Source organism: Eptatretus burgeri, chromosome 1 (genome assembly GCF_056783735.1).
Source record: "Eptatretus burgeri isolate ZD-2024b chromosome 1, Ebu_testis_v1, whole genome shotgun sequence".
Lineage (NCBI taxonomy): Eukaryota > Metazoa > Chordata > Myxini > Myxiniformes > Myxinidae > Eptatretus > Eptatretus burgeri.
In genome coordinates, this window is record NC_140961.1 from 82,903,509 (window position 1) to 82,975,597 (window position 72,089).

Here is a 72,089-nt window from a genome sequence, read left to right on the forward strand (position 1 = left end):
TCAGAAACTACATCCATTATAAACTGACTATACATGTTGAGAAAAATCAAGCGTATTAAAGTTCGAACTCGACAATGTCGTCATCATCCTCATCATTGTCACATGGAGTGTTTGTGCAGCCAGAGCCCCTGCAGTTTCCACAAGCTGGAGTGCACTCAATGTTGTGCTTCTTGCACGTGCATCTCATGGTGCTACATTCAGCCTGGCAGTTGCACCTCATGACACGTAACATCTTTTCAGGAGCTGAAGCTATTGATGTCTGAAGTGGCACAAAACCCGAGTCACACTTCTGCTAACCCCAGTCTGTGGAAGAAGTATGCAAGTCTGACGTCTTAAACGAATCAAAGACCACCTTCAGAAGCATGCCGAGTCTGCAAAGATATCTTCTAGAATTTCAGCACTCTGGGTTCAGTATATGGACATGCTAGACATTCTACGCAAATACATCCAGGCAGAGCACACTGGGAACTGGGCACTACATCTACAGGCCATCCAGGAAATGCTGCCTTACCTGGCAGCCTCGGGCCATAAACTATATGCCAAATCTGCGAGGGTGTATCTGCAGCAGATGTCCAACCTCAAAACTCAACATCCCAATGTCCAACAACGTTTTGATGAGGGGTTCCTTGTGGTTCGACGAAGTGATTGCCTGTGGGCAGGTCTTTCATCTGACCTGATCATTGAACAAGTTCTGATGAGAAGTTTGAAGACCAGCATGGGGGCTCACACGAGGACGAGGAATGACAGAGCAACAACGGCTGGTATGGCAACTATCAATGCCTGCCTGTGCAGAAATGAACCAGGCAATGCAGGAGCTCACAGGTGTTAACTACAACACTGGAGAGCAGAAGAAGGACATGACCTAGGCAAGACAATCTCGTGACTGGAAGGACACATTATCAACTCTTCAGTTCATTATCAACTCCATCATCCGTTCAGTCGTGATCCACATCTGAGGAGCATTGCCAATGGAGTTCATGCACACCCCACCATCAACGTCGATACAGCACATGCTGTAGGAGCCAAAATATTGAAATCTATGGATGGGAAAACACCTGCTGAGTACACATTTAAGAGGAAAGACCAAGTTCTCACCCTCTGCATGAAGTCATCTGTCAAGATTGATGGAGAGCAAGTCCAGGTTGATCCACAACTCCTCTTCCAGAGACTGATCACTGTTGCACAGACAGCAGAAGAACTGGAGTCGGCCTTCAAATATGAACTGTGCAGCTATCCATCAGCCCTCTTTGATTCCTCTCTTCAGCTCCGAGAAGCACACAAGCCAGTCTTTGCTGATGTCATCTGGGATCTTCTTGGATCCGATGTCCCAGCCGATATACCCAATGATGGGCAACAATATGTTTTGGATGGCGAGGCACTTGTTCAACGCATTCCATGGTCTCGTGGATCTACATACAGAGACATATGCCACTAGTACACTGATTACATAACGAAGAAGTACAGAGATGCCATAGTCGTGTTTGATGGTTATGAGAGTACCAACACGAAGGAGATGACACACCAGAGACGGCCTAACGGGAATGCTGGCACTACTGTGACATTTACAGCTGACATGCGTTTCACAATGATGAAGGAACAGTTTCTTGCCAATAGACAGAATAAACAGCGATTCATTTTTATGTTGAGTGAAGAGCTTCAGAAGAAGAACTGTGAGACACACCATGCCTCAGGGGATGCTGATCTCCTGATTGTACTGAAGGCCGTGCAGTCTGCTACTGTCACCAACACTGTGTTTGTTGGTGATGACACAGACCTCCTCGTCCTCCTATGCTACCATGCAAGCTTAGAATCCCATGACCTCTTCTTATGTCCCGAGCCAAAGAAGAATACGAAGAAGCCTCGGTAATCACATTGATTTCATCCTGCCAATTCCCGAATGATTGCAAATATCAGCCAAGCACACGAGTGTGAGTGTGTGTGTGTGTGTGTGTGTGTGTGTGTGTGTGTGTGTGTGTGTGTGTGTGTGTGTGTGTGTGTGTGTGTGTGTGTGTGTGTGTGTGTGTGTGTGTGTGTGTGTGTGTGTGTGTGTTCATAAAGCATAACATATTCTCTCTGCTAACTCCCCAACCCTCACCCCCATTCTCTCTCTTTGTCCCATCCTTCCTCTACCCCCACCCAACACTGCAGCACCATCCTCCTACACCTCTCTCAGGCCTAAGTCACATTTGCTCTATGGCTTGGATACGGCGGCCGTACCCCCCCCCCTGAATTGACAGAAACGTGTGGCGGCCGCATAGTTTCTGAGGTGGCCTCAGGGCTGTATGGCTATCTTTTACAGGCCGTAGGGGTCGTCGTGGAATTATAGTGCAGAGTTATAACTTTTTTCATTTCTACGTTGGCCATAGCAATTCAACAAGCCAAGCTGTGACATAGATGTGCACCACGTCGGCCGTACGTAGGGCGTATGGTGGGCTTCCGTTATTCGTGCGGCTGCCGCAAGCTCATATCAATGAAAAATGAATTTTGCCAACCCCCAAAAAATTTCGGCAGCCGCACTATTTCCACGGTCGCCGTAGGGTAGTCCTAAGGCATCCCTGTGTTCAACGTACGGTGGCCTTGCGGTCTGTGTGACTACCTGCGGGCAATGCAGGGTCGATGCACGGTTCCCCTATGCCCGCCTTGCATCCTACGTATGGCCTCCGTGACAGTCTGCGTCGATCGTGCGTCCACTGTGCGCTACCACTAGAGATCGGAGTATAGGTGTTTGCCTATACTCCGAACTGGTATATTCAGTTATATATATTATAGTTATAGTATATTCAGTTATATATACTGATATATTCTGAACTGTTATATTTTTATTTCAGTAAAAATAGAACTGGTATATATACCCACTCGTTACCGTCCGTCTGGCCACACGTTCGCCTAAGGGCCCCCCTGCAGTCACCTTGCGGGCACCTCGAGGCTACCTTGCGTCTTCCTTGAAAATTCTATGGCCGCCGCAGGGACGCCCTAAGGTCACCATGCGACATCAAATCAAAGACCGTACGGTACCCCCACGTTTTCGGTCTCCATGATTTCTAAATACCCCGTGCGGCTCCCCAAAAAATAAAAACATATGTGACTGCTACGTAGATTTTGTAGACCCTACGGCCGCCGTGCCAAATGTGACTTAGGCCTCACTCTCCGCTCCATTCTCATTCTCTTTCTCTCTCTGGACAGATCCGAACGGTGTTTATGTCCAGACGGGAGTTTGTCTCGGAACTTGTCCGAGCAGTGTTTGTCTCTGGCCTGGTTTGCTCTGGATGCATCTGGGCATCCGGGCCCTGTTTACAGTATGACGCATATAAAATTGATTTCAGACATTGTTTTGTTTCCATCTTCACTGTTATTCAATGCAGAATCATTTTGAAAAAAACATTATGAATCCTAATTAATGCTCCCTCACATGTCTGCCTTCCCTTCCTCTCACCTCACACTGTCTTCCCTTCCCCCACCCCTCCTCGCTCCCCTTCCCTCCTCTCTCCCCTCCCCCCCCTCTCCCCCTCCCTCCCCTCTCCCCCTCCCTCCTCTCTCCCCCTCCCTCCTCTCTCCTTTCCTCTCCACCTCTTCTCTCTCCCTGCTCTCTCTCCCACACCCCTATCTTCCTCTTCCCCTTTCTTTTTCTCCCGCCCCCCCCTTACTATTCCAGTCAGTGAAGTGATGGGTGGTATTTGCTAATCCAAAATATAAAACAACTGACAGACAAAATGCTGGTTGGGAGAATCAACAAAGCACTCAAGGGATTGGTACCAAAATCATCCCCATTAAAGGAACTCAACACCGTGAGCTTTACAATGGCACTGCTCATACAAGAAAAGGAAAAAGAAGACAACAACGCAAGAAGAGCAAACCAGCCCATACAGATAGAGACCAGCCACCACCATGGAAACGGCGGCTCGAGACATAAAAAGAGCAACTGAAAAATAAACAGGACAAATACAGCAATTTATGAGGGCAATTGAAACCCAAGGCAAATGAGGAGAATCCAAAAAATAAAATAAAATAAATAAAAAAATGGAAATAATGACTGAGAAGTAATGGTTTCTGAAAGCAAACTCAAATTAGAAGTGATCACAAGAAATATATATATATATTTTTTAAACTATCCCCTCCCCCTGAAATAATTCTACCACAAACTAGGGAAACAAAAGCAAAACATGTCAAATCCCCCCAAGAAAGATAACTTGAAAATTTCTGGAAAGGAATCTATGAGGATCCAAAATAACATGACAAAGAGGAGGATTGGATCCAAAACATGGAGGAAAAAAATAACATTGAAAGGAAATGCCTCATGATATTTAATGAAGAAGAGGTCAGATCAACTGGGATTAAGAAAGAATCATTATAAATGTCCAAGACCAAGAATACTCCACCAATGGCTTGAAGAAAATGCGGACAAGTTCTACAAGGTAGAAACAGAAAGCACAAGTCACCTCTTATCGGGATGTAGAAAACTCATGTCAGAGCAGTTGTACGAACACCCAAAGGAACAATAAGGTATATAAAGTAATCCATTGGCACATCTGCAAAAGTCTCAATTTCCCAGTTCTAGAAAACTCATGGAAACATGAACGAAACGCAATCACTGAAAGTAAGGAAGTAATGCGCACATACGACCTAATGATCCCATCATATGTGAACATAGAGAAGAAAGCATTGCCACCATATGGTGCTGACGTACAAAAACAGAAAATAAGGCATTGCTAATTGGGGTATCAGTACCCAGCAAATTTGGCCTAAACAATGCAGAAATCAAGAAAATGACCAAATAACAAGGCCTAAAAAATGAAGTGAAAAGAGACTGGAAGCTGAAGAGCACCAAAATTATACCAGTGATCATTGAAGCAATGGGAATGTTAAAAAATAACCTCACAGAGATGTAAAAAAAAACATTCCTGGGAATATTACTACAAACAAACAGCGGTTGGAAGCTATCTGGGGCTCAGTGATAATATTGAAAAGAGCTCTCAGAGCAAAGCTTTGAAAACACGAAAACCACATATTGGTCCATGAATCATGATCCCTGACTGAAACGCAGGTGACTACTTCGAGACTTGGGAGGACTCCATTCCACCTTCTGAAACCCGCATATGAAGATAACAACCAACGACACACAGGCGTGCACATATGCACGGCACACAGGCATGCGCGCACGCACGCACACACACACACACACACACACACTAGGTAATTTTCTTAATCTCTGCATTATTTTGGCCCAAATCGCTAGAAACTGATACCTCAAGTAGGAATGGTGCTTATTAGTTTTTATACCTAAGTACTATGCCAGTTGCAATGCTTTGTTTTCTATGTTTATGCTAGATGGGATCATCAGGTCGTATGTGAGCTTTACTTCCTTATTCTCAATTATCGCTTTTGGTTCTTGTTTCCATTATCACAAAACACACGTACAATGCAATATCTCTTCAAACATTTATTTGGTGTTGACAAGAACAATGTAACATTTTGGTAAAAAGACACAACTAAGAAATCCAAACGCAAGGGCAAGAAGAGCAAATATTTCGGTAGCAATCCTAAACGTTCCGCTGGTGCTGCTGTATGCTGGAACAAAGGCGAAATAGATGAGGATTGTAAAGAGCATATTGAATGTGACAAACTTTGGCTCATTGAAGGCTGACTGAACTTTTTTAGCCTTACATGTGAGGAAAAGGCAAAAGAATGTGAGTAAACACAAGTAGGTTATTGCACATGTTGGCCAAGCAAGTGAATCTCCTGCACAGGTCAGAACAACACTTGGTTTGTCATGAGAGACGGTTCTAATGGGTTGTAGATTTCCTTGAAATACCCACAACAAACAAAATGCAAACTGCGGAGATATGCAAAACCAAACCAGTGCGTCACGTTGCAGTAAGATGAACTTATGAATGATTCCTGTAAAGACAAAGTTTAATTAAACTTGTGCTGTGTCTGCGTCAGAGAGACCCAAACAGTGATGGATATCTCCTGCTATATCGGATTGAGACAAATGAAACATACAGTGCCTTCAGAAAGTATTCACACCCCTTGACTTTTCACATTTTGTTGTGTAACAGCCTGAATTTAAAATGGATTAAATTTAATTTTTTGTCACAGATCGACATAAAATACCCCATAATGACAAAGTGATGAAAATAAGTTTTGAGAATTTTTTACAAATTAATTAAAAATGAAAAGCTGAAATGTCTTGTGTCAATAAGTGTTCAATCCCTTTGCTCTGACGCTCCAAATTGAGCTCAGCTGCATCCAATTTCCTTTGATCATTCTGGAGATGTCTCGACAACTTGATTGGAGTCCACCTGTGGCCAATTCAATTAATTGGACAGGATTTAGAAAGAAACCGACCTTTCTTGATAAGGTTCCACAGTTGACATTGCATGTCAGTGCAGAAACTACACCATTAAGTCCAAGAAGCTTTCCATATAACTCAAGATAGAATTGTGAGGAGTCAAATACCTGGAGAAGGGTATAAAACAATTTCTAGAGTGTTTAAAATTCCCAAGACCACAGTGAGCTCCATAATGAGGAAACAGGAGTATAGGACGACCCAGACTCTTGCTGGAGCTGGCCGTCCGACCTAACTGAGCAACTGGAAAAGAAGGGCCTTGGTCAGGGAGGTGATAAATAACCCAATGACCACTCTTAAAGAACTACAGAGTTCCTTGGCTGAGAAGGGAAAACCCTCTGGATGGACAATGATCTCTGCAGCACTTCACAAATCTAGGCTTTATGGGAGAGTGGTCAGAGAGAAGCCACTCCTGAGAAAAAGGCACATGACAGTGTGTGTGGAGATTGCAAAAAGGCACATGAAAGACTCTGAGAGTGTGAGGCAAAATATTCTGTGGTCTGATAAAGTGAAAATTGAACTCTTTGGCCTGAATGCAAAGTACTACTTTTGGCAGAAACTGAGCACAGCTCATCACCCATCTCACAACATCCCAACTGTGAAGCATAGTGGTGGCAGCATAAAGCTCAGGTCATGCTTTTTAGCGGCAGGGACTGGAAGACTTGCAAGGATAGAGGGAACAATGAATGGAGCCAAATGCAGGCAAATCCTTGAGGAGAACCTGTTTCAGAGTGCAAAAGACCTTATAATGTGGCAAAGATTTACCTTCCAACAGGACAATGACCCCAAGCACACAGCAAAAGCAACATGGAATGGCCTCAGAACAAGAACGTGAAATTCCTTGAGTGGCCCAGCCAAAGCACAGACTTGAATCCCATTGAGTATCTCTGGTTTGGAAGAAAAAGTAATTATATTAATGTACTCAATTATAAATGTTGCTGGTGCTTTATAAATTTTATTTTTATGCTACAAGTCAAATTGGCTGTCAGTTATGTTTCCCTTTACCCAAGAGTCTTTTGACCTAGATATTGATAAAAGGAATGTCTTACTATGAAACAAGATGACCTGGTTGATAACACTGGAACTTTTGCCATGATTATGTCATTCTCTTTCACCCAGTGGTAACGTATTGCAGTTGGAGTTCTTTTGCCTAATGCTTATCAACCCCCTCCACTCCCACAAAAGCGTATCAATGCCAGGAAATGTAATCTTAGCTTAGTGCAAATCATTGTGGATGTTTACCATCTCAGTGTTTTGGACTCCGTGGTACCATGAAATAAATGTTCTCTGATCAAATGTACTTTTCGTTGTGGACAGTGAATTAATTGTTTCTTACAAATTGAGTAACAGGATTTACACCAGGTCAGTTGATAGAACAAATCAAGATATTCCACAACACTGGAAAGACATGAAGATTGCTGTTCACCAAAGCTACCCATCCAATTTGACAGAACTTGAGCAAATATGCAAGGAAAAATGAGAGAAGGGTTCCGGTTTTTGAGCAGCGAGAGGTCTCCTTCAGGGCTCCCTGCTGACGTTCTCAAAGCTAAGTTTCCGGTTGTTATTTGTCCAGTTTTAACTGTTTAATTTTCTCACCTACATGTTACTGTGTGTTGATAGTTCGGTTTTGTTTCAAAAATCGTGCTATTTTGTGAGTATTTTTGTCGATGTTCTTACCTGGTGCTTGAGGCCTACCGGTTCCACTCGGTGTTCGATCGTTTTTTTTTTTTGTTGTTTGTTTGTTTTTTTCTCCCCATTACCTTCAATTTCTATCCTCCCCATTACCTTCAATTTTGATCCTCCCCACTTTCCAAACATCCCCCATTCTCCCAACTAATCTCTTTCTTATCTCAAAAAAAAATAAAAAATAAAAAATAAAAAATAAAAATAAAAATAAAAAAAATACCCTACAACAACAACAACACGCCCACCTTCTCCCGATTCTGCTTCTTCTTCCTCTTAACTTCCTCCTCGTCTTCTTCCTCGATTTTTTTTTTACACTTCCATGACCTAATCTGTTGAACTCTCTCGTACATTAATATTAACAACAACAAATATATATATATACCCAACAACAACAACACGCTCACCTTCTCCCGATTCTGCTTCTTCTTCTTCCTCTTAACTTCCTCCTCGTCTTCTTCCTCGATTTTTTATTTATTAATTAATTAATTAATTAATTAATTAATTAATTAGTTAGTTAACACTTCCATGACCTAATCTGTTGAACTCTCTCATACATTATTTTTAACAACAAAAACGATCTTATAATGCTTCATCTTCCTCTCTCACACATGTGGTACTCTTTACTGTTTCACAATGCACTACTCTTCTGCTATTTTAACAGACTGCTCTCATTTCGACCTCTCCTTCATTCCTTGCCTAAAAAATCCAACTATAACAGCGCTTCTTCTCTCCATGCTCTGAATTCGCCTTCATTGCATCCATCAAGAATTGTGTTAAATCGCATCTCTGACCTAAAACTTTTAAAAACCACAGTTTGCCATGGATGCTCGCTTTCCATCAACCATTCTTTTTTTCCAACTTCAGTGCCAACTCACCCCCTCACCCCTCACTCTCACTCTCAAAGCAACCATCCCACTCTTCTCCCTCCAAGCCTCCCTCTCACCTCTCTCAAAAATTCCCCCCTCACCTTTCTCCCACCTTTCATCCCCCTCACTCTTCCTTCTCAAAGTTGCCCCCCTCTCATCCACCAACCTGCCTCCCTCCACTGCCCTCTCACCTCCTTCTCTTCACTCCACCTCCTCAAATCCTCAACTGCCTTCTTCCTTGTCTCTTGTCCCCCCTCTCCCCCAGCACCACAGAGCCTTTTCTCCTCCTCATTCGGCCCCCTCCCCTCGCTATTCTGCAATACCCCACACTCCTTCAGCAACCCTCCTTACCTGCCCCCCTCGTCCCTTGTCCTACCCTCCCCCTCCCCCTCCACCTCCTGCACCCAAAGCCTACTCCCCTTCCTCTTCATTAAAAGTGTGGACCTCAAATATCCGGGGCCTTCGCTCAAACCTTTCAGATCTTTCCATGCAGGTTGCCACTGACAAACCAGACATTATCTGCCTAACAGAAACTTTCCTCTCCCAAGACGTGTCTGACTCCCAAGTATCTCTCCCTGGTTACTCCCTCTTATGGTATGACAGACCTGAGCCTCTTCCTGGTGGAGGTGTTGCTCTCTTCATCAAAGACTCTATTCCTCACTCTCCATGCACTGCTCTCACTCCCCCACACCCCCAGGAATACCTCTGGCTTCGGCTTCCCCTCCACTCCCACCTCATGTTTATATGTGTACTGTACCGTCCACCGAACAGTGATGACTCCATCTACACCTCACTATCCGAAAACATGGACCATCTTCTATCTTCTTATCCAAACTCTCTCTTCCTCTTATGTGGTGACTTCAATTGTCATCACGCCAGTTGGCGAGGTGTGGGTACCTCTCTCACCTGCCATGGCACCTCAGCAAAAGCTTTCTGCGACTCATTGGGACTGACTCAATCGGTCAACTTCCCGACCCGGATCTCAACCAATGGTACTCCATCTCTTCTGGATCTGATTTTCACAAATTTCCCTAACAATATCTGCTGCTCTTCCTTCGCTCCAATTGGTTCTTCTGACCACGTCCTTGTCAAAGTGGACATCTCTCTGGCTGTTATCAGAAAACCACCTCACCGCCGTCGAGTCTGGCATTTCACTCAAGCCGACTGGCAGGGTCTCCGAGCAGCCATTAAACTTACAGACTGGTCTCCCATCACTACTTTCTCAAACATCAACTCATCCTGGAAATTCTTTCAAAGAAACTTGCTCTCCCTCATGCACAGATTTATCCCCTCTCATGTTCAGTTGTCTTACCCTTCCTCCCGCCCTTGGTTTACTGAAGCATGTGGCGAGGCAGTTGTCCTGAAACAACTTGCCTTTGCCTCATGGAAAGCAAACCCAACTGAGGGCAATCTCAGTTCTTTCCAAAAAGCTCGGAACAAGTGTGTATCTACCCTCAGGAGAGCCAGAAAACAACATCTTTCTCATCTCAAGTCTGAACTCTCAAACCTCTCTCCCTCCTCAAAATCCTGGTGGCGTTTAATCAAATCTGTTTCTGGTGTATGTTCCCCCTCCATCCCCTCCCTTACCTCAAATGGCCGCACTGCTGATTCCACACGTGATAAAGCTGAATGTCTAAACTCGGTGTTTGCAGCTAAATCTTGTGTCCTAAACCCATCACTATCTCTACCCACTTTACCCAGTCGCACCCAACTGTCCCTGGACTCTGTATCCTTTTCTCCTGACAAGGTGGAGAGCTTGCTTTCAAACCTCGAGTCAGATTCTGCAACCGGTCCAGACGGCATCAGCCCACGTGTCCTCAAAGCCTGCTCTTCTGCTCTTGCTCACCCTCTCTCTGTTCTATTCACCCTCTCATTTGCCCAAGGTCATCTGCCATCTGCTTGGAAATCTGCTAACATCACTGCCCTGCATAAAAAGGTGCAAAAACAGATCCCTGTAACTACAGACCAATCAGCCTTCTCCCAATCATCAGCAAGGTGATGGAATCCATCATCGCTTCAGACATGAAATCTTTCATCTTCTCCAATGGCTTGATTTCCAATCATCAATTTGGTTTCAGACCAGGTCACTCTACCTTGGATATGCTGCTTCTGCTCTCCCATCAATGGATGGAGGTCCTCAATGCCAGACAGGAAATCCGAGCCGTATCCCTGGACATATCACGTGCTTTTGACACAGTCTGGCACCCTGCCCTACTCACCAAACTCTCTTCCCATGGTATTCAAGGCCATCTCCACTCATGGCTCGCAGACTTCCTCTCCTGTCGCAGTCAAAGTGTGGCCCTAAATGGAGTTCTTTCATCCCCTCTTCCTGTGCAGGCTGGAGTTCCTCAAGGTAGCGTTCTGGGCCCTGTTCTTTTTCTGGTTTTCATCAATGATCTCTCGGACTCTCTGGAAAATCCTCTATTTCTCTGCCAACGACTCCACCCTCTGCCGTACCATCTGTCATCCCTCAGACTGGCAAGCAGCAGCTTCTTCGCTCACTGCAGATCTGAATAAAATCACAAACTGGTCCAACACGTGGAACATGTCTTTCAATCCAGACAAATCTCACACTCTCACGATGTCTCTTCGAAAGGACCGTTTACAAAACCCCCCCATCCACTTTCTCAACAATCCTCTGGAAGAAGTCTTTTCTTTCAAGCTTCTAGGTCTCACTATCTGCCATGACCTTTCCTGGGAAAGTCACATTTCCAACCTCGCCTCAAAAGCCAGTCGCCGACTGGGAATCCTCCGTCGTGCTAAGTCCTTCCTCGGCCCTCTTGAGCTCCTGACCACTTACAAAGCTTTTGCCCGTAGCCTGATGGAGTACTGCTCTCCACTCTGGGCTGGTGCTCCTGCCTCCCACCTTTCTCGGCTTCACGCTGTCGAAACCAGGGCATTTAAGATCATCGGCATCTCCCGCAATGAAGCTGAGTCTTTGGGCCTCTCACTCAATCACCGCAGGTTGGTTGGTGGTCTTTCTGTCTTCTACCGACTCCTCTCCAGCCTTGCCCCCCCTGCTCTCTCTGCGATTTGTCCCCACCACATTTCCACAGGGCGCTCAAGGTCCGCCAACAACCCCCTTCTGGTAAAACTACCAAAATCACGAATTACTGCTCATCTTCACTCTTTCATTCCTCTTTTTTCCCTCCTTTGGAATAAACTTCCTCACTCTATTCTTTCCCATTCTTCCCTCCAGGCTTTCAAAACAGCTATTCACCACCACCTCTTATCTTCCCCCATCCAAATCCTCGATCTTTTCTACCCCCGATAATCCACCCAAGCCCAGTTCCTTCATTTCTCCTGCTTTCCTTCCTGAAAGTCCCTTAAATGTCCATCTTCTCTTCGCCATGTTTCCCGTCCCATCCCCATCCCTCTCCCTTCCACAGTTCACCTAATGTGTCTGTTCCCCACTGTTTTGTCCCTTCCACTCCCGCCCCTCTTGTCTCATGCCTCCTTGCTGTGAGTTGTGCGTTAGCTCTCATACGAGCCTCGACCAAGGTATACAAAAAAAAAATTAAAAAATCCCCAAATCCAGATGTGCAAAGCTGATACAAACATACCCAAGAAGACTTGAAGCTGTAATCACTGCCAAAGGTGCTTCGTCAAAGTATTGACTCAGGTGATTGAACACTTATGTAAAAGAGATATTTCTGCATTTTATTTTCAGTTAATTTGAAAAAAAATTCCAAAAACATGTATTCACTTTGGCAATATGGGATATTTTATGCAGAACAGTGAAAAAAATCAAATTTAATCCATTTAAAATTCAGGCTGTACCACAACAAAATGTGAAAAAGTCAAGGGGTGCAAATACATATTTATCTCTCTCTCTCTCTCTCTCTCTCTCTCTCTCTCTCTCTCTCTCTCTCTCTCTCTCTCTCTCTCTCTCTCTCTCTCTCTCTCTCTCTCTCTCTCTCTCTCTCTCTCTCTCTCTCTCTCTCTCTCTCTCTCTCTCTCTCTCTCTCTCTCTCTCTCTCTCTCTCTCTCTCTCTCTCTCTCTCTCTCTCTCTCTCTCTCTCTCTCTCTCTCTCTCTCTCTCTCTCTCTCTCTCTCTCTCTCTCTCTCTCTCTCTCTCTCTCTCTCTCTCTCTCTCTCTCTCTGTTCCTCAGAAAAAGGGGGTCAAAATTAATGACAATTTACCAGTTCTGGAGGATTTAATTCAAGTGGCTCGAATAATGATTTCTCGACCTGATAGATATAATGTTGCAGATCCTCAACGTCACCAGTTCAGAAAATTTCTGAGTTACATTCGGAATGAACTTAAAGATCATGGCTGATCTATTCTTTGCCATTGACTCCTTATAGATGAAACTGTCCATTGCTAGCCTAAATATCAATGGTGGTTGCACATCTCTTCGTACAGTGTGAGTTAAACAGCCAGTTGAGTGCAAGAAGGTTGATATCATACTCCTACAAGAAACTCACTCTATTGATGATTATTTAACCGAGTGGGAACTGTTTGTTAAAGGATATTGGTTTTTCAGTAGTCTTTCAAGTCCGATTGCTGGGATAGCCATCTTTTTTCAGCAAACTCTTCCTTTAACTTCAGTTTCTTTTAAAGAAATTGTGAAGGGATATTTAGCTTCCCTGACCTTTTCCATTAGTAAACACCCTTTTACAATAGTCAATGTGTATGCACCAAGTACAAACGCTGAAAGATCTTCCGTCTTTGGCCGTCTTGATTCCTATCTTACTCGTGTTCCTCCTGACCACTTCCTATGTCTTGGAGGAGATTTTAATTGCACACTAAACCCCTCCCTTGATAGAAATGGAGCTGAGCCGCATGTAGCCAACATGAGATCTCTTGTTCACTCCATCTCAAGATTCAAGTTAACTGACATTTGGAGATTGCAACATCTGACACAGCAACAATTTACTTTGTGTCGCTACTCTAATAATTTAGTGTCCCAAGCTCGACTTGATAAATTATGTTTCCAATCACTTCCTTAACCTAGTTCTAAACACTTCTATTCTCCCATCTGGATTTTCTGATCACCATGTAGTTGTAATGTGGTTTCAATTACCATTTATTAAGATGGTGAATCCATGTTAAGGTGGTGAATAAAAACAAGTTCTTTGTTTCTTCCTTTAAGACCTTTTGGGCACATTATATCACAATGGATCAGGACTTGTCTTGTTTATGTCAGTGGTGGGGTCAAATTAGAGTCTTTTGTCAAAATTTCGCACAATACAGTACTCGAGATCGTGACATTGATATAGACCAGGTGAAGACACAAATTATGCAATTGCAAAACAAGATGTCCTCTTCTAATAATAATGAGCAGCGACAAATGTTGTATAAAAAGAAAGACCTTTTGAATGAATTATTGACTGAGCGTGAAAAAGGTAGACTTCTTCGGATGAGAATGGTTCACTTGCAACAACTGAATACTTGCAGGCTCTTCTTTAAGCAAGAAACTGCCTCAAAAAATCATAAACAAATATTGTCCTTGCATTCTGCTGACGGAAGGATTTTGACAGATCCGAGTGACATTAACGTTACAGTTAAAAATTTCTTTTCTCACCTCTACTCCTCGAAGCCCACTTCCCTAGGCCATACACATTCATTTACTGATCTATTGCCTACACTTACTGAAGCCCAGAACTTTACTGTTGAGGGAGAAATAACATCAGATGAACTTGCTAGTGTTGTTAAAAGCTTGCCCACCAATAGAGCACCTGGTATAGATAGGTTGCCATTTGAATTCTTCAGCACCTTCTGGGATCTGCTGGGACCGTGTCTATTAATTGTATTTTAGAAAGTATACAGACTGGTAAACTTCCCTTAAGCTGTAGACGTGCTATCATTTCATGAATTCCGAAAAAAGGAGATCTTCAAGTTGTTGAGAACTGGCACCCGATCTCTCTACTTTGTGTCGACTATAAAATACTCTCCAAGTTACTTGCCAATCGCTTAAAGACGTTAATTGGGAACATTGTATCTTCTGACCAGTCTTCTTGTATTCCCGGTAGATCGATATTTAACAATACTTTTTTCTGTTCGTGATTTAATTTCTAATTGTTATTGTCAGAATGGTAACACTGGCTTGAATTTTCTCGACCACGAAAAGGCTTTTGAGAGTATTGACCATTCCTATTTACTTGAAGTTTTGAAGGGGTTTGGATTTTCTCCTTTCCTTATTTCTTGTATTGAATTACGGTATCACAACAACTTCAGTTTAATAAGCATCAACATTAGTTTTTGTTCACCTTTTCCAGTTCAGCAAGGTATTAGACAAGGTTGTCCTCTCTCTGGGTGCCTGCATTCCCTTGCTATTGAACCATTGCTGATTCATTTACGTAAAAAGCTTTCTGGTTTTTCGGTGGCACCTCTTGCTAATTCTGTCAAGATGCTTGCATACGCTGATGATGTGTGTGTGTGTGTGTGTGTGTGTGTGTGTGTGTGTGTGTGTGTGTGTGTGTGTGTGTGCGTGCGTGCGTGCGTGTGTGTGTGTGTGTGTGTGTGTGTGTGTGTGTGTGTGTGTGTGTGTGTGTGATTGTCAACACTCAGTCTGACATTACTGTCCTAACAAGTGCTTTACATGAATTTAACCTGGCATCTTCTGCGACTGTTAATTGGAGCAAGAGTAAAGCCGTGTGTCTTGGTCCTTCAGGGTTATTTATCCCACCTTCTCTGCCTAAAGACTTGCAGTGGAGGTATGATGGTGTAAAGACTCTTGGAGTGGTCCTTGGGATTGACACTTCTCTTTAAAGAATTGGGATCAACTGGTTGATCAAATATCTCACACCCTTAATCGTTGGAAAAAGTTGTCCAGCCTCCTGTCTTATAGAGGTAGAGTGCTGATAATTAACAACTTGGCCGCTTCCAAACTCTGGCATAGGATGACTGTCTTACACCCCCCCAAATCACTAATCATTAATTTGCAACGAATCCTTGTGGAATTTTTCTGGAATGGCATGCACCGGCTTCGAGCAGATCTTCTGAGTCTCTCGCCAGTCAAAGGCAGTCAAGTGCTTGTGGACATTACCAGCAAAATACTGTCCTTTCGGCTGACTACTTTGCATCATCTTCTGTACAAGGAAGTCCTGTCTTGGCGGCCCCTGGCTTCATGCTTACTGCATCAAGCCGGTAAGCTCAGGGGTGGCCCTGAGCTCTTCCTACTTGACCTGTGGCGAATCAACACCTCACTACTGCCCTCCTTCTACCAAAGTCTCCTGAATGCCAGTCAGTGTGTCATTCCAGTACAAAACAAGTATTCGTATAAATTTTGTAACCTTATGTGTGAACCTGTCTTTTACAATAGCCTGTTCCATCATGACTTCATTGAATCTGGCTTCTTCCTTGTAAGGGACTTCGTTAATCGTATTTATTCTGGATGGCAGACCCCGAACCAGATTTTGGAAGTCTGCCATGTCAAGTCAGCTCGTTTAGCTGGACATTTTCTATATTCAATTGTTATAGTTTTCAATTATTTTAATTTATCGTGGCTTCCATTGCATGGTGCTAAAGATACAAGTACAACACATCCTGACTTCCCTGACTTTTGTTTTTCTAGTGCTCCCTCCACAAAGCCTTCACAAACCTGTACAAAGACTGCTCTGTATGTGCAATGTCTTAATGTTGTTATTTCTGCCAACCCCAATAGCACACTGACCACCCACTGGAAAGAACTTCTGCCTGCAGGGTTCCATCATCTCCTGTCTGGTCCTTCATGTATATGTCACCTGTGTCTAATGCTGATGTTGGATGCCAAAGGCTGGTTCCGCTTTTTCACCTCTTGAATTTTATTTTCCAGAGAGTTGGTTTGTGCTTTTCTTTCGATTATTTTGTGTACTGTATTATATGCCTGTATCTTGCAAAAATGTCGGATCTCAAATTGCAAATTTCCTGCTCGCTGAAGCAAAACTCTCAATATACATTACTCAGAAGAGAATGATTTTGGGTGATAATTTAGAAGAATGCAGTGTCTTGCTAGCCTTTAAAGGCTCTGTATATGCCCGTCTTAAAATGGAATTTCATTTTTACCGAGAGATGTCTCAAGATAATAATTTCATTCAGAAATGGTGCAAAGTTGAAGTTTTGTGCAAGGTGGAGGGAGATGAATTATCTTTGCTACTTTAAGGAGTTATCATGTATTCCTGTTCCTTAATTGTTCATCCACATTGATTGAAATTGTTTACTACTTGTTTCTTTTATACTTTTGTAATAAAAAGATTTCAAAAGTCTGTCTGTCTGTCTGTCTGTCTGTCTGTCTGTCTGTCTGTCTGTCTGTCTGTCTGTCTGTCTGTCTGTCTGTCTCTCTCTCTCTCTCTCTCTCTCTCTCTCTCTCTCTCTCTCTCTCTCTCTCTCTCTCTCTCTCTCTCTCTCTCTCTCTCTCTCTCTCTCTCTCACTCTCAACCCAGCATAATAAAATGTATTGGTAAAAAATGATAATAAGAATGTTTTCCCACGTTTCGATGAAATTCGAATTTTCATGCCAAGATGAATTTGACAAATAACTCCAAAAGTCAAAAAGGCACAAGCAAGTGGTTCTCGAAGTTTGCAAGATATATTGCTTGGTTTTCCAATAAAAAACACACTGCAAATAAAGCAGCAGGAAGTTGCAAAGATAAGTAATCCATTTGCAATTTTATTCATCCCATTAATCAATGGAAGATACTTCAACAAAATGATTGCCACTATGACTGTCAGGACAAATCCTGTGAGGGCAAATGCAATGAAGACCAGTGCCAAGGCGTCATTAAAAGCCAAAAATTCTTCAGGAATTGACACACAGTCGTTACGATTTGGAGAAGACCAATAATCTTCAGCACATTTCTTGCAATCTGGGGAATCTGTGACAGGTCATTCAATTTAAATATAACAGCCATGATGTTGGAAAACTGCATGGCTTCACAACAAAAGACTATATATATATATATATATATATATATATATATATATATATATATATATATATATATATATATATATATATATATATATATATATATATATATATATATATATATATATCTTGTGAATATGTTCAAGTGTTTGTGTATTTGTTTGTGCATTTATACGTTATTCTTTCATGGCCGAATTGTAGCACCTTGAGACCCCAGAATTTGGGTGTAGGGTCTGGTCAAGGTTTTAAGCCAACAACAAGTTGCCCTTGACGTCTGTTTTGAGACCACTAAAGGCCACTATAAAGTGTATAATTGAATGTGAGGTCAGGCAGTGATGTCGTTGGCATGCAGGAAAGGTAACCAATAGCAGTTAAAGGAAGTATGAAGCAGATAATTCAATCAGTATTATTAAAAGTCCAATCTCCTTGTGCATGACAATGCCATCAAACTTCGACTTTTTGCGTGGAAGAAAAGACATCTGACACTTCTGGATTCTGAGTCAATTATTTGGTAAACCACAACGGCAAAAGCTATCAAAACCACTGCCACGAAACCCTGTTAAATCAAAGGACAATTGTAATCAAAAAATTCACATATTACAAAAGCAAAGGCAATATGATACTGCCACACTACTCCCTCTCCTCGTGCATTGAACAAATGGAAGGAACAAACAAAATGCAATATGGTGTCAGAGAAGAGATGCAGACTGTTCATCTTGACTAATAAGTGTGTGTGTGTGTGTGTGTGTGTGTGTGTGTGTGTGTGTGTGTGTGTGTGTGTGTGTGTGTGTGTGTGTGTGTGTGTGTGTGTGTGTGTGCGTGTGTGTGTGTGTGTGTCGGTGTATCTCCCACCAAACTCCAAAACCATGAAACCTAGCAGCATGAAACTTTGCATACATACTACGAAAACTCGAAGGAATTACAAGACTGAAAATTCAGTGTTTAGGTTAACTAAAACACCCCTTTTAAAGATAATTAACGGCCTTATTAAATTATATCCTTTATCCGGCGCATCCTCGGTCACCGCTTTCTATAGCGGTCTTGAGGCGTATCCTAGGTAACCTTGCTGGGGTCTGAAACTGCCATGGTTTTTGGCCTGCTCAACCATGCCTTGATTTGGAAAAGGCCAAAATGATTTCTTAACGATAAAGTTTTTTTTTTTTAAACTTTCTGCCCTCATGTTATCAAATGCGACTGTTCATAAAAGCTATGAATCACTGAATACAACGCTTTTGTTAGTGCTTTAGTTTTCAAATTAGGAGCTTGGATCAATTTCATGCATTAAATGATATGATTTTCCATGATTTACTCTCACAGGCTAATTAAAGTATATCATCAAAATATTATTTCAGTTTTGATGATAGGATATCGTCTGGACTAAATATGTGTCAAATCTGGAGTGAAATCTGATAATTTAAAGAAATAACGCTTCTTACAACTAAGCTGATATACCGATTTACTCTAAGTAAGCAAGGCTGTGATCCTCCTTCTCCATACATACACAAAAAATGTAAAATTTCCAAAGCATTAAACTTCTCTTTGTAGACTGTTTGGAGAATTATATTGAGTGAGTAAAAAATTAGGAGCGTTCCAAAATTAACCAGCTTCATAGAGCTGGATGAGTTAATGTATCACTGCTAGACCTCATGCCATGTCCGCGAGAAGGACTGCCCATCCAAAGCGTCTGCCACATCTTCTTCTTCTGCCTCTTTCGGCTTGCTCACATTAGGGGTTGCCACAGCGGATCAACCGTCTCCAGTAAAAAATAAAAGCGTCTGCCACATATGTGTCTATATTTTCGGAGGTGCTCTACAGGGAATCAAAGCAAATCTGCTGGAAAATGGACGTTTTTAAAAAGACAGCTATACCGTTTGCGTTCACCACGAACAGTGTGCATGAGAGTGTGTGTGTGTGTGTGTGTGTGTGTGTGTGTGTGTGTGTGTGTGTGTGTGTGTGTGTGTGTGTGTGTGTGTGTGTGTGTGTGTGTGTGTGTGTGTGTGTGTGTGTGTGTATCACACGACGCGTGCATTTATCATGTGACGCATGCAAAGAAGAGCAGGCAGCATGGTTGATTTTTTGAAATGTTTATTTCATGGGTTATTGAACTTTGTGATTCTCTGAGGTTGTTCAGCATTTAACAGCAACTATTTTGTGGGAGAAGTCTTTATTTGATCAAGCTGTTTGCCTTCTGAACATGTTTCCTAAATTCCTGAGCCAAATTATTTTGCAACTCATCACACGCAGCTGTTTATGAACATTAATGTTTGTGAACACATCCGTGAAACATCTATATAAATGGCAGATTATATCTCGGTGAAAGCTACTGAAGGTTTTCGGGTTGTATACAGTAAGTTCTGCAGTTGGTAATCGCACTGACTGCAACCTGCCAATTCTTATTTCTTATTTCTTATATCTCTCTCTCCCTCTCTCCCTCTCTCCCTCTCTCCCTCTTCTCTTCTCCTCTCTTCTCTTCTCTTCTTCTCTTCTCCTCTCTTCTTCTCTTCTTCTCTTCTCTTCTCTTCTTCTCTTCTCTTCTTCTCTTCTCTTCTCTTCTTCTCTTCCCTTCTCTTCTTCTCTTCTCTTCTCTTCTTCTCTTCCCTTCTCTTCTCTTCCCTTCTCTTCTCCTCTTCTCTTCTCTTCTCTTCTCTTCTTCTCTTCTCTTCTTCTCTTCTCTCTCTCTTCTCCCTCTCCTCCCTCTCTCTCTTCTCCCTCTCCTCCCTCTCTCTCTTCTCCCTCTCCTCCCTCTCTCTCTTCTCCCTCTCCTCCCTCTCTCTTCTCTCTCTCTCTCTCTCTCTCTCTCTCTCTCTCTCTCTCTCTCTCTCTCTCTCTCTCTCTCTCTCTCTCTCTCTCTCTCTCTCTCTCTCTCTCTCTCTCTCTCTCTCTCTCTCTCTCCCCAAACATGTCTGGGCAGTATTTTTGTCTGGACGAGAGTTTGTATTTGGATGTGTCCAGGTGGAGTTTGTCTCCGGATATGTCCGTGCAATGATTGTCTCTGGATGGGTCCAGGCAATGTTTGTCTCCGGACGCATCCGGGCAGTGGATTTGTCGTTGGACAGCTTGGCTCCGGATGCGTCCGGGTGGTATTTATGTCCAGACATGAGTTGTCAATGGATGGGAGTTTGTCTCTGGACTAGTCTGGACAGGAGTTTGTCTCCGGACGCATCTGGACGGGATTTTGTCTTTGCATATGTGTCCGAGCAGTGTTTGTGTCCAGACGGCTTGGCTCCGGATGTGTCCGACGGGTTTTGTCTCCCGAAGTGTTCAGGTGGTGTCGATAGTTTAATCGGTAGAAAATTGATTTCAGACATTATTTTGTTTCCATCTTCACTGTCATTCCATGCAGAATAATTTTGATGAGACAGTATAAATCGTAATTAACGCTCCACCACACATTTGCCTTCCGTCCCTATCACATTGCACTGTCTTCCCTTCCCCCACCCCTTCTCACACCCCCACTCCACCTCACTCCTCTTCCCTCCTCTCTCTTTTCCCCTCCACCTCTTCACTCTCCAAACTCTCTCTCACCCATCCCTCTCTCCCTCTCCCGCCCCCCTTTTCTCCCTCCTCCCTTTAGTATACCTATCAGTGAAGCAATGGGTAAGCCTGGTGTTGGCTTAATGGTTATGGTTGTGGACTTTGGATCTTTGGATGCTGAGTTTAAATCCCACTTGGCTGTTGAATTAATACCAGGTGGCGTTGACTCTGCCTATCATCCTTCTGAGGTCGGCAAAATGAGTGCCAGCTTGCTGGTATCCTGTGTTGGAGTGGCGACTCATCCAGGATTGTGCCGAATTGACAAGGAGACTACTTAGGCAGCACCACCGCTGTTCACAGAGGATGGTCCCAATGGATGGAAGTGACGGGTGGTATTAGCTAGTGTAAAAATAAAAGACGAAGTGGTGCCCATACACTAGCTCTGCAGTGGAGCATCCAAGGTCATCTTTTAGAGCAGCTTGCATACCAAACAGGACCACAGGCATTATGTCTGTCCAGCACTTGTAGTTGTCATGTGCTTTCAGGAAAGACTTGAGTTGGCGTTGTTTGCTGCTGGATGGTAAGCGGTGCTCGCATACCATCGGTACCTAGGAGTTGAGTCAGCTTGCAAAGTAGATCCGATTCATACTGGCTACCATGATTCATAGTGATGGTTGTGGAACACCAAAACGTGCAATCCAGGTGTGGACAGAGGCTCTGGTGATGGTTGGTCAGCTTATCGTCAGTGTCGCCTCCAGCCAGCGGGAAAAGTGGTCAACCCAAGTCAGTAAATAGCGGTGCTCGTTTGAAGGTGGTCGGGGACTGACAAGATCCACATGGACCCTGTCAAAATGCCTATCTGTCATTTAAAAGCTACCAAGTGGTGCACAACATGATGTTGGATCTTGGAACAGTGACACTGAAGACATGGATTGGCCCAACAGTGCAATTCGGCATTGATATGTAGCCAGACACAGCACGTACTGATGAGTCGCTGGGTTATTCAAATACCCAGGTATGTGAATGAGTGAAAAGTGAAGACTGTGCGATGGAATGCCACAGGAACAAAAGGGCATGACTGTCCCATCGATGTATCACATACGAGTGTAATGTTTATCCCGAGAAGGAGGGTTGGGTAAATATGATTGAAATTTTGTGCATAGCATTTTCTACGGCCGTTTTCCATGCTGAATCCGAATCCGGTCGAATTTTTTTTTTTACCTCCGAGTGGCTGAGAACCTCCTCTGAGTGTCACTATTACCCCCTTCAGAAAGACAGGGTGGTGCTTGAAATTCTTCAAACCACTCTGCACCAAGTCAAGTCCAACATGCAGTCATTCACGAACATCCACCAAATTGTTGAGTCAGACCAACTTCCAAAGGACATCTTCATATTCATACATGCTGACAAAAATCCAGAGCAAGAGCATGTATGACGCTACAGCCTCCTAACCAGTAACGAAGTAATTGTCCTTATGCCAAATGAATGCAACTCAGCACAAAGACACACCATCGTGTGTGTCCTACAAGCCCCTGGAAATGAGAATTGTGGTCTGCAAAGCTTCACAGGTAGCCATCGGAGTTAGGACCCCTTATCATACCCTCTCCTATTTTCCTCCAGTATGGATGGCTTTCATCTTGGCATCCTGCACTAGCATGGACAACAGCATGTCACTGCTATGCAGTTCTATGCATACAGGCTGATGCAAAGAGACCCCACTCACATTATTCTCCACTCAAGCAACAGACTTTTGCAGCAGTGCATAGTGAATATGTGAGCCAAGGTAGAAACTAGCAGGCCGAAATTCTTCAGATATCATCAAAAAGAGCTGCATGCTGATCTCTACAAAGGCCTACAGGATGCTGTTCATGCTGGCGATGCTGACCGTGCCAAGCGCCATGTCATCCTGCCTGCCACCCTCACTGGGGGACCTCGCTTTATGGCCAAGCACTACCAGGATGCCATGGCCATCATCCGCAAGTTTGGCAAACCCACTTTTTTCATCACATTCACCTGCAATGCCAGGTGGAGTGAAATTGTGAGTGCACTACAGCAAAACCAACCTGCACCCACCAGGCTTGACCTCACTGCCCGAGTGTTTAAACAGAAACAACAACAACTGCTTACAGACATCAAGGCTGGTGTCTTGAGTCCACTACTTGCTCATGTCTGCACGATTGAAATTCAAAAGTGATTCCTTCCACACTGCCATTTTCTCTTCATCATGCGAAGTGAGCAGCACACATTGCAAAACGTAGACAACGTCATCTGTGCTGAACTTCCTGACACAAACAACCCCCACACCCAGACACTCCATAAATATGTGATGAAGTTCATGATTCATGGTCCATGTGTCACAGACAATCCCCAAAACCTGTGCATGTCCAAGGGTGAGTGGTCCAAACAGTTTCCTATGACATTCAATGCACAAACACACATTGGAGATGACAGTTATCCTCTCTACTGCAGCCACCCTCAAGAGCAGAATGGTCATACAGGAATAATCACTACATCCAAAAAGAACATCAGAGTCGACAACAGGTGCATTGCCACATACAATGTCTTGCTATTGCTGAGATACAAATCCCACATCAATGTAGAATGTTGTGCAAGCATTAAAACTGTCAAGTATGTCTACAAATATATCTTCAAAGGGTCTTATCAAGCAACAATTAGCTTTCAAGTCCAGTGCAATGTCGTTAAGGTAGCCATAGAGGTTCAGAAGGATGAAATCAAGCAGTATGAATCATGTAGATTTATTGGAGCATCACAGGAAAACTATAGAATTTTTGAATTCACCACCCAAGAGTGTTCATCTGCAGATGAGTCCTTGCCTGTTCACCTACCTGATCAGCAGTATGTCACCTTCAACCCAAAAAACTCACACAGTGCACTCGACTTGGCTTTGGATACCAAGCTCACAGATTACTTTCAGCAAAAATTAAGTGACCCTGAGGCCAAAATGATCACGTACTGTGACTTCCCACGGCACTACACATGGGACACCCACAAAAAACAATGAAAAAAAAGAGCAATTCCACCATGACAAAACCCCCGAAAAATAGGCTGAGTCTTCACAGTTCATCCAAATTGCAGAGAGACATTTTGCCGATGCCTTCTTCTTCACGATAAATCTGAGTCTACCAGCTTTGAGGATTTGCACACAATCCAGGGCACGACCTATCCAACTTTCAAAGAGGCATTTATCAGCTGAACCTTCTCCAAGATGATGAGTGGCATCAATGCCTCATTGAGGCTGCACAAACACAGAAACCAGCAAGCGTGCGAGGAATATTTGTAAGCATTCTTCTTCCACTGAAGCTGTACAAAGACCATGGTTCACACTTAGCTGATGATTTCAAGTGCAGCAGGCATCAGCAACAACTGCCACCAGAGGCAGCAGAAGCAGCAGCACATATTGACCTTTTGTGTGACCTTGATGATAGACTCCAGTCACACAACAAAACATCAACTGACTTTGGCCTTCCTACAGCAAATAACAGCCAGTGCAACCACATTGACATCACTGCTGATGAGCTAGAACTTGATATTGAATATACATTCAATGAGCACACCAATCAACAAAATGCACACCAGACTCATGCATTTGAAACAATTAAAAAAAAAACGATCGACAGCAATGAAGGTGGTTTGATCTTCATTGATGCCCTGGGGGGGGGGGGGCTAGGAAGACCTTCGTACTCAACACTATCCCAGCAAGTGTCAGAAAAGCCAAGGTATAGCCCTTGCTACAGCCTCATCTGGCATAGCAGCCACTCTCTTGAAGCTGGGAAGAAAGACCTCATTCCCAGTGTCGGTTTCCTATCCCACCCCAAGCAACCTCAATGTGTAACCTCAACCCCTGAGACTTCAATGGCCACCTCCTACAAGCAGCTGGCCTTTTGGTCTGGGATGAAGCTCCCATGAGCCATAGATTTATACTTGAAGCTCGAGACAGGACCTTCAAGATATCATGAGCAATGATGCCATTTTTGGAGGAACGCTGCTCATTCTTGCTGGGGACTTCAGACAGATTCTTCCTGTGGTCAGAAGAGGTTGCTGACCTGACATCATCAACTCCTGCCGAACGAAGTCTTCTCTCTGGCAACATTGCGTAAAGTTGCATTTGCGAACAAACATGCGCATTGAAGCTGCTGCATCTCAAGGTAATACTGCACATTGAGATCGTATCAACCAGTATGCACAATCGCTGATCAATTTAGGGGAAGGCTGCTATCTTCCAAGTGTTGACCACCCTTTATACCATAATACCATTGATCACATCTCTGTGCCACATCAGAAAAGGAAGTCATCAACTATGTTTATGCTGGAGTTGATCAGCCACAGAACCACAATGATCCACTGTGGCTTAAGGAGAGAGCCATCCTCACATGCACAAATAATGCCATTGACAGAGTAACTGAAGTCATAATGGCATAACTCGTAGGATCCAAGACAGTCTTGGTCAGTGCTGAATCTGTAGCTGACCAAAACCAAGTAACTTTTTATCCAACAGAGTTTTTAAATACAATCAACACTTCTGGAATGTCTCCACACAAAATGGGTTTCAAGGTCAATGCTCCAATAATGTTGCTGCACAACATGGACCCCAAACATGGACATTACAATGGAAGCCACTATATTCTGATTAGTCTCTGAAAGGCTGTTACAAGCAAGGCTTCCACCAGGCGAAAATGCAGAAGCAACACTTTTCATTCCACAAATAATCCTGTGCCTCTCAGACACTGGTCTTCCCTTCACACATCGCAGACACCAGTTCCCCATCAGACCAGCATTCACCACGACAATCAATAAATCCCAAGGACAGAGCCTTAAGTACTGCGTACTTCATCTACCAAACAGTGTGTTCACCCATGGTCAACTGTACATAGCAGCCAGTAGAGTAGGAGACCCAGAAAGTCTGTGGATATATGCTGACTAATCAGAGTCCACAACAAAAAATCACTCCTCAACAAACTATCCCAAACCTGATAATAAATGTGGTCAACTCTGAAGTGCTGTAACCCCACCAATTTCTACAGGTACCAATTAGTGTCTATTAATTACATATTGTTTGAACGTTAGTCGCTTCCTGTCTCTTAATTATGTATGGATATAAATTATGTACTATTGGAATGTACCCTTCGACCTTTGAAGACCTCCAAGACCCCAAAATACGCTGAAGACACAAAAGTCCCCAAAGACCATGAAGACCCAAAAAACGCCAAAAGCCCCAAAGACCCAAAAAGACCCTGTAGAACCAAAAGTCCCCAAAGACCCAAAAGACCCCTTAGACCCTCACACCATTTTGATGCCTTCCACTATTCAGACAGATTAGACGGCTTAGACCCTTGACCACTGAGACCACTTGGACCTTCTTATATCACAAATGAAATTTCAAATAAATACAGTATCACCGATATTACAAATATATTTGTAGAAAAGAAATGTTTGTATGATGATTGGTGTAAATAATGCCAACACAGCAAATCTGTGACGTCAATCTCTGCAATGATGTGTGGAGAGGCGAGCGTAGCGAGCCGAACCATGCTAGTTCTTTTTAAAACCGAATTGGAAACAGCTCTCAAACCACTGCTGGGAATCCTTGTTAAACCAAAGCTCAAGCATATTCATATTTTTCAAAACCAAAGGCAAAATGATAACTCTACAGACTGATAAATAAAAACATCCGAGGATAAATCTTTTAAAATTATATGATAGAATACGCAAATCAGTATATCGTATCAAATAACTGTTTTAAAATTTTACATACCTGTACTATTAGTGTATTCTCCAGCAGCACATGGGATGCAGTCGAAGCAACAAAAAGGTTCTCCTTTACGGGAAATTTTTCTTGTGCCAGGTTGGCATGAAATACTGCATATTGACTGTGGTAACTGAACAACATTTTGGGAAATTCACTGTAAATAACAAGCATGTAATGCACACATATTTTAAAAAAAAAGATATTTCATGACTAATTGCTAAAGTCTTGCATCAATAGCAATGCAAGAGGGAGATATATAAACATTTTTGGATGTGATATACATAATAAGTTTCACTAGCAGAGGAACAGGAGATAAAAACATTTAAGAAAAAGTAAAAATAAATTAATTGTCCTGTCTTTCATTTTCTCCTCTCTTTCTTGCACAAAGCATTATATTGCTTTGTTATTCCGTTTGTGTTTCCCTTCTTAGAAGTGCCTTAAATTAAGATGCACTGCCTCACTTGTTGTATCCATCCATCTATCCATCGGGCCCACACTGTGCAGAGCATTGTTGCTGCCTAAGCAGCCTCCTTGGCTATTTGGCACAATCCTGGACAGGTCACCACTCCGACACAGGATACCAGCAAGCCGGTATTCATTTTGCCGACCTCGGAAGGATGACAGACAGAGTCAACCCCACCTGATATTAATTAAACAGAAAGTGGGATTTGAACTCAGGATCCGAGGATTGCAAGCACACCACCCTCACCATTAAGCCACTACCAGGCATATTGTTGTATCCCTCCTGTTTATGAATCATGCTGCAAATCCGATGTTAGTTGGAATACATAGCCATCTCGATGTTGTCTTGTAATTATCAGAGGAGGTCATTGTTGTGGTTCCCCAATACAAAGTTTCTGTACTGTCACCAGATATGAGGGATAGTGTAATAACACTTCTCCATTATTGAGAAATGTGAAGAAACAGCTAATTCCTCGTATTACTGGTTTGTGCCAATCCTTGCTGTGCAAATTTACAGCTGTCAAATATTTTCTGCTGGCTCATCACGATTTATGTTTTATTGTTGTGACAAAGCAATTTTTACCACCACATTGAGTCAAAGGAAGATCCAGTTTGTTTTCCCTTAAGTTGGACCAGTCTTAACCCCTCTCCACACCGTTTCTTCACCACATGCACACACACACACACACACACACACACACACACACACACACACACACACACACACACACACACACACACACACACACACACACACACACACACACACACACACACACACACACACACACACACACACACACACACAAAAACAAACACACAGTGGAATGGAAGAGTCCCCAAGATAGATTAATAGTTATGGTGTGAAAGTGTGATCCGATGCTGCTACATGATTCTCTTCGGTGAACGAGTTGTCACAAAGCAGATCTCACAACCTATAAGTTTTAGGTAGGATTATAATTGCTCGATCTTTCTTGATTTAATATTTTGGTATGTAGTGGTGTATGCAGTATATGCCATTATTTTTGGGCTTCTTTGGTACAGACTTGTGACTGTGCTATCCAATGTACTTGGCCGTGGGGAAGTCTGGTCCGACGCCTTGTACTCGAGACTTGATGGCCGAGGTGACGAACCATGATTGTCACAAAGGAGTTGTGTGGTGATTGTGTCTTGTGTTTCCCCTGTTTGTTTGTTTTTGTTTAGATGCTACTCTTTTGCAGTATTGATTATTATTAGTGAATTATTTAGAGACAGTTGGTTTACTTTTTATTTTATACTCGTAAATACAACCCGTCATTTCGCTGACGGAGATATTAAGGGTGTGGAGAGAGAGAGGAAGAGAGGAGAGATGGAGGGGGGGAGAGGAGGAGGGGAGAGAGAGGAGGGAGGGAGGGGATAGCGAGGAGGGAGAGGAGGAGAGGAGGAGGAGAGAGAGAGGAGAGATGGAGGGGAGAGAGAGGAAGAGAGGAGAGATGGAGGGGAGGAGAGGAGGAGGAGAGAGAGAGGAGGGAGGGTAGAGAGGAGGGAGGGCAGAGAGGAGGCAGGGAGGGGGAGAGAGAGAGAGAGAGGAGGGAGGGAGGGGAGAGGATGGAGGGAAGGGAGGGGGAGAGGATGGAGGGAATGGAGGGCAGTGTATGGAGGGAAGGGGAGGAGAGAAGAGAGGACAGAGGGAAGTGAGGGGAGAAGAGAGGATGGAGGGAAGGGAGGGGAGAAGAGAGGATGAAGGGATAGGAGAGGGGACAGAGGGAAAAGAGAGGGGACGAAGGGAGAGGAGAGGCGAGGCGAGGGTATGGACGGAGAAAAGACTAGAGGAGAGGAAAGAGGGAGAAAGGAGGGGAAGCTAGGAAGGGGGAAGAGCGAGGAAGCGAGGCGGGTAGGAGCGATGCTTCACCGAACTTTGCTATTCAGCACATTGCCAGAGGGAGGGATGTGAGGAGGGGTTGAGAGCCTGAGAGAGAGAGAGAGAGAGAGAGAGAGAGAGAGAGAGAGAGAGAGAGAGAGAGAGAGAGAGAGAGAGAGAGAGAGAGAGAGAGAGAGAGAGAGAGAGAGAGAGAGAGAGAGAAAGGTGAGGAGTGGAGGTGGTGTTCGCAAAGAGAATGACATGTTATTGTTGAAGAATGAACACACACACACACACACAAAATAAATTCTTGTCAGAATAGCTGTGCACATGACTACACAACAGAGTTTATTAAGTAATCCACTGAAACATCTGACAAAGCTTTGATGTCCCAGTTCCAGAAAATTCATAGGAACATGAACCAAAAGCAAACACAGAAAAGATGGAAGTGCCGCTCAGTGCCGCTAACAACTCATGATCCAAACGAGTGTGAACATCAAAAACAAAGAATTGCGACCAGCCATCAGACTTAGGTACAAAAAAATAGAAAAAGGCATTGCTAATTGAGGTGTTAATTCCAGTGATTTGGACTAAACAATGCAGAAATCAAGAAAATGACCAGACACCAAGACCTCAAGAATGAACTGAAAAGATCCTGCAAGCTGAAGACTGCCAAAGTTGAACCAGTGATAGTTGGAACGACACGAATGATGACAAAGAACTTCACAGTGATATTAAAAATCATCCCTGGGGATATTACTGCAAAACACTACAGTTGGAAGCTGTCCGGGACTCATTGACGATGTTGAAGAGAGCCCTTGGCACAAAACTTTGAGAACAGAAAACTTCACAGCTTGGTTCATGCATCATGACCCCTTACCAAAATGAAGGTGGATACTTTGAGACTGCCCTGGGAGGACTCCATTCAGGTAGGTAGGTATGGGAGCATGCTCCATAGCAGCGTGTCGCTGGATCGACTTTCCGCCGGTACTCGAGGGGAGTAGGGTGAATATGCTGATTCTGGCTCACTTTTCCCCCCTGTAAGTGAATGGGGGATTTTCAGCGATTCATTTTTTTCCCCTAAAAATAAACCCCCCTTTTTATCCCAAGGTATATTTATTTGTCTCTCCTTTTTAACCAAGGGGCACTCTTTTCAAATAACCAATGCAATAAGATAAAGACTTTTTCAAGCAGTAAAGTAGTAATGTGATTTTTTAAAGGTGATTCTAAAGAAATATCTGAAACATGTAAGCCGAGGGACACTCTTTTTCAAATAACCAATGCATATTGCTTAGCTCACTCATTGAACCTATAAAGATTTGTTCATTCTCAAATTCCTTGAATAGTTTAATTTTCTTTGCACAATAATCCCCATCTAAAATATTTAAAAATAAAACATTTGAATCTTTATATTTTTTGAGATACCCCTTTTTCTACCATACAAATGTATAGGGAGAGCTCTCTGACTCGAGACCCTTTAGAACAAAAAAACCTCATACAAATTACTAGGGAGAACTCTCTGGCTCTTACTGCACTCAAAGGTGAACCAACGAATGGGGGAAGGTTTTTAAGTGTTTTCAGTTCGTGCCATGAAGATGAGGAAGTATTCTGTGAAAGACAAGGCCTCATGGTTTTATTTTAAATCAGAGCACTAACAGGCTAATAAACGTAAGTTTGATCAAAAATCATTCAAAGCATTTTCATTTTGTGTTAAAAATGGATAAGTGCTTGGGAATGAATCGCCCACGCATTTCCCAAGCTGAGCTGTCTTGCCCGAACCGTCATTTCCCTGTGTGGACACGCCCTGAAAAATTCTAACATTACGCAATTTTACTTCCTCAAGTTGTTTTATAAACGGGTCGTCAGTCGTAAACTTTGTATGAAAGCTTTATAATTTTTCTCATCTTGTCCTATTGAGAAACAATTGAAACATGAACTATCTTTCGTCTGAAGAAGAAGAGAATCCATTACAATATCGGTAAGTTTGTTTGTGTTCTTCCTCTGAGAATCACAGTGAAACAACTTAATATTAATTAAATCACTGTATGACGAATATATATATATTGGGTTTTTTTCAACAGATTGTCTCCAATAACAACATCGTTGATCGCCGATGTTGAACATGAATTATCCGAATTACACAATGTCTGGGCACAGATGTCTGATTTTGTACAAGAGATTCGGATTTGCAGGGGAGAAATGAGAGAAATCATTACCGACTGGAAGACATTGTTGTTATCTCCTATAATCTTGAAAGATCCGACTTCAAGGTGAGAAACACACACGTGCACGTGCATTTGTGAGTGTATGTATATCTGCTTGTCTCTGTGTTCATTTCTATATCTGTCTCTGTCTGTCAATATGCCTCCTGAATTTTAACACATTATTTTTTTTTCAGTTTAAACACCTGTCTGGATGAACCAAGTGCACAAGTTAATCGTCTGCAGGAATCTGACCTGGCACTCAAGACATCTGAAGCAGACTGCTTGGATATATCATCTGTTTTTACAACTGAATATTTAATATTATCAATGTTGATTAATTATAAATGCTTTCCTTACAATTATCTGATTCTTAACTGCAAAAAGCGAATCAAGGACATTTAGGGGGGTGAAGTGCGCCCCCCCACCAACGACCCATCACCACCTCATCCCATCCCCCTCCCCTCCCCGTGTGTGTGTGGGGAAGGGTGGGGAGTGGGATGAGGGAGGTGGTGGGTCAAAGGTGGGGGTGCACAGAGGGGATGAGGGGGGGTGGGGCTTGTGTGGGTGGGGTTTTGTGGGAGGGGCTTGTGTGGGTGGGGACTTGTGTGGGTGGGGTTTATATGGGAGGGGTTTATGTGGGTGGGGCTTGTATGCATGAGGTTTATGTGGATGAGGTTTGATGTGGATGGGTGAATAGATGGGTGGATGGGTGGATGGGTGAATGTGCGGGTGGAGCTTGTATGGATGGGTGGACAATTTTTAATTAAATAAACATGTTGTTTGTGGGGAACTAATTAACTACTTGACTAATCACTAATTATGTGAATATGTTGAATGTGGGTGGAGCTTGTGCGGAGTGAGGTTTGTGTGGAGCTTGTGTGGGGTAGGGATTGTGTGGAGCTTGGGTGGGGTGGGGTTTGTGTGGGTAGGGTTTATGTGGGTGGGGTTTGTGTGGGTGGAGCTTGTGTGGGCGGAGTCAAAAAGGGGCAGAGTCAAAAAAATTCAATTTATCTTTGTCTTTTGTAATTCCTGTGAATAAAATGAACCTAAAATCTCTTCCTCTTCTAAATCATATATCTTATAAGTCCACGGAACCGTATCTATTACATCCACAATTTTAAAAAGTTAGTTCGTCCATCGATTAGTATAACCCTTTTCAAAATTAGATTTCCATCTATATATTCTTACGATATCACCAACTTTGAACTTAGGTTTTCTGACATTAATCTCTTTTTCATATATTAATTTTGTAAATGTTTCTGATGGTTTCATATTCGTTGACGTGTGAATTGTGTCATTATACTTATCCACAATATCCTGAATAAAAGATGACCATTGTTGTGAACCGATTTGTGTGAATTTTTTATATAGTCTCTCTTTTAAGGTATGATTAAAACGTTCAACAACAACGGCCTTCCCTTCATTAAAGGTACTGTATAAAGCAATACTCTTATTTTTTAGAAAATTCATAAATGTCTTGTTGTAAAACTCTCCACCCTCATCAGTCCAGAATTTTTCAGGTTTTCTCTTACTTTTCTTAAATATCTGTTGAAAGGCTAACATAAGAGTTTTACCTGTTTAGTTTTTTAAAGGGACCACCCATGCATATCTACTCCTCAAATCAATAACGGTTAAAGCATACTTGTACCCCTTATCATTATTGAGTTCAATCAAATCAGCGGACCAGATATAACCTACTTCCTTGGAATAAACCTTCTTCTCTGAAACTTTGTGAACATTGGTTTATGTAATTCATCAGCTAATTGCTCTTCAATCTTAAGGACATCACTAGAGCCTATAAGTTTTTTTAATTTCCAAGTCCAAGTTTCAATTTAGCACTGATCATCTTCTTCACGATGAACCTATCAACTTTTTCTCTCAAGGTTGGATTTTGTATCAGAGACAAATTATACAACATTTCTCTATCGGCTTCATGCTTTCTTCCAAAGTTGTGGTATTCCCATAATCAATATCGTGTCTCATGCACACTTCATCAACTCCATTGATGGGCTCACTCCATGATTTGGGATTGATTGCATAATCTAATATTTTATCCAAGTTTGTGCCTGGACCACAGAAAGAATACCCTGGTAGATGGAATTCCCTGGTATTCCAGTAGTTGTAAATTTACTTCCTGATAAAAACTTTTGTATATCTCCTCCGAGTTTGTGTTTGGAGGTAAATTGATTTTTTTTTGAACCACACACCGAACATATACCTTTTTGTATAACCCTGTTATTTTTACTTTTAAAATATGAAATATTTTTAGTATTAGTTTTCTTTTTACATTTGAGACAATAACTCGTTTATTTATGAGAAAAATTCCTGCAGAGTGCAAAAACCTTTTTAGTTTCCAACATGCACATTTGAATCTTAATTTTTAAAACATAAAGAATCCTTAGAAATGCCTTCACTCTCTCCTCCATTTATTTAAGAAAAAAATGAAAAACTTGAATTAAAATCAATATCTTGCCGATGACAATAGTCTTATCGAAAATATTGCTAATAGACTAGTCAATTCTTTGTTTTCCTCCTCGGTGGGTTGAGTTATTTTCTATAATACCCCCAATTTTTTTTTCATCTCACTGGTTTCCATATTTTCATATTTATTTAGTCTCCCTCTCCTCCCTCTCCTCCTTCTCTCTCTTCCCTCTTTCCTCCTTCTCTCTCTTCTCCCTCTCCTCCTCCTCTCTCTTCTCCCTCTCCTCCTTCTCTCTCTTCTACTTTTCCTCTTCTTCACTCTCTTCAACTCCTTCCTCGTCCCTTACTATCCTTGAATCATTTACACCCCATAGAATATCATACATATATTCATCAGGATTTTTTGTTATTCCTGTATCCAAAATAATTTTTTTTACAACAGGAAACCAATAAAGTTTCTTTTGAATTTCAAAAAGAGCCTTACCTTTTCTTAACTTTATAATTTTTTCATTATTTAACATTCTCATTAAATCTAAAGTTGTCGGTTTATCAACATCAGCATAATGCCAATCTTTTATTGAAAATACCTCATTCTTATGTTGTAGAACATATTTATTAAAATACCGAATACACTTTTCTTGAAGGTATGCTTGGACACAGAAATGATAATTTTCTTGAAGCCTTCTTGCTGTTATTTATGTATTAGAAATATATGTTAGAAATAATATTATGGCATGAAACACCTCCCCATCTTCCCATAGTTAAATCATTTTGTATTTCCTTACTTATTATATATAATCCTTTTTTTCCTGTTTTCATGATATAAACTAGGGCAAAACCTTTATTAAATTTACCCTTATTAAATTCTTTTATTCGTTGTTTACTAATCGTGGCTCCACAAAACTCATTCTCTATACCAAGTGGATAATATTCTTCCTTACTAGACTGATTAAATTGTTCCAGGTCTTCTACGTCAACTTTAAATGACTATTTATACCCTAAATCATCCATATAATACCCCCATTGTTCTATTCTCATACAAACGATACGCCCTTCTTTATAAAAATTTATTTTAATTCGACCTGTGAATTCTGTATGACCTGGAGATAAAATCAACACTTCTGTATCATTGGAATACACGGCCGTTTTATTTAAGGATATATATTGTGATAAATCGCTTAATCTCACCAAGTCAGTCGCGTCAGTCGGGCTTGGATAATTTTTTTATTTATAAGCATTTTTCATATTAATATTTTTGGTTATATTATATTTATGTCGTTCAGCCTGTGCCTTTGTGTAATAATTTGATAAATCAATATCCAGTTCTTGGGATACACCAAAGATAGAACCATCTTTACCAACATAAGTCATTTATATTAGATTAAAAATAATGTCATAAATTTTTTTTATTTTTATTGAGTTGAAATAACACATACAGACATAATTGACCACAACACTTGGAATTTAATTATTGGACTTGAAATGTTTGATAAACACCATTCTGTAAGAATTTTATGACTTCAACAGGTGGTGGAAGACCAAAACTATCAAAATAATATTTGTCTTGACTATTAAAAATACAAACCCAATGAGAACCGTTCCCATTATTATCTTCGAAGTTCATAATAATATTCTTTGTATGTTTCGGCACATTTCTTAATTCATCTCCCATACAAATAACCACATTATGAATTTTTAATTTCTTACAATATTTGACAAGTTGTAAATTTGATGTTGTATTCTTTCCAAATTCTTTAAACCACTCATTAATGCTCATTTATTTATTAGAAAGATATAATCCATTACCACTTTTAGTTAATTTTAGACCTGCTTCTGCGATAGAAGAAAGCATATCTCCAACTAACAATCTCGCTTTATCAGGCAGACCTTCAAGTTTTTCAGCAAAATCTACAATAACAACACTTCCACTAATTTGTTTCTCCCACTCTTTGTTATGTCTTTCCAATTCTTTTTGAGCCTGGAGTTGAGCCTTCCTTTCGTTGGCAGTTTTCACCGCTGTTGAAATACCGCCCGACAATGAAACAACCGCAATTAAACCAGCAAATAAAGGAATTAGAAATGGGAGAAATCCTCCACTCGTCTCTCTTATTGAATATTTTTTCAACATTGGTTTTGTCATTTTAATTTTAAGTGAGCCAGTATCATTCAAGATTTTAACCTATTCTCTTGTGAGCAAAACATCAATTCTTACTGCTCCTTTTCTCTGAATGATATTAACGTTAATCGTACAAGGCTTTTGATTTTGAACACAATATGATAGTTTATGAAGATTGATTTGATGAACATATACCTCAGTTGGTACTTTGCCACCCATTTATTTAACAAAAAATTATGTGAGACTATTCATAGCACCATTATCTGTGTTAATCTGCAATTCTGTTTCTTCCAAAAGCAAACAATATGTATCAACTTCTTCACTCTCTCCTCTTTCAATGTATAGGGAAGTATCCACTCGATTAGACTTTATAGTTTCCTTTTGAGCACTCAGGTCAAACGCATAGATTGTATACAAACTTTTAAATGCTGTCATATCCAAAATAGGTTCCTTATTTCAATTACTTTCACACACATTTTGATAAGACTTGTATGCTTCAGCAAAATCATTTTTTTCCCAATTTATTTCCAATCTATCTCTTGGATAAAATGTTCCATCTAGAGAAACGCGAAGTTGTTTCACCTTCGCATAATCACTCAATGCATTCTTCTTATCAGTCGCAGTATCACCATCTGGCTTTTTAAAAATGATCTACAGATATCGTGGCTTTCCTTCCAGAACACCCAAATTCCACGTGTAAGTGGATTGGTTGAGTTTAACGTGTTGACATCTTCTTTTGATGCATGATACACTGAGTGGTTTCTTTGAGTTAAGTCTTCTATTCAACATCTCTTCTGTTTTAAGATTAGGAGTATATTCACTAATATACCAACTCATTTCATCAATTACAAATTTATTCTGCTCATCAAAAGCACTACCAACACCAAAAAGCAATCTATTTTCATTATCATTCCTTTGGAGTTGAAATATAATTTTAAGACCATACAGAACTTTATCATGATCACAAAATCCAAATATACCTTCAAGAGAAACTGCCACATTAAAACTATTCACTGCTTTTGTATCATCATTATACGCTCCTTTCCTTTGAGTATATCCAGGGTCTGTGGTTGTTCCCGTTGACATATCAGGAATAAAACCTTCGACAGACCCCTTTCCCATTCTATCACTGAATGTATAGAGTGCAAATCTCATTATTTCAGGTACAGCAGAGACATAATCAACCGCTTCAACTTCTTGTGTTCCAATGTACAAACGCACACTATCAAACATTTTCCAGAAGAAATCATTTACGAGTGTAGCGTTTGTGTTATTCCCAGCCTTAGTGAATTTAAATTTACACAACAAGAAACTTTCGGATAGATTCAAATAGGTTTGTTGATTATTTATTTCAAAACTTTTTGTACCATTTGCATTGCAGTCTGTTCCAGTTATTGCATTTACCTTGAAGTAATCTTCTTTTTTAGTGGAGTTTGAGATGATAATGGTATAATCCAAATCATCGATACTAGCAATTGCTTCCATTCTTGTATTTATTTAGGAAAAAAGATGTAAAACCTAAAACTTTTGAAACCCTGAACCAAGCATTTTAATTATTTTCTGTCATTCTTGGGGGGACAACTGAGTTTTGCCTTTCTTATTTTCTTTAATTGCTTGTAATTTATGAGATTCCTTCTGGGCATCTTTTATGCTCTTTCCATGCACCTGCTATTCAACAGCAGAAGCAGTTGAACCAATTAGGTCTTAATCTTTAAGAATAGTTGAACCGATACCCATTGGAGTATCAATTATCCCATCTCCTCTAAATTGATGTCCAACACCCCTTTGTCTCTAAGGTTTATAGTATCCTCTACCAAGATACATACCTTGGTAGAGGTATTCCTTGGTATTCCTTGGTATTCACCAAGGTATTCATTCACCTTGGTATTCACCCTTGTAGTATGGGGAAAGGAACATCCCTTCCCCTGTAATTATTTTAAATTTTCCCAACTCGTGTTTCCTCACAATAACCATCGTATTTATTTATTGGAAAACTTCACGTAGGTGAATTCTGATGGATATAACTTCCCCATTAAAAAAAATCATACAATTATCTTGGTCGGTTATCCTAAAATTTACTCTGTGTATGTTTTTTCCTGACACAGGGAGATAAACAAAATTTTTGGGTTCCATATTGAATTTATAAACAATTGGGGTTGGGTATGCACTGAATGAAAATATTGTATTTGTTTTTATTCCATAATTATAAGCACCATCAATCAAATCACAGTGAATTAATACCGAGTTTATTCCTGAGGATATTTGAATGACATTATCACTGTAAAACGTCCCATTAGTTTCAATCTTTTTTTGAGGAGAAACCCAATAACTCTCTAAATGAATTATCAATTGTGAAATCAACCTTGTAGTTATTTTTAACTTTAATCGTTGATTTTGAAGTATGTTTTTGAATGCCTATAACAATATTTTTTGGTTCATCACCCTGTTCTTTCATAAGACGTGCAATTTCGGAAGATATTTGAGAAATCTCATATGCTCTGGGTGAGACTGTTATCGTTTTGTATCCACTTCCGGGATTATAACTAAACTAGTCATTTTTATCAGTTATATTAAATAAGGTATTATAAGTTTCCATGGACAATAAACATGCCTCATATTCTTTTGTTGGGTAAAGTTGTATTGGGTATGGGAATGAAGATGTGTGGTCACTTTTTGTGAAATTAAAACTCAGGATTGTGCTTCTCATCTTATTTAATATGAGATAAAATGTCTTTATATTGAGATTTATTAATTATTTTCATGTTCATCAACTGGTCTAAAATGGCTGATACTTCATTAAAACAATTGTTATTTCCAGCCTTCTTACTCCCTAACAACAATAACAGTCTATTTACTAATTGCGATGGGTCATTTGGAAGAAAACTAACACCTGAACCAAGGATACTTAAAGCCTGAATAATGTGTTTCTCCTTCTCATTTTTCCTACTTTTACCAGAAATACTAAACCTATAATTTCGAGTGTTCAGCAGATCAATATATACTCTATCATCATTATTTTTTCATATCCAATGGTTTATCAATATATTTTGATTCATCCCTCACAGTTGAACCTTGTCTTCCATCATTTGTGAGAAGACACATTAATCTCGGAGTTAGTTTAACAGCGGGTTGAGCAGAATCCAAGAACTTTAATTCATCATTAAATATCAATACCTTTTCTTGAACAAGATGAAATATTGCTGCTTGTTCTGTTGGAATGAGTCCTGCTTTGGTTTTTGAATCCGCTGAATATTCATTGTTTTGAAGACATTCACAATATAATCAGGGGGTCGATTAATCTCTTCAAGTTATTGAAATAAACCTTCATCATCATATTCTAATTCTCCTAAATGCTCTAATTCTTCCTCCGTCATTTGATCAAAATCTTTTAATATTTGAAGTTTTTTAGGAGTATATTCTACTGTCGGAACTGTGGAAACATCTTTCATTTTTTTCTTGGGAAGTTTTTAAAAGTGGTTTAAAATATTTATCTTGTTTGCTTTCAAATGCTTCTTCACCCATTAGTTTCTGTCTGCGTTTCTTCTTTATGTCTTCCTGTTGTTTTACAACTTTTGAAACCAACTCTTGATGTTCCTTAAATCTTCTTACTCTTTCTTTCGCATCCATTTATTTATTGGAAAATATCATTTAATGAATTGTAAAGATCAACAGGGAAATTTTCCTTTTCTTCATCATCCAAGTAGATGTGTTCAAATAATTCCTTTTCTTTAAATATTTCATGAAATTCTTTATTAACATTAATACGAGTTGTAATTTCTTCTTCACTAATACTTGCATCTCTGCTTTTCATACATTTGCGTTGAGTTTCTTCATCAACATCAAAACCGAATGATAAAATCTTCACTCTGCTCAGGTGTTTAATAATTTGTCTCGTTCCTTCTGGATTAGTTTCTAATATCCCAAGACCACCAGATTTTAGTTTCCTTAACTCACTCTTACAATGTGAATATTTTGTTGTCCCAAGAGAAACCTCCTCAAATATTTGACCTTCATTCCTCAATCGCATATGTTCCTCCACTGAAATATAGTGATATTCTTCACGTTTTACTTCTCCAGGTCTTATTTCTCTAGTTGTTGTTGATACAATGCATATCACGGGGTGTTTTTTCAGTACATTTACAATATTCTCATTTGTACTACACAAGAACCTTGATTTATGAAAGTTTTTTTCCAGAAGCAGATTTACCCACAAGATTTATAATAATAGTTGTCATTTATGTATGCAATTGTTTATAAAACAAAAAATATATCCCTCAATATCTCATCTTGTTTCACAACAATATATTTATATTTTTCAGTCGTGTACTTCATCTAATCCCCAAATTCCTTTTTACGACATAATGTATAACAATTACCTCTCCAAAAATTATTTATATTGATTGAATTTAACTTAAATAAAATAAAAGTATTAGCATTGTTTCTGATGGAACGACGAGGATGTTGAAAGTACGATTGACGAAGAAAAATACAATTACAAGAAGAATGTCTCCCTCTTGTGTAGTAGCTGTCCATTACCGTTTGGTTTCTCTCATTAACACAATTATCAAAGATAGCGAGGTTCTTTTTTGATTTATCCAAATCTTGGGGAGACGGAATATCATCCGTATTATCACTAAGAATACAAGTTATCGGTTTTGATTTCTTTTTACATCTCTGTGTATCACAAAATAGTTGAATTATATCTTCAATGTTATAATCATTGAGGTGTTTTTGAAGTTTAAATAAACTGATTATATCTTCTTTTTGAATACCAGCATTAAAACCTTGTGAGCGTAGTTGATACTCTGGTTGAAAACTCGACTTTGTGAAAATTATTAAATTATCATAAATCGAAAAAGTTGGGAGTCATGAGCATCTTCAAAAGTAAGCAGGTTTTTCCAATCCGCTTCAACCAACTATGAGACATCTTAATGAATTTGGAAGATTTTTATGATTGTTAAATTTTATCTTATTTTCCCAAATGGGTAAAACATCATTCATTTATATATTTGGAAAAAAGGTTATTTAATTTATTATTGGCTTTTTTAAAAACTCTATATTTTATCCTAAGTTCAGGTTTAATTAAAAGATAATCCATTATTTTATTTATGCAATATCTTGTGTTGATATTTCCCTGAAAATCACATCCATGAATAATATAGAACAACAATCCTTTGAACATTTCTCCAAGATGTTCAGTTTCTTCCCTTATAAGGAAAGGTGTGTTATCACCCTCATACTTTACATTCATTTCTCAAATCAATTTTGTAAAATTATTCATTTTTGTGTAAATCTAAAAGAATTATTTTTCTTTTAAAATTTTTTATGATCATTAATTAGAAGATAATCACAGAATATACATTGTTTATAGGCTTTTGACTCTGTGTTTAATCCCCGTCTTTCACACGCAGGACAATTCTCAAATTTGTCATATGGAGAATTAGGGAAGTCGAGCATATTTATAAAGTAAAACTTTACTTAAACTGAAATTCATCTCTACTTTCAGTTGCATATTGACTCATATTTAATAATATTACCATCGATATCTATATACTTTTTTTCATCACCAGATTCAACTACAACATTTTTTATATTAAAGGTAATTTTAAAATGATCCTTGACTAAGATTGAACGAAATGTCATTTCACCTGATATATTAACATCCTTTATTTCATCAGGATTTACATCTTTCGGGTTGTTGAAAAAAATACAAATTTCTCCTTGCATATTACAGATGGTCTTATCTTCTCTTTCAAAAGCTTCATCCATAAGGTTTTTGTTTTTTGATACTTTTTCTTGTTTCATTGCTTTTTCTAGTTTTGAATATATTACCAGAAGGAGAGGATAAACTTTTGTTTGAGATACTTTAATTGATGTTCTACCAGGTATACTAAAAGCCCTTCCACTGACGGAAATTGAAGAACTCATCATATCCACCATAATTGTTTTTATCCAATAGTTGTTACATTTATCTTTGTTCAATTTTACATCCTTGACATATTTCTCAGTATATTTTACAAATGAAGAGGTTGATTGAAACTTGTCTTTTGTGTTTTGAAACATTGTATTAACGAAGTGAAAAAAGTTGGAGGATAAAATGGTTTTAAGCACAGAATCACCTATAAATTAAACGAAATTTTCATCAAGAAAATTTTAGTTTAAGCAAAGTTTTATTATATAAATATGGTGAATACAACGTACTGCAATGTTTGTAATCACGAATATAAAGATCATAAAAAACACCTTCAAACCAACAAACACACATTTAATCTATTTCATCAAATATCTCCTCTTGAGTTGGAAAGAAAACATTGTGATATCTGCTCAAAAAATGTTTTGAAGAGTAGTTATAATAGACATCTTCAATAACAAAAACACAAGAAAAATGAGTTTAAAGTAAAGGGAAACTATTATTTGTAAATGAGTAAAGGATTTTTCAATTTGGAGAACCCGGTCCATCATCAATCGCTGAATCAATGGAAATCGTGAAACCTGATGTTGAAAAAGTTATTAGAAAGACATTAAAAGAAATGAAAACTTTAAAGTTTTATTTGGGAGTGAAAATGAATATGAAAAGACAAGATGAAGAACAAACTCCTTATATGAGAACAGATCTTCATTTTATAACATCAATTCAAGATTTTTTGAATTGTGGGGTTTATGAAGAACTATCAAGACAAGAGGAGGATGTTGATAACACAGTGGTAGGAACTGGATTTCACATTAAAAAAAATCATCTTTTTAGATATAAACATTCTAAAATCAAACCCTCTTAAAGCTTCTTCTTATATTGAATTACCAAAATAAATTAAAGTAAAGAAGGCAGTTTCTAATATTAAGAACAATGATAATAAATGTTTTCTCTGGTCTGTTCTTGCTCACTTCCATCCACCAAATTGTAATTCAGAAAGAGTAAAACAAAATATGAAATATGAGAATACCTTGGACATTAAAGATTTTAAATTCCCAATGCCACTAACAGATATTCCTAAATTTGAGGAAAAGAATAATCTTTCTATTAATGTATATGGATTAACGGATACAAACAAAGTTCAAATATTAAAAATTTCAAACAACTATAAAAATGAAGAAACACACATTGATCTTTTATATTTTAGTGTTGGAAAGAATTTACATTATACATACATCAATAATTTATCAAGATTAATCTCTTCTCAGGTATTCAGAACAGCAAACAAAATATATCCTTGTAAGAGATGTCTTAATTCATTTCATACAAAAGAACGATTAGAACAACATTCAAAATATTGTAGTAATCATAAAACAGCTGTAATTACAATGCCGAAACCTGGTGAAAAGATTTATTTTGAAGATTATAATAAATCTATCATGCGCCCATTTGTGAGATATGCTGATTTTGAATGTATGCTAAAAAAGATAAATACTGCTTCTCCTAATCCAAAAGAATCATATACAAATAAATATCAAAAACATATTCCTTGTGGTTTCTGTTATTATATCAAATCATCTGTTGGAGAAAAGTAAAATAAACTTGAACATTATAGTGGAAAAAAAGCTTCACAAAAGTTTGTAAAACGATTAGAAAAGGATTGTATAAGAATAACTAAATTAATGAAAGAAACAAATGAACCGATGAAATTAACCGAAGAAGAAAAATTAGAATTTAGAAAGAACAATATCTGTCATATTTGTGAGGGGGAAATTGATGAGTCTAAAGTTAGGGATCATTGTCATCTTTCTGGTAAATATAGAGGTCCCGCTCATTCCTGTTGTAATCTTAATTATGAATTTCCTTCTTTTATTCCAGTCTTTCTTCACAACAGCGCCAACTATGATACACATCTATTTATAAATGAACTTTCAAAAACACCAGGGAATATTTCTGCCATAACAAACACAAGTCAAAAGTATATTTCATTTACAAAAATGATATTCACAAAACCTTTAACTCATATTAGGTTTCTAGATTGTTTCAAGTTTATGGGAACACCACTAGCCTACCGAGCATCAAATCTAAGCTCCACGGGGTCTTTTCCAAATCTTATTTCATTCTTTCCAAAAGAGGAAATTCTAACTAAAGAGGAAATTCAGATTAAAGAGAGAATTCAAAGTAAAGAGGAAATTCTAATTAATGAGGAAATTAATGAAGAAATTCTAACTGAAGATGAAATTCTATTTATGAAGAAAATTCAAACAATGAATGAAATTCTAACTAAAGAGGAAATTCTGATTAAAGATGAAATTCTGATTAAAGAGGGAATTCTAACGAGAGAGGAAATTCAAACAAGGAATGAAATTCAAAGTAAAGAGAAAATCTTACAAGTAAGGGAATTTATCCTTATGATTATATGAATTCATTTATGAAATTTAAAGAAACAACTTTCTTCAAAAGAAAGTTTCTATAATAACCTTTATGAAGAAGAGATAAGTGATAAGGAATATAAACATGCACAAGAAATTTGGAAAATATTTAAGATAAAAAACCTTGGAGAATATCATGATTTGTATCTAAAAACAGATGTTTTATTGTTTGCTGATGTGTTTGAAGCTTTTAGATCACTGTCATAATAAAAATTGTTATGGATTAGATCCTGCCCACTATTTCACAGCTCCTGGTTTAGCTTGGAGTGCAATGTTGAAAATGACAAAACAAGATATAGATTTAGTCAGTGATGTAGATATGCTTTTGATGATTGAGAAGTCAAAGTTAGAGGTGGAATATCACAAATATGTTCAAAAACATATGCCAAAGCAAATAATAAATATCTTCCAAATTATGATAGTGAAAAAGATAGTAATTATTTGATGTATTTTGATGCTAATAATTTGTATGGATGGGCAATGTCTCAATCTCTTCCTTATAGTAAATTAGAGTGGGTGGAAGAAAAGGATTATGAAAAGGCTTTGATGAATATTGTTATTTCTTCTCAAGAGGAATTGAATGAGGAAGAAGAAGGTTATTATTTTGAAGTTGATTTGAGGTACCCGAGTGATCTTCATAATAAGCATTAAGACCTTCCTTTTGCATGTGAGAAAGAAACCGCAAAGAAAGAATGGTTAAGTGATTATCATAAGAGTTTTAATATTAAAGGCAAATCAACAGAAAAGTTATTAGCAACATTCTATGATAAAGAGGGATATGTTTTGCATCAGAGAAGCTTGAAACAGTTTTTGAGAGAAGGATTGAGAGTCGCAAAAATTCATAGAGTTTTAAAATTTAAACAAAGTTCTTGGATGGAAAAGTATATTAAATTCAATACAGATATGAGAACAAATACAAAGGTAAAATTTGAAGGGGATTTCTATAAGTTGATGAATAATGCTGTCTTTGGCAAGACAATGCAGAATGTTAGAAACAGGCAAAATATTAGATTTGCAACATCTTAGAAAGAAGCTTCGGGATTGAGAAATAAACCAAGTTTTAAGAGAGAAGAGGCTTTTTCAGAGAACTTTTCTGCTATTCATATGGAAAAGGAAAGTATTGCAATGGATAAACCAATTTATATTGGAACAGCAGTTCTTGATTTATCATAGATTTTGATGTATGATTATTTGTATAATGGCTTAAAGAAAGAGTATGGTGAAAATGTTTCATTGTTGTATATGACCACTGATAGTTTTATCCTCGATATAAAAACTGATGATGTTTATAAAGATATGAAGAAAAATATTGGAGTGTATGAAACAAGTAATTTTAGTAAGAAGAGTGAGTTATTTCCAAAAAAGAATGAAAAGGTTATTGGTAAGTTTAAGGATGAGTTGGGTGGAAAAGTAATGAGTGAGTTTATTGGATTGAGAGCAATGGCATATGCTTATAAGTATGGTGATCAGATTGATAATAGGTTAAAGGGAAAAAAGAAATATGTAATAAAGAAATCAATAACTTTTAGAAATTATTATAATTGTTTGATGAATAAGAAAGAAGAATATAGGAAAATGAATACAATAAGAAGTTATAAACATCAGGTATATAGTGAAGAAGTAAATAAAAAGGCATGAGGAGCCTTTGGTGATAAGAGATTTATTTAAGATAATGGAATAGATTGTGTTCCATATGGATATTGTATGATAGAGTGTGTAGAATAGATTGTGTTTTAACGATGGGGAGATGGGTTAGGGTTTTTAAGGGCTCCCGCCGTGTTTTCTCACAATATATAAATGGTCAAACCAAGTATTAATCAAACTAAAGAGTGGAGAAAATCTCAGTCTTGGTATATAAATGGAAAACATAATGAATGTGAAAAATATCAAATAAGTCTTCTTGAAAAAATAACTAAAACAAAGGTAAATAAAACAAATAAGCGAATCAATTAAGAAACTCGTAAGTTAGAGGATGTAAAGAAAAAAATTAATATCCTTGAATGGACTGAAAACTTTGATGGTTATCAATTGCACAATGAAAAAACAATTTTCTATAATCTCAAAATGATATGTGGCTCAGGAGGTGGTCAAACAAGAGCATTAAGAGAAGTTTATCATTTCGTAATGGCACAAAAGGGGTATCTTAAAAAATATAAAGATTCAAATGTTTTATTTCTAAATATTTTTGATGGGGATTATTGTGCAAAGAAAATTAAACTATTGAAGGAATTTAAGAATGAATAAATCTTTATAGGTTCAATGAGTGAGCAAAACAATATGCATTGGTTATTTGAAAAAGAGTGTCCCTCGGCTTACATGCTTCAGATATTTCTTTAGAATCACCTTTAACAAATCACATTACTACTTTACTGCTTGAACACATCTTTATCTTATTGCATTGGTTATTTGAAAAGAGTGCCCCTAGGTTAAAAGGGGAGACAAATAAATATACCTTGGGATAAAAAGGGGGTTTATTTTTCGGGAAAAAAATATGAATCGCTGAAAATCCCCCATTCACTTACATGGGGAAAAGTGAGCCAGAATCAGTATATTCACCCTATTCAGCAGCCTCTCTCTGGCCATCCCCCAGGCAGCTGCCTGGCCCAACCCCATCTGCTTGAGATGCCGATCAACCTGCTGCAACCACGAGGCATGTGTTTGGCCCATTGGCCTCCTCCACTCATGAGACTCCCTCACTGAGAGAATCTGGTGAGCAGGATCAGCGTTAGGAAAACAAGCCACATGTCCATACATCCGCAGCTAACGCTCACGGACTATGCAGGTAAGAAATCTCATTTGAGTCTCTCTCAGCAACCGCTCGCTGGACACAAAGTCCGACCAGCGATAGCCAAGGATTCTCCGAAGAGACCTGGTGCCAAAGGAATAAAGTCTCTGTCCCAGATCCTTTGTCAAAGTCCAAGTCTCACATCCATAGAGCAAAACTGGAAGCACTAATGACCTGAAGACTCAGACTTTTGTCCTCCCGCACAGGTACCGGTAGCGCCACACCCCATTATCCAGTGAATCCATGACTCCTCAGGCCCGACTCAGACGTCTATTGACCTCTGACTCACAGCCAGCAGAGACATGGATATCACTGCCAAGGTAAGTGAATCTCTCCACGACCTCAACGACTCCATTCCACATTCTGAAACCCGCATATGTAGATACCATTCAAAGACACACACACATAGAGGTGGATAATTCGAGACCTGGTCGTCCCGTTTCACCTCCTGAAACCCACCCACCACATGTGGAAATAGCAGGCACTAACAGCAACTTGCACGTACGTGTGTGCCCGCACACGCACGCACACACACACACACACACACACACACACACACACACACACACACACACACACACACACACACACACACACACACACACACACACACACACACACACACACACACACACACACACACACACACACACACACACCCTGAAACCTGTGGCAGGAGCATTTCATTTAACTCCCACGCTATCTTCCTGGAAAAGGTCTGCCTACAAGCATGCATGCTCGTACATGCACCGACCTTTGCACCCCACCAGTTGGCTCACTCCCTAACTGATTGGTACATGCTAAACCCCTCAACAGAGGGGGGGGGTGGGTGGACCAGGTGGAGGATTGGAACAGAGGGGTTGAGAGAGAGGAAGGGAAGATAAATGGTGGGGGGGGAGGGGAGGGGTAAGAGATAGAGAGAGATGATTCAGTGTTGTAAAGAGGGAGAAGGGTGGGAAAGAGGGGGTATAGTTGGGAGAAAAGTGGTGGGGGATTCCGGCAGATGTGACGCCCAGTTTATTGTCCTTCCTGTTTTGTTCTTTCTTCAGTGTTTTATTCTTTCCAAATATTTTGTTGTTGTTGAAATACCGAATATTTGGAGATTGCGAGAAAGATGATGAGGAAAGGGGAAGGGGCATGTCGAACGTGAGGGAGATGCCATCTTAACAGAGTCGGAGATGTGTGAACGTTACATGCTGCGGAATAAATGGACTTGTGCCTTGCAATCAATTGCTTTGTTTCGTGTCTGTTTAGCGAGACACCACATCCACGAGATGACACACACATTTATGAATCACTCTGCCTGTGAAACACTGGGATGACAATTTATAGCTGGGTCGGGATTCAAATCCATGCTACACAGAGTGAGCATGCATACCTCTCGGCTTTTCCACCATGGTGTGGCTATTCATTATTTCATAACTGAAAATATTTTTTCTCATTGTAATCATATTATATATTTTGCCTTCCTCCCTCTGGTATAGAACCATGGTATCGTCATTGAATATTGAAGAACACGCGCCAAGTGGCTTCACCAAGCATTCCACAAAATGGTCGAATAAACTTTTTAAAACAAAACGTACAATTTTTATCTGTATTTATCTATGCCGAAGAGACAGGTCATATAATGAAAGATCGTACAAAAAGGGGAAACGTCGTTGAAAAGAAAATTTCACATTTTCAGTGAGCCAGCAATCACCTCTTGCATCGCAGAACAACAAATGGCCAATGCAGGTGAGTAACCCTTGAACTTTGTTCAAGTCAATCAATATACAGTCTTCAGCGACATTGGGAATATTGTAGCATGATTGCCAAGTGGCTTAAACACTCCAATGAAACGGTTTATAAGCAACGGCTCACTTTGCATGCGATTAGCCTGGTGTTAGCTTAGTGGTTAGGGTGGCGGCTTGGAATCCTAGGGTGCTGAGTTCAAGCCCTTTGGCCACTGAATTAAAAAAATAAAAATACACCAGGAGGTTGACTCAGCCTGTCATCCTTCTGAGGTCGGCAAAATGAGCACCAGTGTACTGGTAAGGGGGACACTGCATCAGCGGCATAGCCACGTCCCAACCAATGATGCAACCAGCAGCCACAGGCTGCACTCGATAGAGAGTCGGATAGTTGGAATCTATACTTGATGTCATACTTGCAATATTTCATCTGTTATGTGATGTAATCAATACTTTTGTGAAGTTTAGGGTGTGACAAGTACAGGGTTGTGACCTGTCTTGAATTATAGGGTCTTCCTTGTCAGGACATGTTTTGCTGGCTTGTATTTTTGAACTACACAGGTTTTTTTGATTTTGCCACTGGGAATAAAGACACTGGGAATTTGATCAACATCAGCAATTGCATGTCTGAGAAATGGTTGAGGATGTGTTCAACGTCGGGTTTTTTCAACTAAAATTGCCAACAGTTGACCATTTTGAATGCATTGTCAAACAAAATGATGTCCATACGTATACCATTATGTTTTGGCTTTGTGCCAAGTACTAATAAAATCAGTCTATACATATCCAATATATGGTTGCAGACACATGCATGCATGCCCACACGGACACAAAAATCAGGACCAAATCCATAAGCCACCATTTCAGATGAAGTCCAACCGGGGCTAATAAATGGAGCAAAAACTCTCTTTGCTCTCTTTGCCATTCTCTCCCCCATCCACACTAAATGTCCAGCCCATCTCAGTCGGCATTTCACCAATCTTCCCATCAAACTCAACTGCACACCGATCTCCTTCCCCATTCCCGCAATACTCCTGACCCAGTTGTTTTCGCAAACCTGCAGCCTCTGTTATTGTCTCAGTCAGTCCCACTGTCACAACACTGTAAAGGTAGGCCGGCATTACACATGACAACAGAACCTTCCTTTTCAATTCTCTTGATACATTTCTGCCTGCCATTACTCCCTCCACCCTCCTCCATACATTCACACCTTCGGAGTGTAATATGTAATTCCATGACTTAGGAATGTATTGCTCCTGTACTTTCCGGGATATGGAGTATTGCCCTTCCCCTTCCATATTGCCACAATTCATCCTGTCCTCCACTCCTTTGGAATTGAACCCTCTCTCATACATATGTTCAACAGCCTCTTTGTCAAACTCACTCTGATTCCTTTCGCTGCAATTATCATCTCTGTACACACCTCATCAATGCCTGGTGGTATTCCTTTCATCCTCTTTAATGCCGTCTGCACTTCCTCCTCTGTGATCTACACCAACTCTAGTTTCCCCTCTACATAACATGGTATCTCCAGCTCGCCACTGCTTCCTTCCCGGTTCACCAACTCTTTGAAATATCCTTCCCACACTTTCAATACTGCCCCACTCTCTGTGACTAGCTTCCCGCCACCATGATTAATCACTGCCCTCCACCTCTTTATGTCCTCACCATCCTCATCTCTGTCTCAAGCCAAATAATATACCATCTTCCTAGACCATCTTCTTCCAACTTGTACATCTCCACCATATCATTCCTCACCTTATCCACAGATATCCTTGATGCTTTTTTCTTCTGCCCATGCAAGTGCAAGAACTGTGCATCCAGTTGACTCCCCCTATCCTTGACCTTTCAAACCTCCTCCTTTTCACCAACTGCCTTTGCTAACTCGTCCGTCCACCATAACTGGATTATATCCTTTGCCGAAGCACCCTTTCCTGAAGCCCTTCCACACAAAACTTCTGCAATTCCCCTAAACACCTGTCTGTAATTCTTCCACTCCTCCTCCAAACCCTCTGCTTCTTCACTAATTTGCTCATATCTGGCCCTCAACCTCTCCTCGTATTCTTCAATGGCATTACCCCTCCACTTTCCCCATCAAATAATCTTTCGACCACTGCTCTTAAATCTTCTCCTTTTCTTCATCCATACCACAAACAATATGGCCTTGTGCTTCATGGTAACATGTTCTCCCGTTACTGTCTAACAATCCTTAACCCTCCACAAATGTCGCTTTGTGACCACCACCACCAAATCCAGATCTCTTATATGATGTCCACTCCTATATGTAATCTTGTGGCTTTCCCCCTTTTGAAAGAATGAACCAGCTATGGCTATCGCTTTTCTCACCAGCAACTCCACCACTCTGGATCCTCTCTATTCCTCGTTCTCCTCCCAAATTTACCAACACATTCCTGATAACCTGGGCTCGCCACTACTACGTATGTGTTAAAGTCCCCCACAATGCACAGCATTACCTCCAGCTCAACCATTCCCATCATCATCTCCAGTGCATCCCTGAAATCCTGTTTCTCAGCTCCAGTCCTTCCAGTTTGAGGCTCATATACTGACATAACACATTTGCCTCTGCATCACCACCCATGCCATAACAATCCATCCCCCCCATCTTTCCACACTGACCACCTGCTACTGATCACTTCTGATACAATTATTCCCATGCCATTACTCCTTCCATCCCCACTAGCATGGAACAGCTTGTATCGTCCGACCAACCTCCTTGCACTGTCTCCTTTCCATTTGGTCTTCTGCACACACAACTTTTTCAAACTCCTTCTCTGCATCATCTCCACTACTTCGACCCTCCCTCCCACCTCATTGATCCCATATTCAAACTACCAAGCCAAACCTCACTTCTGAATCGCTGCCCATCTGACAGAGCTCGTATCAGCTTGGATAATTTGGGACATTTACGCCATAAATCGCCATCACACACACACACACACACACACACACACACACACACACACACACACACACACACACACACACACACACACACACACACACACACACCTCTTTCGCCGCTTGCCATCCCCCCCCCCTTTTACTCTCGTTTTTACCCTCAACACTCGACTCCTATGCCCCACCTAATTCACTTATCCCTCACCTAACACACTCATTCCTCACCAAAGTAAAAAAGAAAGTGAAAATTTTCAAAGGAAACAAAGTCATTCACACAGTCAATGCTTTTAACACTCAATTCCCTCCCCTCAGCTTGACCCTACACCCCCTCGAGATCCTCCTCATCTCCCACACACAATCCTCCTTGTTCAAACTCTGAGAAGCCTCACAATCTTGGCTCGCCAATACCTTGCCATTCAGGGCCGACCCATGAGGACAAAACCGAGCTGATTCCACAGGCCCAAGGGCGAAACGCAGAACGCCTTGCCAAACAACTCCACCTCACAGTGTGTCCAACAGATTCCATAGGCACAATGATGAAATGCAGACCTCTCTGCTGAACTGCTCCACCTCAATGCATGTCAAATAGAGTCCACAGATGCAAGGGTGAAACAGCCCAATCCGCTGAACTGTTGCACCTCATCGCAGGCCGAGCAGTGTCAACAGGCCCAAGGATGAAACACAGCCCACCCCGCCAAACAACTCTACCTCAACTCCACCAATGGGTGCTTGAAAATGGCGGTTTGAGTTTTGGTATCGGAAAATGAGGGTTTGGGAATGAGGTTTGAAGGATAATAGAGGTTTGGGAATGAGGAAGAGAACAATGGGGAAGGTTCTACCTGCAGTCACAACGAATCTCCCTTTCTGCTGATATAAGTCGATGGGTAACCTAATGAATCAGAATCACGATGGAACTACCTAAACTCCAGGGGGTTTTTTTATGTGTGGGATGTAACATGACTTTTCCTCATTTGAGTAGCGCACCACCAATGAAATGATCTGCAAGAATGATGTTTTGTGTTCAGAGGTAAGATACTCAAAAGTATTGTCATGAACAAATGGTATTTGTAAACATGAATGCCTAAAATGAAAATGAAATGCTTGCCTCTTGTTTGCCACCATTCCAGATGAAAGATGTATTGTTAATGAGCAATTTTTCCCCGGGTGAAGCCCAAGACTTATAGGAGCCCATAGATCTGAACTGCAGATGGCCATCAGTGAACATATTCCATTGCATGACTTCATAAATAGCTGGTGGGTCTCCATTTTCATCAAAATACACAATTTCTCCGTAGTTGTTGATGAAATTTACTCTCTGTACATATACCAAAAGCTAAACAAAACAAAGAAGGTGCAAGTTTTGATGCTGTATCTAATTTCTGCTCAATTTGAAATGAAAAAATAATTATTGAATCAGACAGAGAAACTTCTGAAGTGCAGTAGACTTCGTGTAAATAATTTATCTCCATTATCAAACCGAAGGAATGGGCTTTGGTTTATATTTTTAACATCCTGATCTAAATGCTGGCTTATCGGTGTTTCTTTACCGACGACTACTACAACTACACACACACACACACACACACACACACACACACACACACACACACACACACACACACACACACACACACACACACACACACACACACACACACACACACACACACCAGTGTAAATATAAGCACATGATCCGAATGCATTTTGTGTTTGACACAAATTAACATATTTACCTGCCAAGCTTCAAAATGTGTAATATTAGTGCAAGATGAGTTAACAAATGGACCATGACCAGAAATGCAGGCTTGCATATCATGCAGTGCATGTGCTACAGCCTGCACAGCTTGGTGTGTACTGTAAGAATATCGAATACGAGACACAGCAGTGAAAGGCGTTTCCACTTTTTCTAACTGTTCAAAACCTGTGCATTGCTGAACGTTTTCTGTCTTTAATGTCCATGAGCAGTTAAACATGACTTCCCAAAACTGTGTCATAAAAGAGCCAAAAACAATGTCATTCTGGACAGGTTTTATTATATCTCGGTTGCTGTGTTGACTTAAAGTATTTGTGAAATGTTTTTCATGCCAACTTGAGGTGTTTAAATAAATACTTCTTTCCAAGCAATGCAATGTCAATTTATCTTGACTGTGTCCTGAAAAGTTCACATTTTAGGCTCTTTCCAATGAATATTATCCTTCTTACTCTCATGGGCTGCAATGTAATCTGAAAATTATACATTTCAAATGACAGTTGTTTAACACTCTGTGACTTGGTCTCTAGTTTTTATTTTTTTGACCTTTTTACATGTATATGTACGAGTTTGGTCAGCCATATATGATGGGACGAGAGAACGAAGATTTTTAAAAATCTGTATTCTGCTACAAGTGAAGACTAGTGCCGATCTATGTTGGCAGAGAAGTAAAACAATTGCTGAAATCAACAGAACATTGATTGGGGTATGCTAACCACCATGGAAATAATGAATAACTTCACATTTTCGGCATTACCCCTTCGTTGGACAAAAACAGAGATGAAGAGTAAATACCGCAAGTGTAAGGTTCTCCTTACTTCCCACGGTTGTAATTGTAAGTATACTTCAATCAATGTTCTGTTGATTTTGCTGATTTTCTTCTTCAACCCAGGGTTGTGATGGAACTCCAAAACTGCATTACTGCAAAAAAATGAAACGTTGCTTGAGCTTGCTTATCGTGGGATAATTACATATTGGTGGATCATGAATCAAGTCAGGAACTGCAATGGGAGACTTTTAGGTTTTTACAGTAAACATAATTATGGTTCAGATCTAGCAGGTTGCTGAGGAAACAAGTGCACATGCAACACATTTGTACATTTTGAAAGGGACAAGGGAATGCAGAAATATGTTGGGCTCAAAATAAAACGGTGTTGTTCTGACACATTGAAAGATTTGAGAGTTGGAATGGAGTGATGTAAATAAGTCAAATATTTCCTCATAACTAACAATGAATTCAGCGATAGCCTGTTTGAGGAAGACTAACTGCAAGTTACTCGATGATCACATTATCTGATATATAAAGCTCTTTCTAGCCACTGACTGATAATAAAGATCAGTTCCTTGTGGGTGATGTAGAAAGCTGAAATTTTGCATGCCGATTGTCATCGAAGTCTGTACACCAGGAAAAATTATCAAGGAATCGTCGGACAACAAAAACAAATGAAAATATCAGCAATTAAAAAAACAAAACCTGAAAAAAATGCATGTGAGTGACCCGAGACAATGGGGAAGCATGGTTTGTATGCTTACCCAATGTGTAAGCACACCCCGATAATAAATATACAACTTACGATTAATGTCTAAAGTACCTTAAAAAAGCTCTGCTGGTTTTTCCTCTGCACTATAATTAACATATGCAGCTTTAATCACCAAAGGCAAATTGCAACACTTAAGATGATACATTTTCATGTGGATACGACCAAATTCAAGACCATCTATAAATTATATTAAAATCTTTACCCTTGTTATGTTGAGAAAGCTGTGGTCTTAAACTTGTTAAAAACTCATGTAAGCCATCCAAAAAACCGCTTCGTAACCCAAATCCCACAGACCCATCAAATATATGTGCATACCGCTCACTCATCATTGATGGCGAACTCATCCAAACTGCACTTCCTAACCAGATTCTTCCAGTAGCATTGATCTGCAAAAATTGTTCTGCTAGGCGTTCAAAGTCTTGGTCATGAACAACCAGAAAGATTACTCGTGCTTTCGTTTCACTCACAACCTGACCTGGAAAGAGCTTCTGGTTAAAGTTACGAAAATGATAACTTCATCTTGCAATGTCCATAACATCATGACTATCAGTGCTAAGGACTAAGCACACAGAATGATCGACAGTGAACATTGGCAGTGGTGTAGTGTCATAGATTGATTTATTGAGCTTTTTTATCTTCACAATGGAAATCTTAGACTACTTGGTAAAACCAGTAAACACTAAAAGAGCTTATTTCCTCCACAACCGAAGGTGAAGGAAGTTATGTTTTCACCCCCTTCTGTCTGTTTGTTTGTGTTTGTTTGTCTGTCTGTGTTAAGGATATCTCAAAAAGTTGTTTACGGATCCAGATGAAATTTGGTGGACATGTTGGGTGTGTGGCAAGGAAGAATTGATTTAATTTTGGTGAAGATCCGACCGAATTTGGATCTGTTAATTTTTTAAGTGATTTTTCACCATTGAGAGATAGTGCGAAACCGATTGCACGATATCTCAAAAATGTTGTGGACAGATTCAGACAAAACTTGGTAGACAGGTTCGGTGAGTGACAAGGATGAATTGATTTGATTTTTGGTGGAGATCCAAATCTGGATCTGGATATGATAATTATTTAATTTTAAAGTAATTCTTCACCGTTGATAGGGCCAAAAACAATATATAGCATGATACACTACATGGCCAAAAGTATGTGTGCATCTGCTCATTCAACATCTCATTCCAAAATCATTGGCAAAAACGATATAGTATTGTATAGCATGATATTTCAAAAATGTATTGGGCCCGATATATTCTCGTGGATCAGGCATGACGAGGTGGAGGTAAGCGCTCTACTGAGTGTGCCCTTCTAGTTACACGTGTGTTGAATTGGTGGAAAATTGTGAACTCCGGCCAAATGGTTATTGCTCTTCAGCAAACTGCAAGATAGTTATCGCTCCTCAAATAAAGGTGTGGAATTGCACCACAAATTATTTTCTCAGATTAGAATAATAATAATAATACGATTCCCAATGATCACTTCCTCGAGAGGAGCTTTAATTTCCCCTTATCTTTGCCCATTGCTATGTCTTGTGAAAATCTTTATTCTGTAAAAAAAAAAACTAATCCATCCAACAGCTATTCTCAAATGTTTGGATTTGTATTGGTGTACATTTTTAATGAATCATTCAAATGCTTGAAGAAAGATCCCATTATCCACCGCAATTACTTGTTTCTATCTTGCCCACTGATTCATTTGTGTATAGTCATATTATATTGACTCATATGTGCATTGGCTTCACTACCATTTTTTTTCTTGTGAACCAGGGGAAGATGTAAATGAACCTTCATACACCAATCTCCTCATGATAAGCCCTTACCCAGGTGCTGAATATTTTCTTGTGAATAGTGCTGGTATAGAATCTCACTGAATGCAAGGCACAAACCCTCATCTTCAACTTTAATACCAAATGCAGTCATGGCCGTCCGACCATAATCATCATCAACCACAATCACACCGACATGCAACCAGGAAAAGTGATGCATTAGATAAATTATGGCCGCAACAAGATGAAAGTCACTAGGCATGGTCCGCAGGAAGGATGGAAACTCTCTTTTATCACTTAAACATTGGCAAGATGCACTAAAGCTGACCTGAGAGCAAATAAATAAATAAATAAGCAAATAAATAAACGAATGTTACACTACGGTTCCATGAATCCAATTTAAACTATAGGATTGTGAGTAAATAGTATGTTTGAAACACGACTGCAAATCATGATGAACGATATTAATAGTACATCAAGCCACTTTATGTCGGTCATGAAATGGGTAGATTTTACGACCTGGAGCAATTCCTTTTCGAGGCATTTGTTACCAAATACCTGTTTGGCCCATCAATTTTAATGTAAATAAATCGTTTCCAATTGCACAATGAGGGATGAGTATTCCAACACTGGCTATAGGTGTTTAAAATATCATAAACTGATCTGATCATTGGAAAAGGTAAGCTATCCTACAATATTAAAGAAGGCGATTCTCTACATGTGTGTCTGTACAGTGTGTATGTATATCTAAAAACAATAGGGAAAACAGAGCTGGGCTGATCTCCACCAATTTTTGCAAATGTGGTGGTAGCGTAGTACCCAGAGTAATATCATGGGTACAAAAAAAATCCCACCCACCATGCGAGGGTTTGGGGGGGGTGGGGAGGATGTATTTCCTTGTGTAATTTATTTGTGTAATTTTCACCTGTACACCTGCCACAGTGTAAGTGGCTTACTGACACCATGCTGCAGGAAGGAGGGATTATTATCCACGACCCAAGATAAATTTGCCCAACCTCCTTCACGATCACCCCACCCCCCTTCCCCTTCCCTGATAAATGTGTATTGGTCTAACATTAATTTTTGTATTGATAATTACATAAAGTGTCGCCTTCTTTCGTATGCAACACGGGCTGCATCGAAGTTGGGGGGATGTGGCTGTGCCACGAATGCAGTGGCCCCTTTCGGTTAGAGCATTAATTTGAATATTTTTCAGTGTGTAGACGATAGCTCGCAAACTCTCCCAGAAGGATACCGATGGACCTTTAACGCCCATTAACTATTTCTCGCAGATGGAATGCCCAGTCCCAGTTTAATGTCCATCCGAGGGAAGGGAAGGTGTACGTGATGTATTATCCTGCCTGCAAGTGAAACACCAGGGTAAACATTTAAATTGAGGTCGATTCAAACACAACATAGATAGCTCAGAGATGAGTATGAAAACCTCTAACCAATCCAAGTATCACCAGTCTCAAAACTATTTGATGAGGTGTGACTGCTAGATATTCGGAATTCATTTTCTTGGTTTTGTGGACCTGTTTGTGTTCCAACACAATTTACCTGAGCAGTGTATATAAGGCTGAAAAAAGCACTAAGGGCTTTTGAAGTCTTTGATGTATACGGTCCAACAACAGCCCGTGGGGAAGTATTTTGGGGATTTCTCGAAGCAAAGTTATGTTCAAAGAATACCAACATTCCTTCTATTGCGTTTTGTATTTCAAAGTTCGAGTCGAAGATGATATAGCCAAGAGAAATGTTTGGCAAAAGTGTCACATTATTGTTAATCTGCTCAATAGCAAAAGCCATTGTCATTGCCCAACGTAATGCTCTGGGTCTCAACCTACAGTAGAAAACAGATGATTCGAAAACGTTTCAAAATATCAGATTTATTTACTTTCTTCATGGATACTAATTGTATTTCCTCCATTAACAAACAAAAAATGCTTTCATTAAACAGTGATATATATATATATATATATATATATATATATATATATATATATATATATATATATATATATATATATATATATATATATATATATATATATATATATATATATATATATATACACATACTAGTAAAGGTATACTAGTAAAGGTATATATATACTACGAGTGCCCGTCTTCAACGGGCGTCACTGGCAACATATGGTAAAAGACAGATAGCATGAATGTCTTTTAAGCAATATATTATATAATTTTTATCCATTGATTATCATTCAGGTTTTCCCCTTCGGCTGTCCCGCAGTAGCTCCACTTCGATGACATTACCACATAGTTTAGTGACTACACAACGTGTACCATTTGTGAGTTCCGGAGGATCCATAGAGCGCATTAAAATTACAGGGCACCCTACTTTAAAATGATCCAAAAGGCCGGATCAGTTTCGTCTACATATTCATATCTTGTAGATTTTAGCTGGCCGGATCAGTTTCGTCTCCATATTCATATGCTGTAGAATTTAGCTGATTCTGAAACTGTTAACAGCATGTCGATCGGATGGTTCTGTGATTTTCTACGGTAGTAAACAGAAGTACGACTTAAGCCTGTACGCCACTATGCGGAGACCCGAGGATCTAATATTGCACAACAAACTAAAAACTCACAAAATTTGAAGATATGTTAAATAAGCAATTTATTATAATATCAATTAAATATCATTTTTATCCATCGATAATATGAATTGTTCTGTACAGCTATAGTTGTTCTCCTGAGATCTGCGCATCCATCCACAATCTATGTTCTAATGAAGTGCAGTAGGAATAATAAAAAGTCGGATGAACATGAACTGTTTCACTACCATAATCATCAAAACGAATTTTGAGGGGCCTCTTAAGGAAGACAATAATATCATGACTATATATGTCAAAGCTTGTTTCATTTCATGCAGTAACAAATATCTGATGGTGGAACAAAAAAAGGGGCGTGCCGAAATATTAATATAGATAATCATCAAAACGAATTTTGAGGGGCCTCTTAAGGAACAACAATAATATCATTACTATATATGTCAAAGCCTGTTTAATTTCATGCAGTTACAAAAATCTGATGGTGGAACAAAAAAAGGGGCGTGCCAAAATATTAATATAGATTCAAAAGCAACAGGGAACAAGTCCATAAATCTTCTCTTCTTCTTTTGGATGCAGCATAAGGCTGCAGGGAAGCATCATTGGCTAAGGGTGCAGCTGTACCACTGATGCAATTCGTTCCGTAGGTTAGGGAAGGAATTTTGAGTTTTGCCATGGTGCTGGCAATAACTCACCTACTCTTTTCAAAGAACACCATTGGATCTTTTATATCTACCAACTCATGTCAGCAGACAAGACAACTGTCCAATTAGTCTTGTGTTGGCTTGGCGGTTAGAGCGGTAGTTTGGGATCCTCGGGTCCTGAGTTTGAGCCCGTTTTCCACTGAATTAACACCAGGGGGTTGACTCAGCCTGTCATCCTTCTGATGATGGTGAAATGAGCACAAGTATACTGGTAAATAGGGCGCTGCATCAGCAGCATAGCCACACCCCTAATCACTGATGCAACCAGCAGTCAAAAAGGCAGCACACGATGGGAACTCTCCAATGTCCATCAAAGGGACAGCACACACATTGATGAATTACCCTGCCTGTGAAACATCTGAATGACAGTTTATAGGTGTGTTGGGATTCTAATCCAGGCTGGAAAGCTTAGATGTGAGTGTGCGAACCTCTAAGCCAGTTTTACACTTAGAAAAATAATAAAAAAGTATACAAACCTGTAAGGAAACAACAAGAACATGATTAAAAGAAAATTCCAAATTGTTAAGAGCACATATTTAAAACACCATTTCTTCATAAAATTTCACGAATTATCAGAGCTTTGGTAATAATAGGTTTTGGTCGTAATGCGGGTAATAAGTAACCCACCTGCCCTGCGAGTCATGACTACTCTGGGGCCATAGCAAGAGCTTTATAAACTATTGAAACATTGCCTATAGCATTTGGGTTTGGAAGGATGTTTGGCTTTTCTTATGCAGTATTTTAAATTGTCAGCTTCCCCTTATGGTATAAAAAAATTGTTGAGTACAGATTCCACAATCTTTTTAGAATTAAGTGATGAACCAAAAATAAAAGTACGAATGGAAAAATAAAAACCTATAGATTTGGACATTGTGATTTTTGTGATTTTAATTAATTTTAATGTGATTTTAAGAACGTAAAAAACCCAAAAGGGGTCAATCTTACACAGTCCACATAGGCATGATACAAGCATTCAATGGCCACACAAAAATAACATGACACCGAATTAAAACCACTAAAATGGTGCAATAAAAAATTAGTGGGTAAAACCACATGTACAACTCTCCAGAAAATATCAGCAGTATATTTTAAAACCGGTGGGACCTATATGGCAGACAATTATGGGTGAGATGAGGACCCAGAGGTAACAACTCCTTCCATCTGGATCCAAACCCATATTTACGTAGGGACAGATAGCAGATCGCTATACAGAGGTGGTACAGGTATTGTTTGCTGGCACAAGAAAGAATACAAAACAACAGCTTCCACCTCAGAGCCTGAATAAATCCATAGCTGGGGGGGGGGGAGGAGTGGAGCACATTGGAGAGTCAGTCTCATGAACACAAAAACGGAGAACCTTGGCTTCTGAAGACTTGGATAACTTCCAGGAGAAGCTGGGAAACAGTTCTTACAGAATGCATGCCCACAGTTTTGGCAATATGTGCCATTCATTGTGATCTTCTTGCATAATTACCCCAGAAGTCCCATACTACACATACAGGAAGTGGACCAAGAAAAAATCGAAACATCAACAGAATGACACTTAGTAGAGCGTTAGCCCACCAAGTGCATGCAGGGCGACATGGGTATGACATGACATGGAGCCAAAAACGGTCTGGAACTGTTCTGCAGGAATGTGGCACCATTCTTCCACAAGGAAGTTCTCCAATGCATGTTGGTTTGATGGAGGAAGAAACCCCTGCTTTAGGTGCCTCTCTGGACAGGCCCACAAATGCTAAATGCAACTGAGATTCAGTGAATAGGGAGGGGGGCCAGGGGGTTGAAATATGGGTAACTTCATCCTCATGCTCCTCCAACCACCCAGTGACAACACATGCCTTGTGGTCTGGATCATTGTCATCCTGAAAGACACCACTCCCAGCTGGGAAGAAATGCTACATTATGGGATGCACATGATGGCTCATGATGATAACATAGCATGCTGCATCAATCCTAACTTCTCTTGGAATGAGTGGATTCAGGCAATGTGGAGAAGATGTGCCATGATGGAAACACAAGAAACTTTTACTATTGGATGAGGCATTAGAGGCTGTAGGGCTCCCTGGGCTGTCACCACACGTGAACAGATCTCTTCATCAAGAACATGTTGAAGTACAACTCATCAGACCATATCCCATTCCTCCATTGTTCGGCAGTCTATTGCATATGCTCCTTGTACCACTGGACCCACAATCGGGTGTTGCCAGGTATTATGAGTGGTTTGTGCAGAGCAACCCAGCTATGGTATCACTCACCATTTTTTTGATGATACAGGATACTCACGACCCATTTTGAACTCCACAAACAGTTTGCCTTCCATTGTTCTACTGGTTTGCCTCACTGCCTGGACTAATGCCCATGCATCATGCTTGTCGAGTCTGCACTTCTGCCCACTGTTGCATTTTGATGATATAGTCTTTCCTTGTTTTTCCCAAGCTGACATCACATTTTAGAAAGTTCTTCATGACACTGAGCAATTTCTGCAACCTTTGTCACTGAAGAACCTGCCAAATGCGCACCAACAATTACATCACATTAGAAGTCATTGAGATCTCCTCATTGAGTCATTGAGCCACAGCCCACTTGCATACTGTATAGGAGAGGACTGCCAGGAAGAGGTTTGCATATTTCACATGCCAGCCACGAATGGGTGGCAACTCCATTCCTTTGCATATACTGTATATTGTACGACCTGTGTGCACTGGTGTTTCCATTTTTTTGTCCACTATCTATACATTGGAAATTAAAAAACATGGTACAAAAGCATGTGATTGGGATACGTGAGGTAAAAGTGCATTACAGAAGATGGGCAAATGAAGGAAGTAGTTGAAATTGTAATTTGCTATGTTGTGGTGCATGATAAGAGGGTCCAGACTTCCAACAAGTCGTGACAGAAAAGGGGGCAGTGGGGAAGCATCGTTATGCTGCCCGGTCCATAAGAAAAATGTTAATTGCTGAAATTATCCATTCGGGTTTTCTTTTGTCATAACTAGTGACCTCATTACAGCTGCCACGGCAATTCCGAATGAAAAAGAAAATGATGTCCAGCAATAATCCGGTAGGCCATAATTTGGCTGACAATATCAACCAGTCTATGGCCACCTTCTGTCAGCAGGAGATGAAGGACCTTAGGCTTGAGCCAATACTTTCCACTCCAGAAAAAATGAAGTAGATGCATCTAGATTGTTGTTAATTGTTCCTCAGGAGGGTGCAGGGTGCCAATTTTGTGATGTAATAAGGTAACCACGAATATCACACCGATATTCACAACTAAAAGACAGTGTGGATACTATTTCTCTCCACTTAGCCTGTGATCAATCTTATTTGAAGTTTTCTCAATGTTTATCATTAGGTTGTCACGCCAAAGCACATGGCATGGTAGTGAGAACCTTGTTTCCCCGACAGTGATCCTCTAGGAAGAGCAGCCAAGGTGCAGCAATTGGTACAACCTATCCACACAGATTTACATTTGTGCTAATTAACATTGGTTGTGCAAGTCAAATAAAAAAATTTGGGCAATAAAACAATAAAAGAGTGTCATCACTGTCACGCACAACCATACAATCGGCTCAGGTAATGACTGGCCTATCAGATGGTGAAACAAGAAACCCTAGTAATTTTGCAGAAGGTAATGTAAAAGTGGCTAAATACAAAATATACCTTATAAAGGGCACCCCTGATGAACACCACTCTTAATACTAGCAATGCTGCAAATTCCTCAAATAAATAACTGAAAATATCTAAAAAATATATGGTTGGATAACAGAGATATGAGAGATAAAAGTTGCTCAAAACCAAATTGGTGTAAAATTAAAGAATTTTTAAAATCACGATGAATAGTGTTAAATGCGTTCTCTGGATTAATTAAAAACAGACCAATATTTTGCCTTTTGAAAATCATGCACATCCCACAAGTCATGAGCTTTAAAAATATTGTCGTGAATGGATCGATTTCTAATAAAAAGGACTGGTCAGGATATGTTAAAATAAATAAATAAATGACTAAGACAGGGCATTATGTGGTTAACAAGGACTCAGGATACAATTTTATAATTTACAGGGAGTAAAGAAATAGGCCGCTAGTTCTGCAATGACTGTTTCTTCACTCTCTCATACACTTTCTGTACAGTAATAAGGCAATCCTCATTTCTGTACACTACACATTAAAACATTTAATAAAACAGTTCCATCAAATCTCGGAATGCTTTAAAATATTACGTATGCAAACCATAAATGGCTGGCACTTTATGATAACAAAGACAATAATTGTTATATTGCATGAACCCATGGCTGTTGGTTACAACATTGCTGGGAGTGCAGCTGTACTGCTCATGCAGTGTCCCTTGTATCCAGCCCTGGATTAACCATTAAGCAAAATAAGCACGTGCTTAGGGCCTCAAGGGAAGAGTGGCCCCACAGTGTTTTTTCCAGTGCCGCATTTACAATGGACCATGGTGCAGATGTTGCAGCTGAACCAGGGCCCACAAAAAGGGCCCCACAATAAATGAAAAAAAATACATATACAAGAATATAATTTTTTACACATTTTTTTTTTGCAAAGTAATACTGATGCCGTAGCATTTACTGTAAATAAACCTTACTGTAAGTTTTGTTTCATTTCGAAAAATACAATTTTATTTTACGGTTTAGTATTGTTTTTATTTTGGATTACATATATATGGGGGTACCATAATCTTTTCAGTGCTTAGGGCCTCTAAAGGTCTTAATCTGGCCCTGCTTGTATCGAATAAGCTGGTACTCATTTTGCCAACATTGGAAGGGTGTGAGGCTGTCAACCCACCTCCTGTTATTTAGCAGAACAATAGGGGCTCAAACTCAAGACCTTAAAATCTCAAGCCAACCACCTTAACCCTTAAGCTAACAAGAGGCTTAATTAAGACGATTAAGAACTATTTTAAGTTAAGAGACAAGGCTAGCGGTGTGTTCTGTTAGCAAGTGACTTGCTTACCGTTTTCCAAGCGGTTTGCTTGATTCAAAGTGCTCAAGTTAGCACTCCAATGAAACGGAGTGCTCAGCACTACTTAACAACACGGGGGTCTTCATGTAAACAATGCTATCATGGTATTCAAGCAAATTCTGTCCCGGCTGTCATTTTCAGTTTTACTTGTTCTTGTGACAACTTCAAATTTATTATGTTCGCAGTGGCTACAGAGTACAAGCAAGAGAGAAGGAAAGATAAAGAAATGGGGAGTCAGAAGGAGGACCCCCTGCCAAGATTAGCTATGGACCTACCTACCACTGGGCATGTTGAGCAAGGGGGGTTTTGCATGTTTGTAGATCTTGAAGAATTACGATGAAAAGTAGAAGTAACAATAAAAATATGCAATGCACATTTCAACAATATTGTTCCATTTGTGGGGGTAGATAGACGAACTCAGTAGTAAAGTTGGGATTGAATAGAGTTGTTTGGTCCTTGGACGTTTTTTAGATAGGAATTAGAATTAGATAGGGATTACGGATAAGTTCCCCCAGTATGTAATTGCCCCCCTGTGACTTTTCCTTACGGTTTTGTGTGACAAACCATGGAAGAATTGCATTTTTATCACATGACCAAGTGGGCAAGAAGCCCCGCATGCAAGGGTGATGGCGGGCAAAGTCATGCTGCCAAGGCTGATGATTGATGGGTGTGACGTTTGTGAGACAGGGATCAGAGAGGACGGGGAAGCAGCTCGGAGTGAGGCGGAAGGACGAGTGGAGTGAGGAGTGAGGGGTGCATGCGGTCGAGAGAGTATGTAGCAAGGAGTTGGCCTGGAAGAACAGGCTTTTATGGCTGGCTTTCCTTCGATTCATGAGGAAGACAGTATGATTCTCGTATTCGTGCTGAGGTGATTTGGCTCATGTGGTGAAGCGAGACATTGGCCATCGAGTCTTGGCTGGTCATGTGGGATGAGCCTCAAGGCCTCGTTTGTATCACTGAAGGGGACGGCGTGATTCTGTAAAGCCACGGAATCGGTGAGGGAATGATGAAGAAGCTGCATGGGGTCTCTGAGCTTTAGTGTTGAATACCGCTCATGAATTGCCTGACGAACGTTCCCACTGCGAGTGAGCGGCTTCGCGCCATATTTTTTGCTGCGTCTACGAAGCACCTCAATTGGAAGTTCCACAAAGACCATTTGTGGACGAAGCTAAGTGCCAGAATAAAGGAAGGATTTTCTTTTATTTCATTTTCCCCTTGTCTGTATTTAATTCTCTGTGTAGAGGCGCCTCAACTTTCGACTTTAGTTTACTTCACGCATTATTACATTCTGACTTACCTTTGTAAATATATCTATTGTCAATAAATACCCAAGCTTATTTTAAGTTGCTGTGTTCCTGTATTTGTCGTGGGGTTTGAGTATAACTCCCCCCTGTGCTGTGCTCTCCCTTGCCTCCGGCGCTCCACCATTGTGCCCTTCCCCTCCCACGTGCATTATAATCTCCGAGGATCAACATGTCCACTTCCTATCAAAGAAAACTGCTCGACCATCTGGGCTGGGGGTGTTAACCGCCTGTCACCACAATTTGGGTCAGGGGGATTAACCTGGACTGCCAGCACCGCAACATATTATGAGTATGCATTGGCTGTAGTGGCGTTTTTAATCCAACTACGATGACCATTTTTGCTAATACAATGAAACACCTCTCTTAATCGCTTGCCGATCATCCAGGCAAGTGGCTTGCCAAGTGGTTCATATGGAATGAGTGGCTTGGAAAGTGAATGCAAACTGATTACGAATGGGACACACCCCAGGTGACCTGTTTTCCTGTGTTGGTTTGTGGATGTTCAAAAGACACGACAGTTTTTTTTGTGAAAAGTAAGTGGGGTTAATACTGACACCCTGAACAAATTACAAATTCCTGCTCAAATCAGATGAAATTGAACATCAGGCCTCTCCAACTGATACAAAAAAAAACTTGGGCATCTCTTTCAGCCAACCACACAAGGCAGTAGTATTAATTGGGGCCAGTACATAATTGTATGAGTCAGAGAATTGTGCTGCTTGATACAGTGGGTACAGTCGATACTTTTGATTGTGGTTACCTCTGCCATATGCATTGCAGCTACCTCCACTACCAAAGGTGGATGGTAGTTATGTTTTCACCCCTGTCTATCTGTCTGTTTGTCTGTGAGCAGGATATCTCAAAAAGTTGTGAATGTATCAGGTCAAAATTTGGTGGACAGGTTGGCTATGTGCCAAGGAAGAATTGATTAGATTTTGGTGAAGATCCTGATTCGGTTCCAGATACATATTTTAAGTGATTCTTCACCATTGAAGGATAGGGCCAAAAATGATAGCACGATATCACTTGAGATTGTGGTTGGATTCACATAAAACTTGGTGGACACGTTTGGTGTGACAAGGAAGACTTGATTCAATTTTGCTGAAAGTCCGGATTCGGATCCAAGGATTTTTATTGTTATTAGTGCAATATGCCTTGTGTGAGTGTTTTCCTTGTCCAGCATCTTTATATTCGTTTGTGGGCTAAAAGGGTCCATGAGTAACTAGACATGACACAGAAGCTGATAAAGAGTGATTATTAATTTTAAAAGTGAAACTGTTGAAAAAGTAATTGTCGAAAAATTAAAATCGTTCATGTCACTCGACTGATAATTCATCCAGCTCGATGGTTTGTAAAATAATGGTGAACACAACTGGTGATTTTATTGGAAATGGCTCCAGTAATTTTACACCATGAAAACTTACAAATCCACTTCTAGATTTTAAAATTCCGATCACCAGCAGAATCTCGCTATGTGATCCATGTTCACCACATCACAGAAAATGCAATCGAGTTCTGTGGTTCCTTATGTATAATACTGCCAGAAGAATCAAATAAAGTTTGCTTTTTTGTTAAATTCGAGTTCGGCAGGTTCCTTATGTATAATACTGTCAAAAGAATCAAATAAAGTTTGTTTGTTTGTTTTGTTAAATTCGAGTTCTGCAGGTTCCTTATGTATAAAACTGTCAGAAGAATCAAATAAAGAAAGTTTAGTTTTTTTTAAATTTGAGTTCTGCATGTTTCTTATTTATAATACTGTCAGAAGAATCAAATAAAGTATTTTTTTTAAATTAGCATTCTGCAGATTCCTGATGTATAACACTGGCAGAAGAAATAAATAAAGTTTCGTTTTTTTCATTTGAGTCCTGCAGCTTTCTTATTTATCAAACTGTCAGAAGAATAAAATTATGTTTTGTTTTTAATTTGATTTCTGCAGGTTTCTTATGTATAATACTGCCAGGAGAATCAAATAAAGGTTTTTTTTATTTTATTTGAGTACTGCATGTTTCTTATTTATAATAATGTCAGAAGAATCAAATAAAGTTTTGTTTTTTAATTCGAGTTCTGCAGGTTGCTTTTGTATAATACTGACAGGAGAATCAAATATAGGTTTGTTTAAAAAAAATTAGAGTTCTGCAGGTTTCTTATGTACAATACTGCCAGAAGAATAAAATAAAGTATCCATTGTGTGATCGTTATATCCGTGGCTAGATATAAATTTCATGCCGAGCAATGGCATCATTTAAATGTACTACTGCACATACTTAAACAACAAAACTGAATTTTGGTGTCTATTTAACCATATGAATAGAACATGTTAATGGAAAAATGCAACCATCCCCATACCCCAATGTACATACAAATACTATGTCATTTTCTGTGCCAGGTATACCGAACTGAATATACTTAATATATTTAATGTGAAATCGTACGCTTTGCCATTAACCACACATCAGTCGCAGATCAGGTGTGTATAAATTGTTCAGAAGAAATTGCGAAGGGTAGGGGGGCATTTTGCCTAACCTTTCCCAGACAGAAAATCTTCTCCCACCTTATTCTATTTATATTACGCTTTTGCTATGTTGGGATCAATATGTCAGCTTACTGATCTTATCACAACTTGCATGCAAATTCTCTATCATCTTTGAGAATTAAGCTAAAAGAATAAATCAACATTTTACACATCTGATTTACTATTTCAAATGCAAGAAAATAAAATACTTACACATTATCTGAGGTGCGTGGAGGTGGCTCTTTAAGAGACAAGTTGCTGTTAGGTTTGTAGAAGTGAATGGGGAAGATTCCTCCAAGTATGATATCCCCACTCAGCGATGCGATTTTCAAACGATCAGCATTCAAAGGCTCAAAGTGTTGTCCACATACCTCAACGAAATATGAGAACACGAGCAGAGCAAGAAACATTACGTTATTTATACCCAAATAACCATTCATTTACATGTTTGAATTTGTTCCAATAGGAAGCTGTATGTTACAGAAAATGTTTGAGATTGTGAAAACGAATGGTTTATCAAGTTACAAAATTTTACAAACTCTGTTTGTGCCGTGATCCAAAATATAAACCGCTCACACCTGAGAAAATATCATTGCTCACTTGGGATATGCCAATTACCAAATCCTTTGTAATTGTAATTGTGTCTGTTTAAAATAGCTGATTTAACTGATTTGAATTCCTAAACATTTGTATTGCTTATAACCTATGGCTCATAATATATAATTTGATGATCAAAAAATGGCCTGCTAAATAAACTGGAGAACTATTACAGATGAATTCCAATAATTTATGGATCTCACCCACAATGCAGCGGATAATGACAAATGAACCCAAAATTAACACACATGCCAAATGACGGCGGAAGAGGAGGGGGTACAAGGAATAGAATGACAAATCCCTAACAATCTATATTTCACAATCAACTCAGTCTTTAGGTGTTCCACTTGTTTGCTAAATGTCTGTTATTCATTGGAATTTAAGTGCAGAGCTCATAATGCTGGCATCCCCTGTTAAAATTCTGATTATGTTTTTATTTTTACATCGTCTCATTATTTGTTGTAATTAATGTAAAATAAAATGATGTTTCCTTTTGTCCTTGTCCTGCTCAGTGACTTGTCTATAACTTATATCATGAGTGCTTTCTTTGTTGGGTTTATAAAAAGGGGGATTCTTTCATTTTGGTAAGTCAGTGTCATAAATCCCTTTTATATTTTTGTGATGAATAGCAATGTTTTGCACTCAATTCGACATTACATAGGCAAAATAAATAAAACAGATGCTTTGAAACAGCCTATTTTGTGTGTCATTTGCTGTGGTGGTGAAAGTAAATATGTCATTCCCCTTAAGCTGAAATAATCTGTATTTATTTGTGTTTTACCGAATTTCTGCTTTGAAGCACACATTAGCTTGTCTACAACGAAGTTGGGAACAGCTGACAAAGCCATAATGATGTCAGTCCTCCCTTCTATCCATTATTCCAACAATATTTTTTTCGATTTTTCCCCACCCCTCCGAGACTGCCTTACGGATCGTTTTGAAACTCGGCACGTCGATGCACAAAAACGAATGTAACCCTTTTTAAATTTTCATCCAGGTGGTGAGATAATTAGCTAATTCACTCAAAAAGGTAATATGGTTGTATAGCCATCACATATTTGAGATTCCATGTCGTTTTTGTTTCATTTATACCTCTTAATTTAACCTCATAATTTCATTTGATCTTAATCGTAATTATATTTGACCTCTTAATTAAATGTTAGCCTCTTAATGTCATGAATGCCCTCTTGCTTTGAAGAACGTGAAAGAAAGAAGGAGTGGAGGAAAGAGAGGTGGGGTGGGGAAAAAGGAGGGGGGGTGGCAGAGAAGGGACAGTCGTTTCAGTCCTTTTTTATTCCTTTAACACATTTAATCATTTTAGACCCTATTGACACTTTAGACCCTTGAGACCCTATAGACCTTTAGACCTGATATGACCCTTTCCGTGAAACCCCTACAGATGCTGTAGACCCCTTACATCTGTACTGTGGCGTGCAAAAGTATTCACCCCTCGAAATAATACCACATTGATATGATCTCGTGCGGGCCCATACGTGTGTGCCCATAGCTGCGTGCCCGTACGTGCGTGCCCGTCCATGCGTGCCCGTAGGTGTGTGCGGGCCCGTACGTGCGTACCCGTACGTGCAAAAAAAAAATCAAACCGCATGCCAGACACAACCACCCAGGCCGTTCCTTCGCTCTCGCATGCCCGTACATGCGTGCCCTACGTGTGGGCCCTTACGTGCGTGCCCGTACGTGCATGGCCGTATGTGCAAAATAAATAAATAAATAAAAAACTTTCAAACCGCGTGCCAGAAACAACAACCACACAGGCCGTTTCTTCGATCTCGCGTGCCCATACGTGCGTGCCTGTACGTGCGGGCCTGTAGGTGTATGCCCGTAGGTGCGTGCCCATAGGTGCGTGGCCGTACATGCAAAGAAAAAAAGAAAAAAAAGATTTGTGACGTCAATTGTGATGTCATAGCACCGTGTCCTGTCATTGGTTGACAAACAAATGTCAGTAACTTGGGAACCTCTCGTCCGATTAATATCAAACCTTGAAAAGGCACATCTACAGGTCCCCTGCAATATTCCTGGCAAGTTTCAATTAGATCGGACCAGTGGTTGTCGAGAAACGGCAGTCGCAAACACAGAGACAGACAGACACACAGAGATTGCTGGAATTATAGATATATTACGATTGGTGCAGAAACAATTTTTCCAAATGAACTTTTTTATTCATAACTGAAGAGATCATACTAAAAACTGTTATTGTTGAAGGAGGATACATGTCAGGAATACCTGCAAAAAACATGTACAAACCAAAATTCATTGGTTGCAAAAGTATTCAGCCCTTTAGGGCACGACTTGGTGGAAGTACCTTTTGCAGTAATGATTGCTATGAGTCTTTTTGGGTAGATCTCTATCAGTTTTGCCCAGTGACATGGTGAAATATTTTCTCATTCTTCATGTGAAAATTGCTCTAGTTCTTCCAAGTTTGATGGGGATTGTCAATGGACTGCAATCTTCAAGTCTCATCATAAATGTTCAGTTAGGTGCAAGTCAGGACTTTGACTGGGCCACTCAAGAACACTTATTTTCTTCTCATTCAACCACTCCAGTG

The 72,089-nt window shown here is 39.8% G+C and overlaps 1 protein-coding gene and 1 long non-coding RNA gene across 2 annotated transcripts; one reads left to right on the forward strand and one right to left on the reverse strand.

The window, feature by feature from the left end:
• Positions 1-5,437: 5,437 nt before the first annotated feature.
• On the reverse strand, positions 5,438-57,152 carry LOC147034858 (extracellular calcium-sensing receptor-like). The gene is made up of 6 exons (XM_085857875.1): positions 56,916-57,152; positions 55,305-55,577; positions 51,367-51,455; positions 26,998-27,121; positions 17,314-17,697; positions 5,438-5,895 (listed from the first exon to the last, which is right to left on the reverse strand). The coding sequence occupies exons 1-6, from the start codon at positions 57,121-57,123 to the stop codon at positions 5,438-5,440; spliced, it is 1,536 nt and encodes a 511-aa protein (XP_085714001.1). The 5' UTR covers positions 57,124-57,152.
• Positions 31,139-31,937, forward strand: LOC147034859 (uncharacterized). Its single transcript, XR_015060548.1, has 3 exons — positions 31,139-31,271; positions 31,375-31,563; positions 31,692-31,937. It is a non-coding gene; the product is annotated as an uncharacterized LOC147034859 (long non-coding RNA).
• Positions 57,153-72,089: the final 14,937 nt, after the last annotated feature.

Excerpts from the sequence above, each read along its gene's own strand:
- LOC147034858 (XM_085857875.1), bottom strand. The coding sequence starts at position 57,123 with ATGCCTAGTGACTTTCATCTTGTTGCGGCCATAATTTATCTAATGCAT. Across the intron at positions 55,578-56,915 it reads AGAAAATATTCAGCACCTGG|GTCAGGTTGTGAGTGAAACG; the intron begins GTAAGGGCTTAT and ends AGCTCTTTCCAG. Across the intron at positions 51,456-55,304 it reads GCTTTCTCAACATAACAAGG|TATATGAGCCTCAAACTGGA; the intron begins GTAAAGATTTTA and ends GTGTTATGTCAG.